This window comes from Helianthus annuus, chromosome 4 (genome assembly GCF_002127325.2).
Source record: "Helianthus annuus cultivar XRQ/B chromosome 4, HanXRQr2.0-SUNRISE, whole genome shotgun sequence".
NCBI lineage: Eukaryota > Viridiplantae > Streptophyta > Magnoliopsida > Asterales > Asteraceae > Helianthus > Helianthus annuus.
In genome coordinates this window covers 804,873-876,961 of record NC_035436.2, presented here as the reverse complement: position 1 = coordinate 876,961, position 72,089 = coordinate 804,873, and the positions used below count along the sequence as shown (strand labels likewise).

The following is a 72,089-nucleotide window of genomic DNA, read 5'->3' as shown; positions in this document are numbered from 1 at the left end:
AATAATTGGATTTTGTTCCCACAATTTCCATAATGCCCTTATAGAATTTTTTTAAAATTAACAAGAAATGTTAAACCAAATACACACTTTGGTCCCCTGGCCTTAACGTAGTTTTAAACTAGGTGACCCCCACAAACTAGGGGTGTACAAGGTACGGTTTTCGTTTCTTTTTTGTTTCGGTTTTTGGAACAAAACTACATAATATTCAAAAATAAGAAGTATAAACCAAGATTTAAGTATCCTTTGTAGACGTTTACGTTTAAGTTACTACATTTAACCTTTTTATTTAATATTGTTCACATAAACAGTGGCGGATCTAGAAAATTATTATAGGGGCAACGTTTCAAAGAAAAAGGGTAACGAAATCGAAAAAACGTTAAATTTTTCCAAAATTTACACTACTATCGGAGCGTCAAGGGGTAACGGAGGTTACCCCTTCTTGAAGGGTAGATCCGCCCCTACACATAAACCTAACCTTCTAATCTATTTTAATGTTTCTCCAAAGTTTTTATTAAGACATTTCTTTTATAATACTTTGAAAATAATTTAATTTATGCTAAATTTTGTTGTTCTTGTAGGCAATGGATAAATCATTTCATGGATGATTAAACATGCTAATGTTCTTAACATTCAAGAATAAAACTAATAATTCCTAAATCAATATATAAATGAGTTTTTCGGTTATTAGGTTCGGTTTTTATGGTTTTTATAAAATGCAAAACCGCAACTGGAACGTAAATTTCGGTCCGGTTATTTTCTGTTTTTTGCGTGGTTCGGTTTTTTCGGTTAAATCAGTTTTTTCGGTTTTCTGCTCACCCCTACCACACACATTACTGCTTATATAAACCATAACCATCAAAAACAGTATTTTCTTCTGGTAAATGAAAAGGAGACAACTCACCTTGAAATGCTGACGTGTTTCAGAATCACATGATATATTCTCAGATGATCGGCCACCTACAGGGGAGGTAATAAACATGGACCTGCAACAGAAAAGGTAAGGCTTTTTAACAAATGAATGAGACAACTGCTGTCATTAATATTGATTGAAATAAAGGATGAATACCTTTCGTATGGTTCGTCTTCACATGAATTTGCAGATGAAGAAATCAGGTCAACATCAAGAAAATTAGAACAGTTGAAAGAATCCAAACGTTTGTTGTAGAATATGCGATCACTGTTGGGATAATCTTCAGAAAGAGCATCTAAGAAAAGCCGCCTACCAGACATCATGGGCGAATACCTACATGTGTTTCAACTTTCAAGTGTCAAACCAAAACTAACTACTGCTTTTACTTTGCAAATTTATATAAATAAATTACAATATCCAGCAGACCTTGGATATGTTGAATCACTTTCACAAGTTGAGATTTCAGGTGACGATTCAGATAGGCCTTTTCTATTATCATCTTGTTGTTCTTCAGGATATGCATGCTCCGACTCGTCATTCCTCTGTTGATAATCAATTGCTGAGCTGGCGTCACGGAGAATGTTGCCATCTGACAAAGACCTTTGAAATGGTGCCCTGCATATGCGGAATAACAGGAGCTTCATATCAAAGTGCCGATTTTATTATTTTATATTCTTTCAAAAATTTAATTAAACAACCTTGTGTTTTCCTCTAAACAACTAGAGCCACGGCTTCCGACATTGAAGTGTTGGTCGGAGTCCAATTCCCATAATGCAGGTCTACCAAGTTGTGGCTGATAATGACCCAGGAACCTGCTCAAACAATTACCCAATTAGATTAATCACTAAACATGTTTAAAAAATCTATCTTTTATTTTTATATCTTAATGGTTTAGCTTACACATTAATGGCATCTTGCTTTTCAGCATCCATGTATGCATTACTGTAGTAACGCTGTAGAGTTCTAAAAAATTCCTGAGATTGAGTTGCTGCTTTCCATTGACCTCTTCTCTGACTAAATATCTGCATAAAGAAATTTCAATATTACATTTTGACATAGCAGTACGTCTTATTTGATTTAAAAAAGAGTAAAATGCTATTTTTGTCTCTGAGGTTTGGCCAGTTTTGCGACTTTCGTCTAAAGGTTTGTTTTTCCGCATCTTGATCCAAAAGGTTTGAAATCTTGCCATTTTCATCTAGCTCATTAACTCCATCCATTTTTCTTCGTTAATTCAGAAGTATTTTCGTCTTTTTGATAACTTAAAAGGGCAATTCGGTCTTTTTCACTTTATGTAAAAAGATCAAATACCCTTGAAAAAAACCGAACTGCCCTTTAAGTTAACAAAAAAAAAACGGAAATACCCCTGAATTAACGGAGAAAAATGGATAGAGTTAACAAGACGGATGAAAATGGCAAGATTTCGAACCTTTTGGATCCAGATGCGGAAAAACAAACCTTCGGACGAGAGTCGCAAAACTGGCCAAACCACAGGGACAAAAATAGCATTTTACTCTTTATAAAGTTAAAAATGATCACAAAATAGGTTCACATGTATAATACCTTATTGTGAGCTGCAGATCCACCATACTGATGGGCCAGGGTGTCACCCATTTTCTCATAAACCCCCATTAAATCATCTGCTAGAGGGGAATCCAGCTCTATAGTTGGGGAATCTATATATCCTAAAGCATGCAGTTGATGGCCTAGTGCAGCCCAACCATAGGCATATTGGGCAACATTTGTTCGATCCAAACAATCTATACAATTAGTTCTAAGGACACCCGTCTGATATTTAGGAGGCATGCCAGTGAATTTCCTACTTGTATTGCCACTATCATGACTAAACACAACATTATATGACATATCACCATCACCGTTCTCAGTGCTGTTGTTCTGCAAACCGTGATTATCACCAGTTTCGTCCCTGCATCGATGGTTATAAACAAGGGCTGGTTATAAAAAGTCAACCCACAACAATGAGCATCAACGGGTATTGTAATAGCTCTGAAAATATATATATATAGTGTGAGGTTCAATGGGAATACTAAAAAAGTGGGGAACCGGGGAACAGTGTATTTAACATTTTAAATATATCTTAAAAGTTCAATTTAAAATGCTAAAAAGTATTTTTTTTTCAAAAAAAATTCGGAGCTTTTGCATATAAAGATGTGTAGAAGCTATTCCAATAAAAAAAAATCATTTTTGTATTTAAAAAAAAAAACCTTTTTTTTACTGTTTTTTTATTTTTTTTACTAAAATGGCTTCTACATCTAAATACTAATAAAAGACTACAAATAATGCCACATGGCATTCTCTCTTTCAACCACATAAATTTTATTTATATTTATTTAATAATATATTTCTTTTAATACTAATAACCAATATATATAAATATCACTTATCTTTATCCTTATCTTTATCTTTAGTTTAATATTAATAAATCCAATTAATAATATTATAAATATCTAAATCTAATATCTAATAAATTATTAATATTTTGTTTTTTTACTTATTAATAATATTACCCAAAACTTTTATACTTTTGCAATTTAGACCCTTCGTTTTTTTTTTTTTACTTATTAATCTAAAGCTTTTCATCTTTTCCAATTTAACCCCAACTCTTTTTAATTTTCAATTTTGTTCCATCATACTTTTCATCATTCCTAAGCTTTTCGTTTCGTTCTAAATTTTGTGAGTTAACGCACCGCAGCGTGCGTTTGGGGTTCAGCATTTTTCGTATATTTTTCCCGTTTGGCCCGTCAAAACACATCTATTTTTCTCCGTTTAACATGTTCGTCGCAACGCACGGGTCCTGGATTAACTTAGCTATTTTTTCTATGTTTTACGTTTCGATTTAATTTCTCTGCAACGAGCGTGCGTAATTTCAAAGATTTTACGTCTGCTTTTCGCTCGGCTTTATTTTTTTTTCCGTTTTTATTTATTTTGTTTTTACGAGTTTCCTGGTGTTGGTGATCGCTGATAATGATATAGCATTGATACTACTTGACACAGTTTTACGACAACCGCTGCAACGCAGGGGCTTAATACTAGTGTATTTATGTACAAAAGCTCCGAAAAAGTTTTTAAAAAATTTATTTTTAACATGTTAAATGCATGGTTCCCCGGTTCCCCTCTTTTTTAGTGCTCCCCAATGAACCCTCTATATATGTATGAAGTAACTTACTCTGAATAATGTAATAGCTCGTGAGACTTTGAATTAGTGGATACTTGACAAAAAAAGAAGCCAGTTAGGTCCAAAGCATAAGTAGCCACTTTTCCCAAAAGTGCCAACACATTTGTAGATCTACTGAGAAACCAAACACGGAAAAACAATTTGTGTTCAGATAAATTCTTCAGAAAAAACAAATTTGTGAAAGAAATTTAAATACGTACTTTCTGGAATACTTGTTTATGTCCCAGTGAAGAAACTTCAAGCGCCTTTCCCGAGGTAAATCTTTATTAATGGACTCGATAGCCTTAGCAAACTCCACACGAAGAAGGGATTCCCTTGGTTTTTTTTCCTTGGTCTGAAAAAACATCGTGACGAATATAACTAAAAGAACCCATGACAGAAATGGCACAAACTGTATAGATAGGAGTTCTTTTTTACCTTAACTAAATTCAATATGATAATTGGATTACCGTATCTCTTGTAAAGATTTTGGAAGTGAAGCCTGGTGGCTTCATAAGTATGGTCCTTTTTTGACACTAAAAGGATATATACAATACTTAGCAAATTAAATTAAATAGTAAACACTAAACCGAAGAGTCTGAAAGTTGGTAGATCTTACAGACGATATCCGGTTTCATATTCAATCTAGAAGTTTCTTGAGACCAAAATAGGGGTATTGAGCCCCGGTTTTGAACGACAGAACTTATTTTCACAGGAGAACCTTCCGGAACGTCTTCAAATACTATTTGTTCTGTTTCCACATCATTGGCAACACGGCCCTTTTCATTCACCCCTCTTTTCAAGTATCTACACCATACATGGAGTAAATGAGTAACAAGAGCTTTAAGAAAAAAAAAACAGTATTGCAATATCCAAATGCTACTCTAATATGATGACTAAAGCAATTAATCATGTCATCAACTAGTTTGAACCCCAAGGCTTGCTGCAATGAGTCATATATATGTAAATATAAAATAATACATCAAACTGTAACACTGAGCAATACTGTCAGCAAACGTAGACTAATAGCAGCCACTGCATTTGCGGTCGGAAGAAAAAAAAAAACTAAATGAATTTGAAGATGAAAGGTAATCAAACCTGGTTCCAGCGTAATGGCGAGATCGTCTAGCAATGAGGGTCAGCTTAAATTCCTTATCAGATATTAGCAGTTTGACCTTACAAACATATAAAAAGACACGTTATATTTATAAGAATAGCTTCACAATCATCAGCAAGTATTTAAATCATGTTTTTGGCCATTCCCATTTCCCACTATTGTATGCTAGAGTCAAAGATACCTGCTTGAAGAAGCCATAAACTAACGCTACTGTCCAGAGTTTATTCTTGAGCTGATTATCGATCGCAGCAGTCAAAAACTCATTCCAGACAAACATCGTTTCATAAGTTTCCTGAGTAGACAAATTCTTTTGAAGACTTTGCATGACATGATAGGAGTAGCTAAAAAAGAAGTCCTTTGTAAGATCCACCGAACACAGAAGCTTCTTGTATCTAGTCAAACAGAAAATTAATGTCAAAAAATCTGATTGAATGCTTAAAGATAGATCACCAAAAACACAAGAGCTGATAATGTTAGAAATTAGACATGAATATATAGTCACAATAACTGGTCTTCCTGTGAAACTCTGATGATACCTTGTCTCACTCAAGAGTTTAAACTAACATCACAACAGCAATGGACTTCGCCCCTGTAACTTGCAGGAAGGAAACGGGCAAAAGTTCTCTATATGAAATAAAAGAAACTAGAGGGGTGTAAAAAAGCACTACATATCAGCTAAGATGTATCATTAACAATAAGGCAAGGAAATTATTGGTAACAGATGGTGAGTGTAAGGTGGACAAGCTGTTTATGTAACACTATTAAAATAACAAAAGCAAATCTAAAGTCATAAATGCCCATATTTAAATATAACAACGGAGTAACGGACAATACCTATAGTGCAACGATCGCAGAGAGAAACGAAACGTGCAAACGCAATATATCAAGTTATGGGTAAAAACAAGAAAACTAAATGAAAAACAACCCAGGCTAAATCAATGGTTATCATGATACAATGATTAACAAGTAACTCCTGACTTCTATTAGCTTTGCTTCGCCAAATTAATACCAAATACATTTTACATTTACTCGCAGAATTGGCGAAAGACCTGTTCTCATTTTTAGTAAAAGCCACATTAAGTGCATTAGTAGAATTGGGAATTGGCAGGATCTTGCTCTGGCTAATAGCATACACCGCGTGACCACAAATTACACCAATCTTCCTTCTTTTTGTAATGAGCAGCATGTAATAAGGACCCAAAAACTTTATGAACCCTAAAATCAGAAAACAGACCAGTTAGAACTAAAAACAATAATCATTTTAACAGGTACTCACTGACTTAAGCATCAGAATAAAGCATACCGACAATGCCGTAACACATGGTAACAAACTTAAGCCCCCCTGTGGACTCATTTCCAACATGAATACGTTGCAGTAACTCAGAGCATTCACTTTCTGTGTACAGCGTAGAATCTTCAACAATACGTAGCTCAGAAGCCTCTGTCCTATCAATCTTTAGTACTCGCCAAACTGATCTGTTCTTACTGCGTCCAATCATATAAAAATTCTGTAAAAAAAAAAAAACAAATGTCAAAACATTTAATGAGTAGTATTCCAATTTAGTAAGTTACAGAGCCTAAAGTTTAACCATCACAAGAATAGAAGCTACTTTGATAGATCTACCAATTATTCTTTATAATTTATATGTAGTCTAAGATTACTTGGTCATTATCAGTCAGTCTATAAGCCAAACGCGCATATACGCGAAAGGCTCCATTGTAAGCTCTTTAAGTCAACAACAGGATGGTGGAGCTCTTAGATAACACTACAGCAATAACAATACTAAACCAAACAAAAACTCTTACACGCCAACAATGATCTAAGCTAATTTAACATCACCAAGGTTAGCTTAATATGGACAATAATAAGCAGAAAAAAGTTAATCTCAAATTAAGGCAACTTAGCAATATAATCTAGGAAATTGATTACAAAAAGCAGTAGAGTAGATGTGAGTTGAAATTATACCGAGCGAGTCTCATAGAGTCTAGATTTGTGCAGATACGCATTCTCAACTTTAGGCATCTGTCTGATCCAAGCGTTCTCCGAATCCATGGTTTTCGGAACCCGAGCGTCAAGCCCGGGCTCAATCACACAAGCAAATACAAAGCTCGTGAGAGATCGCCGGAAACTTAACCTGCACGCAGTCGTTATATAGAAGTCGTGAGTTGATGCAATTGATCAGATATGGTGAAATTGGAGTTGAATTGAAGGAAATTTGATAGTTTATACCTGAAATCTGATCGTGAAATGGAAGCTGAGATGAAGTAAAAGGTGTTTTGATGGTAGATCGGAGATGATCCGGTGAAGAGAGGGAGAGAGAGAGAGAGAGAGAAGATGCTCCCGGCGAGTGTAATCCACAGAAAAATTGGGAATTAAATAAATTTTAGGTATTTTTGGTAGATTTAAGAGGGTGTATGTGTATGTATACGGTGTAAATGTAATTTCTTTCTATATTCCCGCTAACATTATTTTGCCTAATTCTACCCCCATTTCATGTCAAGAATATTCCCATTTTTTTGATTCTATACTTGTTATTGTTAATTACAACTTATAACAACTTGTTTCTCTTGTCATTACTTAACTCCAACATTGCTATGTTCTATTATTTAAGTAAATTAACGGGTTCTAAATACTTGTTGTTCGAAGGGACTTGTAGTTTATAATTTATGTTTAGCTTTAGCTTTTAGTTTTACGACAGGTCAATATGTTTATCCACCGTCTAATCGCACACACAACATTACTATTAAATGTGTCAACGTTTCGCCCATTTACGACCTAAGCCCTTTAAATCCAACTTTGACATGTTACGTGTTCGTTATGTAATAAAAACTTGTGTTGATGGGCTTCATCGTCTCATCAAGTCTTGTCAAAATCACATAGACTTTCGAATGCTAAGATAATATTGATATCACTTGAATGGTATCATGTTATAGTTACGTTATTATTTCTTTAGTTAAATATAAATAACTGGTTGTTCATGGGTTTCCTTTGTAAATATGTAATTTTTCTGTAGTTTTTGGGTCGGCCCGGTTTGGGTCGGTTGTTTGTTAATAAAGTTTAATTTTCAAAAAAAAAAATAAATAAATAAATAACTGGTTGTTATTTTCTACACTATTTTTTATCATGTCTGTTCTAGGAAATCTATTATTAAATACTATATCAAAAAAACACAATCATAAACACACTTAAAAGACATTATTTGTTAATCTAAGGCCATGTGTAGTCATAAAGCCCCTTGTGGGGCGTTATGCGACACGTGTCGTGCCACGTCACACGGGGGCTTTATGGGGCGTTATATCACTAGAGCCCGTAGTCATAAAACCCCTACCCATCATTACCTATTTAATAATTTTCAACTTTATTAATTAATATAAAAAAAAATTGCTTGTTTCTAATTGGTGGAATTTTGGAAAGGAACAAGAGTAACGGCGCCATCACCATCGCGCCTCCTCCATTTTTTCTATCGATGGCGCCCTCCGTGGCGGTGTGCCGGCGCTATGCCGGCGCGAAGAGGCATACCGCCCCTCACATGCCGCCCCATAACGTTTGCTCTAAAGAAATTAAAAATTAGGAAATATATACTTGGAAGTTGCAACCATTTCCCTCTTAGTTGGGGTTGTGGAACCACATACAAATAATTCATATTTATTTAAACGTGATTGAATTAGTCAAAACTCAAAAAGTCAAGACTTGTATGAAGCAATAGAATATGGAAACGTGTACTTCATAATTAAAATCACTGTAGAAGATACTAATCAAATGTTACCTTCCAAAATCTTGAAGACATTGTGGGAAGTTTATTTGTTTGAAATTATCAAGACGTGTCCACATGGTCAATTACCTCCAACTGGATGCTTGATGACGTGTCATTATTGGGTGGTTTATGCTGTTTTTTAGTTGTCATTTGCCTCCAATCACTCTTTGCCAGATCCCAGATGCTAGCTATTTAACCAAAAAAAAAATATAATAATATTATTTCCGATCATTATTAGGTTTTGAGTTTAACTTTCTAACACAATTGAATATGAACCAAGTCTTCATAACTTTTCTTACACAATGAATTTTAACCAAGTCAATGCATCATCATACTACAACATACCGACCTCTTGAACGTTCTTATGAAACCCAAATAATAGTATTGGACTTTGTACCAGTGGGTGGTGGTCCGTTGACAAAGCCAAAACCTTTAAACACTTTGGAAGATGGAGGTCTTGGATTTAAGTCCTACACTACAGACAACATGAATTAAAGAAATTTGCCATTAAAAAAAAGTATTGGACTCTGTAATCCAAGTTAAGGTTCATAATATAATATAAAAGAATTTAAATATTAATTATAAACGGTAAAAAAATTATAGTGCACAATTCAACCGAAAGAAATGAAAAGAAAAAGGAACAAAAGGAGGATATGGTCAGGGAATGATCACTACGAACTTAGTAAGATGTTGAGAAGGTAATTACTTTTCAGAAGTAAGAATTTTGTTAAAACCTACAAATCATGTCGCTAATATCTATATTTTACACCATCAAAATTACAAGTATGCAACTCTACTTGATGCATATATGACCATATTTTTACTTATTTGAATGTCAAATCTTGACCGATTTTAACATCTTTACCATTTTAATTTCATATTATTTCTTCGTAATTATAACCGTTATAGAATAACATATATTTATTAATTTCATTATAACAAACATCCTTTTTTATAATATATTTAAAATTTATGTTGTTACATCTACTCTAACTATACGCTAGAAATGAGCTATGAGACGTTGCAACATATATTGTGTATCAGTGTAGATATACTTGCTTATTGAACAAATTTTCTAACTTGTTTTTGTAATAGTGATACGTCAATCCATTCCGAGTTTAGATGTTATAGCACACTTAGTGTATAGTATGTGAGATAGAGAGAGAGAGAGAGATGAGGGAAAATGGATTAATGGTTGCTCTCTAAGCGATTACGAATTTGACAGTTGTGATGACTGTTTAAGCACTAGCTAGAAAGGAAGGGTGAGGGAAGACATTCGCTAGCCCCATGTTCTTTTTAAAGGTGTGAATTATTCGATAATGTCGGGAGGTCTAGCATACGTTGTCTTAACCGGGTCCACGCTAGAGAGCTCCCTCGCACAATAGATCCCCAATTTAATGTAACATCCCAAAACTCGAATATTTACATTCATCATACGATTCCATATGATAAAACATAAAACAAAATGACTAGACTATTTAACCATTTAAATGGTTTAGTTAAAACAAATAAAGAATGAATTTGGGACAATTATGAATACATAACAAACATGAGGGGCTGAATTTGGAGATTTAGGATGAAGTTTGGATTAAATGTAAAAGGCAGAATTTTACTATGTGTAATGTGTGTGTGTGTGTCGTATATGGAGAGGAAGAAAGAGAAGAAATCCTCTCAAGAACAAGAATGCAAATTCAGCCAAATCAAACCCAAGATCAAAGGAAAAACATTGCATGGATGAAGATCTCTCATCATCTAGCTCTAATAAGCAAGTGGTAAGTTGAATTTAATGTTTTGATGATATTTGATGAAGTGGGTTATGTGTAATCCGTGAATGTATTATGAAATTGAATATGAATGTTAGTTAATATCAATGTTAAAGTTGTAATATGCTTAATTTGGATGGTATTGATGAGTTAGGATAAAACCCACTTAGAATTGTAGGAAGATGAAGTATAGTGAAGATTTATGATGAATTGTGTAATGTTGATGTTAGAGTAGTGTTATAGAAAGTAGTTAGATGGATAAATTGATATAGACATATGATGCTTGGTTATGATGGTGATTTGTGAAAGATTATGTTAATCCATGATTGAACTAGGAAGAATGTGCTTTAATTAGTTGTATATTGTGCTAAGGTAGTGGTACGCACACCAAGTGTTTGATGAAATGTCTAAGTAAAATTAAGATGTGAGATTGTATGAAATGGCTTGATATATATATATGAATGAGATGAGGTAATGATGTAATTAGTAGTATACTAACTTGAAGAATGTGCTTTAGATGGAACTCATACAAGAATTCGGGTTGAATGTGTGTCTTGGTCAAGACTATGCATTAAGGACTTGTACATTGTGTTTTATATCACTAGGTGATCATGTGATTGTAAGCACATTTGCATCGTGAGTAAGAAATATATATAGTGTCTTTAATATAGCATAAATGATGTTACGGATATAGGTGAATAAGTCGGAAGTTCATATGATAAACTGTTGACTTCTGAAAGTCAACTACGAATAGGAAGCACAATTTGACTTGTTGTTGTAAAGGTAGGATATTAGAAAGTCGTATAGTACATGTTACATCTATACGCGTTATATGAAATGACATGGTAAATTGTATGAGTTTGAAAGGATGTGAAATTGGGTATATGTCTTATACTTGTTATAATTGACTAATGAAAGTCAAACGTGAAATATGCAATTGATATGATCTTTAACATGTACAATTGTGTATGCTAACGAGAATGTGAATTGGTGGCATGAAAGTAGAGGAATCATATCAATATGGACTCAAGCATGAAAGGCTAACGGGTCAAGAGGAGGCAAGGAAGTGGATACGGACACGGATGCACAAGGTAAGTGATTTCCGTAATCACTTCTCAGTTGTTTCAGTAATGTAGTGTTTTAACTAATAAAACATGATGTTTAAAGTTAAATGTGGATTAGATTGTATGAAATCGGTGAATTTCGCTAAGTAGACCAATGGGTCAAAATAAGGTCTTATGATTATATTGAAATGTTGCATAAGAAATGGCTACACCGGTACTATAACCGGTTAATGGGTAGAATTGCTTATAAGTACGCAATCCGGGAATCGGAGATGCGGTTTAATAGTCAACAGAATCGGATGTGAGTTTATTTTAATAGATAAACAACTATGTAAGTGGAAATTTTAGTAACACAGTTAGGTTCGTAGATTTGAATGAAACGTATGAGTTTAATGAATACCGGGTGTCGGGTACGTAAACCCCAAGTGCGAAACTCCGGATAAGGTAAAAATATTATGGCTATAATGTTCGTGTATGATTCGGGTTAGAACAAATGAGTGGTTTGATAAAAACATAAACGAGTCGAATAAATAGAAAATGACTAATAAGCCGAAAGCGCGTAAGATAGGAATTTCCTTAAATCGGATATGGGATTCCAAGTCCATATCATAGAATGTGAATTTACAAGCATGTAGGAAGAAACGGGAGGTTAAACGGGTAAACGATTTAAAAGTTACGCAAGTTTTAGCGTTTTCGGACGACGAAACGAATCTGTAAAAAGAAACACCCCTTAACTTAAAAGGAGTGCAAAAGAAACACCTCTTAACTTAAGAGGAGTGCAAAAGAAACACCTCTTAACTTAAGAGGAGTGCAAAAGAAACACATCTTAACATAAGAAGGAGTTCAACAGAACACCTTTTAACTTATGCACAATGCAGAGACCGTCGGCGACGGCCCCTTGTGGCGTCGGCGACGGTACCCCTTCACCTGACGGCCCCTCCTTATCCGATTTTCCTGTTTTGCTTGTTTGTTATAGAGTGTTTATGAGATGCAATGAGCATGTACGCAAGCTTAAAATGGAACGAAATAAGTATAGAGGTATTTGTAAGTATAAGTATGGAATTACTTACTTGATTAGTAAAGGGAATCCATAGGCAAACGCGTCTAGGAATGTATATATGTGAGTGGGTATGCATGTAGGTATGTATGTATGCATGTATGTATTTCGTGTATGTATGTATGTTCATAGATATGTACGTATTGTATACATGGTTTCAATACATTTAAGTATTGACGTTATTAACCGTGTGCCTTGAGAATGAAATGTAATGCAGGTACATTATTGATGTCTTATCAAGGATTAGACACCCAGATGGAATGATTAAATCTAGAAAGATAACGGATGGAAAGTATACGTGGATAGAACGTAACGAGACTACATGATTATGAACCTTGTTTGTATATGATGTATGCTAATGTTGCGAATGTATGTGGTGGGTGCAGGTTGTACGAATCACAGATTATCATCAAGAGGAGTAGCGATCAAGTCAAAAGCAAGGATTGTACGGAAAGTGCGGTCACATAGTTAGGTTATGTATTGCCTTGAAGTTTTAAAATTGAGTACGAATGTTGCGATTACTTTTTATGAAACGTTTGACAATTTGTAACTTGAACCGTCATGTAAGTAATGTCGTTACCAAAGAAATAAATTTTAAGGCTCGTAATTCCACTGCGTCGTTTTAAGGTTAAACGTGTTAGGGTCTTACATTTAAACCCCTCATTGAGAAACCACTATCACCCAGACTCGAACTCGAGACCTGGAAGAGAAAACTCACTCGGGCCCACCATAGGTGGAACTTCAATACTCGTGGCCACCACTAAGAGCACTAGTGATGGTTAGCCCCATGGCTTTTTAATGAGGGAAGATCCAGGGTCGTCCTCGAGAATCATCGAAACGTTTAGGCCTGGAACGAGTAACAAAACGACCCCTATGAAAATTCAACTTTCAATTTTCAAATATCAATAATTCAAGTTTTAAATTTCAATTGTCAATCATCGATACCTAATATATATATATATAGGGTAGGGATCCTAAGAGAAGTCCACCCTATATAAGAAACTTGAGAAACATTCTGGACCACATATTTTTCTAAGCCTTTCGTAATATACACATATGTATAGTTTAAAATTGACACATATGTGTATAACTCAATATACATATATGTATATAGTCAATTTTAAACTATACATATGTGTATATTACGAAAGGCTTAGAAAAATGTGTGGTCCAGAATGCTTCTCAAGTTTCTCAACTAGCCTATCACTTCTCACATGATCCTTATCCTATATATATATATATATATATATATATATATATATATATATATATATATATAGAGTGTGAGGTTCATCGTGAAACACTAAAAAAGTGGGGAACCGACTCAAACGAACTCCGATTGGACTCATTCCAGCGGTGTTGGAACCGGCTCATCGAACCCTAACTAGGATCTCTTAACCCTAAACCCTTAATCATAACCCCTAAGCCCTAAATATATTAGGGTTTGGCTTTTAGGGTTTAGCTTTAGGGTTTAGGGTTTAGCTTCAGGGTTTAGCTTTAGGTTTAGCCTTTAGGGTTTAGCTTTTAGGGTTTATAGTTTAAATTTTACGGTTTAGCTTAGGTTTTAGCCTTATTTTTTAGCTTTAGGGTTTAGAGTTTAGGAGTTAGGATTTAGGGTTTAGAGTTAAGAGATCCTAGTTAGGGTTCGACGAGCCGGTTCCAACGCCGCTGGAATGAGTCCAATCAGAGTTTGTTTGAGTCGGTTCCCCACTTTTTTAGTGTTCCCCAATGAACCTTCCCCTATATTGTTTTGGTCAAAAATTACCTAAGCAATTTAGTGATCAAATTAGTAAAGTGAGGTAGTGTGCTAAGAGTATTCGTTGAAAATATGATGGTTAAGTTGTTAACAAAAAAAAGTTTTCAGGATATAGCCAGGATATCGAGCTATATCTATAATCAAATAATGAGCAAAAAGCTAAAGGGGTGACACAAGATATACGAGGAAAGCCCTTGATCAATCTTGATCGCCGACACAAAACCTCGGGAGCTGACAATCGCAGTTGCCTTGTTCTTCTTATTCCTTCAAATATCAGGATACAGTGCAGGATATGATACAGATCAACTAGGTGTTACAATGCGATTCGAATACAAGTGTAAGCGTTTTGTGAGTGATTGCAGCTAGTAGAGAGCAAGAGTGTACGAAAAATTGTGTGTGTTCTATCTGATCTGATCAATCCTATTTATAGTAAAATGAAATTAACAAACTAGCCTATAAATCCGGGATACGCCGAATATTCCCTTTGTGAACGTTGTAGACCACTTCTTCCGGCTTCAACGTCCACATTTCAACTGATTAGCCCGAGTCTTTGGGAGAACAGGTCCACTCGAACGTTATAAGCCTGCCATGTTAATCTGCAAGTGAATTAATTAGTAATTACCAGGATACGGTATCAGGATGTTACCAATATCCTGATCTGGTATCCTGATCACAATAAAAGAAACACAGTCAGAATATTATTCAGGATATATAAGCAGAAACCAGCCATAACATATATATATATATATATATATATATATATATAGGATAAGGATCATGTGAGAAGTAGTAGGCTATTTGAGAAACTTGAGAAGCATTCTGGACCACACATTTTCCTTAAGCAAAAAAATGTAAAAAAAATGCAAATTTTTTTTTTGAAAAAGCGCAGGTTTTTCTTTAAGAATTTAATTTTTTATTTTTAAAATTTTTTTTTGGATTTATACACATGTGTATATTGTTAATCTTTTTAACTATACATATATGTATATTGTCAATTATACATATATGTATATACATGTTTAAAATTGAAAAATAAGTGTTATTTAGGGTTTAGCATTAGTATTTTGGGTTTAGCATTAGGGTTTAGGGTTTAGCTTTATGGTTTAGGGTTTAGCTTTAGGGTTTAGCATTAGGGTTTAATAATAGTATTTAGGGTTTAGCATTAGGGTTTAGCTTTTAGGTTTAGCATTAGGGTTTAGCTTTAACTTTTGGGTTTAGCTTTATCTTTAGGGTTTGCATCAGGGTTTAGCATTAAGGGTTTAGATTTAGGGTTTAACATTAGGGTTTAGCTTTAGAGTTTAGAATTAGGGTTTAGCATTAGGGTTTAGAATTAGGGTTTAGCTTTAGAGTTTAGGGTTTAGCATTAAGGTTTATCTTTAGTGTTTATGGTATAAGGTTTAGGATTTATAACACATATTTTTTCAATTTTAAACATGTATATACATATATGTATAATTGTCAATATACATATATGTATAGTTAAAAGATTAACAATATACACATGTGTATAAATCCCAAAAAAAAATTAAAAAAAAAATAAAAAATTTAATCCTTAAAGAAAAAGCTGCGATTTTTCCAAAAAAAAAAAAAAAAATTTGCATTTTTTTCACCTTTTTTTGCATTTTTTGCTTAGGGAAAATGTGTGGTCCAGATTGCTTCTCAAGTTTCTCAAATAGGGTGGACTTCTCTTAGGATCCCTACATATATGTGTATATATATATATATATATATATATATATATATATATGTAGAGGATCATGTACAAAGTGGAACTTTTGTGAGAAGTGTGAGAAATAACTTGGGAATGACAAGTGTCCTTTATCCTAATTAATTCAAAAGCGTATATTAGTAATTTGACATTCTTATCATTTAATTGATTTCCAATATAACTGCCAAAAAAAAAAAAAAATACTGGCGATGAGTTTTTATAGGGATTGAATCGAATTTTGAATTAGGAGAAATTTTAGGAAACATATTTGTTTTTACGATTTTATACATCTGATTGTTTTATCTTTTTCATCATCTTTTAATCGCAACATCTTTTAATCATACATTGTTCATGGCGTGGTGTTTTAAACATCTGGATACATTGTTCATGGCGTGGTGTTTTAAACATCTGGATACATTGTTCATGGCGTGGTGTTTTAAAACACCATGACTTGAATCATAGTCAATGTTTCCAGATGTTTTAAAACACCACGCCATGAACAATGTCTCCAGATGTTTAAAACACCACGCCATGAACAATGTCTACAGATAAAACACCATGACTTGAATCATAGTCATGGTGTTTTAAAATCTGGGAATGTTTTGTGTTGATTGTCTAGATAAAACACCATGACTTGAATCATAGTCATGGTGTTTTAAAATCTGGGAATGTTTTGTATTGAATCATAGTCATGTTTTGTATTGAACAATGTCTCCAGATAAAACACCATGACTTGAATCGTAGTCAATTTATCCAAATGTTTTAAAATACCACGCAATGAATCTGATTACATTTCTTCTAAACGTAAAACACCACGCCTTGAATTTTATATAAAACAAAGAGGCTTCCGATTTAGATCTTGGTTATTAATTCCGATATTTAAGGAAAAAGGAGTGAATGTAGGTGTTTTTGGTTGTGTAGGATACGGTTACCATATTTGAAAGATTGAAAAATACACTATTGCCCTTCAATTTTACATAAGGTCCCTCTAATTAAAACATAATTTACATTTTTATACCCTATTGATCTCAACCATTAGATCAAATATCCAATGGTTTAAAACACTTCTTACCCTTCTCACATTTTAAACACTTTTTACCATATCCCTACCCTATATATATATATATATATATATATATATATATAAAGTAAATAACATAAATTATATATAGTTAGATATTATATAAAAATATTTGTCAATTTAAATAAAGGATATGACAAAATTTAATCATATATTTAAAGTAAATGAAATAAAAGAGACAAAAAAAATAATTTTAAATGCACGAAAAAAAACAGAACCAAAGAAAATTCGTTCTTCCTTAAATAGATGGTATATAAAAATTAAATGATAAAAGTGAGACACGAACTCGAACCCTAACTCAAATTTCTTGTTTTGAAATGGTTGTTACTAGCCAACTCATCTATCTTAGCTTTGTTATCCCTTTCCACACCAAAATAATTCAGATACAACTTAATATTTTAAAAATAGAAAATTTCAGGCCTCCATGGAGTCCGGACCTTTGGTTGTCACCCACCTCGCCCCATACACAAAACCAGGTCTGGGAAAATCTATGGGAAGATACGATAAAGAATGTGTTGTTTAGACATCTAGCTAAATGATGCATGATAAAACAAGTTTTAAAGTTAAGTATAAAGTATGAAAGATAAATGAAAATGAAATGATAAGAAAACATAATTTTCATGATAGAACATTTCTTTATTAGGTAATGTGAATTAATGTTTATTGAAGCTATGTAACGTGAAAAGTCATATTTAGGTTGATGGGAACACCTATAATTGGTGCGAAAAAAAGGTATTTCATGTTTTTATACAAAAGGTGCAATTAATTGTAACCTACTTTTCTTTCATATTTGCGAGATATTCAACTGTAATTCACATGCATTCAGTGATGTAATTTTATTTTATTTAAAATGAAGTCAAGAAATTTAGAAAGTGAAACATTTTATAAACAATTGATTCCGAAACAAGTGACCTAATAAAAAAAAGGATGAAAAATCAGAAACTGAAAAAAAAAAAAAAAAAGAAACTAGAATGACTTTTTTGGTTGGTTGCGCCGACATACCTATGATTAACTAGCTCCAAGAAAAAAAAAATCAACATCTCAATTTGTTTTCATTGAGTATGGAGTGTGGAGGGGTTTGGGTTGGAGGTATTGCTCGACACGTGGTCGGTGTGGGCTCTATTAGTCCACACCCAAAAAAGTGGGGTGTGGAAGGGGCGTAGCCAGGCCGACGTTGTGGAAGGGCTAGTCAAACGGTTATCAACCCCCAGCCAACCATTGCCAGACATGTACCCCAGGTCAGCGCCCCATGCCAAGCAATATTGTCTCGCCAAACGAGCAACGCCAACTCAGGGTGGACCACCCGTCGTTAAAGTGCCAAAACGCCCACACTCCAGCGCCCATACCGAGCGGTCTTATATTTTGCTAACTTACTTTCTCAAACGATTTAAATAAAATTCTACTATATATTTTACACATTCATTCATACAATGTATTTTGTATATAAATCGTGAAGTGTCTTGGATTTATTCCACTTTTAACCAAATTATGAAACAAATTAAATAACTTATCATCATGAGAGTATAAAAAAGGCTTATCAAGAACACCAAAATACCATTGTGAAACATGTGCAACAACTATCAAAGTAAGAAAAAGTAGATGAAAGGGGAAAAAAACAGCCGAAGTCAACATCACAGAGCATGTAAGGACAAGATATGTTAATTAGAAAGTTATTATTAGAATACCATTAACCTCTTAGCGTCAGTGGTGGGCTAACACCCACGATATGTTGACAAAAGACTCCTATCAAAGCGTTTTGTGTTACACGTGGAGGGTGTGAAGCCCCTAACACCCCCTTCCCACTTTTCTAAACATATTTATTTTTTAAGCCAATAAAAGTATTAGGGTGAACGGAGTGGACGGTAAACTCCTTTACCGAGCGGTAATACCGCCGCCAACCCCCTTTACCGCTCGGTATGTTTGATGGTTTGGTGAAGCTATACCGATCGACAAATGTTAAAATGTGACCGTTGGAGACATAATTCAACGGCTATATAGCCGTTCAAAACAATTTTTTTTAAATTTAACTATAAATACCAAACATAATTCATACCCAAACACATTCAAATTCATACCCAAATCAAACCAAAAAATACCAAACATTTACCCAATCATTCCAAAACAAAATGGCGGATGAACTCCCGTTGTTTTTTCCACCAGATAGTAGCGACGAATCATCCGATAGTAGCATTCTTTTTTTTTCCCCCAAAATCTCATCGAAGAAGCCGAACTTCAAGACACGGGCAAATCTAACCGAAGGAGATATATTGAACGCCAACGTGAGGTGGGGCATGAGATACTCATGGCGGATTATTTTTTCGAAGACCCGAAGTACAACGAAGATATTTTTCGGCATAGGTTCCGTATGTCGAAACGTCTGTTTCTAAAAATTGTGAGCGACGTGGAAGCGAACGACTCGTGGTTTCAAGAAGCCTTCGATGCGCGAGGTAGGAAGGGCTTTAAGCCGTTGCAAAAGATTACATCGGCTATTAAACAGCTCGCAACTGGTAGCACTCCAGACGAGAACGACGAGTACTTGCATATGGCCGAAAGAACTTTCCGCGAGTGCCTATAATATTTTTGCGACACGGTTTGCAAAATATATGCTCTGGAGTTCTTACGTAGACCGACAAGCCACGACATGACACTTTTATACGAAGCTCATGAGGAAAAACATCACCTTCCAGGTATGTTCGGTAGCCTTGATTGCACCCATTTCGTTTGGCGAATGTGTCCCACAGAGTATCGAGGCCAGTATATGCGAGGAGATCACCGATACCCGACTGTTTTGCTCAAAGCGGTTGCATCTCAAGATTTATGGCTTTGGCATGCTTTTTGCGGTCCACCAGGTTCACAAAACGATATCAATGTCCTACAACAATCTCCGTTATTTTTAACGGAATGAAATGGAACAGCGCTAAAATGTCCATTTTACGTTAACAACCACTTATACAAACGTGGTTATTTGCTCGTGGATGGAATCTACCCTACATGGTCCGTGTTTCTGAAATCGATCCCATACCCTCTCGAAGTAGATGAAAAGAAGTTCAAGAGGCAACACGAGGCGGCAAGAAAAGACGTCGAACCGGCTTTTGGCATTTTGAAGTCGAAATGGGTTGTATTGTGTAACACCCCAAAAATGTTTATTTCACGTAGGATAAAATGCAGAAGTAAATGGGATAGTGTTTAAAATTAATAGGTAAATGAGATCAAAGGGCCAAAGTCGTAAACACCAAAAAGCTAGTGTAACATCCCAAAAATGTGGTTTAACACTAAATAAGTTAAATCATGATAGTTTAAATTAAACATTTTACAAGTCTCAAGGGGGTAATGTGAAATAATTTAAGTTAGTAAGGATTAACTAAGGTTAAACCAAAAACAATCCCCTGGGATCGATCTAGGGCAGGGGAAAACAAGGGTTTTCCTTGTTCTTGCAAAAATTCACCAATTGACAAGGAGAAATCAAGGATTAATTACTGCCTGTTCTAAAGTTTCAGTCATCTAAGCATATCTAGTGAAATGGTAAGTCGAATTTCTGAATTTGGTGAATTTTAGAGAAAGGGGTTTCGACCCAACCATAAATTTGTGATATGTTTTGTGTTAATTAGATGTTAGGGTTACTCCCTAGAATAGAAATCATACTTGGTTCTAGTTTAATTGAAAGAAATCTTACAAAACTCACCTTGTGAAATTATGTTATGAATATGAAGATTATAGGGACTATAAATATATGTAATTTGATATGTAATTCAGCTTGTAGTACCCGAATGCTAGATAAATTGATGTAGATTAAGGGAATTGTAAGAATTAGATTGAGTAGTGATGACATATAAGATGAAATAGCAAGTCATGCTTTAAATACTTGTACACTATGCTTTATAAATATGACGCACATTGGGTGTTCGATGAAATGCTTGAAAGAGTAATTATGTGTAAATTGGAACGTGATAGAATGAAAGTTGGGGTACTAAAAGGATGAATGAATATGTTGATCTAGGTGTGAAGGAAGAAGGTTCGAATTCTAAGAAATCGGAAGGACCACAAGACCGAGGTATGTTCCGTTTCATACAAAAGTTTACTTTTATTCGTTAGTAATTATATTGAACAACCCTTGTTATAATGATTATACTATGTTATAGTGATTGCGGTGTTAATAAATGAATAGCAAATCCCTTGCGGATTTGTTTATGCTAACGAAGAATTACGCTAAGTTATGCAAGTCGACCGGTTCTTGTAACTAGGTCGAGTAAGGATATGAGACCATCCGTCTAGAATGGGTGGTCGTGTAAGCAAAAATTGTATGCACGAAGTTCAATCCGTTACACGGATAGAACGAAAGATTTTTAAGTTGAAAGCAATTAACCCGATGTTACTGGGTCGTATGTGATATGTTCGAATCTCATTATGAGATTGTATGCCATACCCACTTAAATGGGTAATCGAATGCGTATGAGAGATGAAAGTATATAGGCGATTGCAATTACAATGTTGGTATTGTGGGCAAAATAAGTATCTTTACTAACTTTTTAAAGTTTGATGCTTAATGTAGGTAAATCCTCAACTTAGGCGATTGGATGGCTTGGAACGTGCACACTTGATTCATGCTTGCCTCACGCTTCCGTTACAAGTTAATTAGATATGGGTTAAAGTTTTGGTTAAATGTACTTAAACTTATGTAGTAAGTCGATGTCCTTGTTGTAGGGTTAGAACTTAGTAATTGTAGTCTTGTCGTGTTGAATATAAACCTTGTCCGTCTTTGATTTTGTCGAAAAATATTAAATGATGGTGTTGTTTGAGTAAAACAGGTAATAGTGGTTTAGTACGAATGAGTCATGCCGAAATTCCAAAAATTTTTCCATATATATTAAGCTAGTTAATCTTTTAAGGTTTGGGGCGTATCAAGTTGGTATCAGAGCCTAGGTTTGAGGGATTCGAGCTAGAGTAATAGCGCTTGAACTCAAACCAATGGCTCGCTCGAAAGTGTGCTCGTTCCAAGGTCGCCAACGAGGTAAAACTTTAAATTTCGGTAAACGTAAGTATGCATAGTAAGCTCATAATGTAGATAATGAAGATAAGTATTTTTTTTCATGTTATGAGGGGAGGTGAAACGGGAAATTCCAGGAACCGGATAGCTGGAATCGGCCTGAAAACGAGCTTAAAAGTGCTTAAACTAAGTTGCAGCGAAATCATCCAACGGAAGGCCGTCGCCGACGGGCATCAGGCCGTCGCCGACGCCCCCCTTTGTGCCGACGCCTTATGTTCCTGCTTACGGTAAAATGTGGCCGACGCCACTTTCCTGGATCCGTCGCCGACGGGGGACTAGATCGTCGCCGACGGCTAGCGGGAGTCTGATTTGCCAAAACTTTTTCAATTATGAAATTTTTAATATTTCGAGTCCCCGAGTTGTTTGTAAGCCTACTTTATAGCTACGTGAGGCCCATGTAAGGCCTAAAAAGGTAGATGTAATCACGGGTAGTGGTTACGAGTGAAAAAAAAAAAACGAATGTTGATTGCTAGTTTGAAATATATTGAAGTGAATGTAGACTAAGGTACTTGACACGATGAAAATGTTGTTAGTTAAACTCAAACCTTCCGTGCTCTTGATCTTAAAAACAATTATGAACCGAGACTTGACTGATAATAAATACATGAGCTTGAAAGGAGTGATAAGGTGATATGTTAAAACTTAAAATCTTTAATTGGGATGCTATACAGTAAGGATAAGAATACTTAAGAACACTCTGTTAATTACTATGCAAGGGCCCGTGTAGTAACACATGGTGCACGTATGTATTTTCTAAGGTTGACTTTATAGCATTACAAATAACAAGGTGGAAGCAATTAAGTAAATGAGGTCTTTGATTTCATAAATGTGTAAAATGAAGTGTTTGACTTCATAAGAATGTAAGACCAAGGGTAGACCATTGGATTGGGGACGGACCGCTAATGCTTTCATGGCCCGCTTTGTTTGCCTTGGAAAAAGATAAAGGCTGTCGAATTAGAGATTGGTTACCTGATTCGGGTGACTCGGGCTCGGTTATTTGGGATTGGTTACGCCAACCGGCTTCTCAGGTGGAAGTGGCAGAGCTGCAAGGTTATGAGGTTTTGTTAGCCGGCATGCATGTTTCCGAGGTGAAAGATAAGTGGAAATGGACCCAGAACGCTTCAGGTATTTACTCGACTCATTCGTTCGAGGAATTGTCTTTAGATCCGGAAACGTCGGCTTGTATTATTTCGGCCAAGGTGTGTAGGTGGGTTCCGGCTAAATGTAACATCTTCATTTGGAGGGCGAGATTGGATCGCAAACCGACTAATGTGCGTTGATCAAAAGAAACATTCCGGTGGAATCGAATCTCTGCGTTTTCTATAATGAGGAGGCTGAATCCGTGGACCATCTTTTCACGGCATGCCCTACCGCCCATCGGGTATGGAGTAGATTAAGCGAGTGGGTCAAAATGCAGCCTATAAAGCCTTCTCTTTGTTGGACATTCTCGAACTGCATAAAAGTTTTAACGGGGATAAAAAAAAGCCAAGGATATTGTTCGTGGTCTGATTGTGGTTACTTGTTGGTGTCTTTGGAAAGTCAGAAATGCTAGGATTTTCTCCAATGGCAGAGGTACCGGGGCGACATTTTTAGGGATGTGAAATCTCTTAGATTCTTTTGGTTAAAGAATAGGTCTATCCATTGTAATCTGATCTGGGATGGGTGGTGCAAGTTCCCTCTGTATATGATGTAATTGGTTGTTTTTTTGGGCGGTCCTGCGTTTTTTCGTCAGGCTGGCCATTTCGTAATAAAGTTGACCTTTAGACAAAAAAAAAGTCTTTGACTTCGTAAAGGAGTTAAAGGAAGTATTTGACTTCGTAAGAAAGTAAAACGAAGTTTGGCTTCGTAAGGAAGTAAAACGAAGTTTGACTTCGTAAGGAAGTAAAACGAAGTGTATTGACTTCGTAAAGATTTACATGAAGTCTTTGACTTCATAAGTGAGAATAATGAAGTGTTTGACTTCGTAAAGGAGTTAAATGTTTGACTTATTAAAGTGTGTATGGTCTTTATGACTTACTAAAGTGTGATTTGGTCCTTATGACCTACAAAGTGTGAAAGTATGATTTGGTCTTTATGGCTTGGTAAAAGTGTGTTTTGGTCTAAAGAGTCCATTAAAAGAGAATTGGTCAAAAAAAAAAAAATCTTTGTATAAGATGTTTAGAAGTCTTTGACTTCATAACAAGGTGTGAGTGACTATTTCGTTGTAGGAATCACAAGTGTGAGACTGTGAGTGACTATTCGATATAAGAGTAACAAGATGTGGAGATCCTATGGTTGTAAGAGGCATAGTGGGTGACCATCCAGTTATGTGGATTAATCCTCCGTGGTTATTATGTGGTGGTCTTACTGCCTGTGGTGATCTATACGGGTTGAACACCGGGCACTTTGCATGGGATAGCCTACGTAATGGGAATCAAAAGATCTAAATTAAAGACGGTGACCCTAAAGAACAATAAGAAGAAATAGAGACTGTCTCATGTGGGAAAGCGCATTTCATGTGGCTTGGAGTCTCACTCGTAAGTTGAACATAACTCTTTATTTCGAATTACCTACAAATTATATTAATGGTAGATGATTATCTTAATTGATAAGTATAAGTATTTTTAAATGATATTAATGAGAAATTAAGTCAGTGTTGTCTGGTAATTCGAATTATGCTAATTACAAGATTGACTGATATGTGAAACGGAAATTTGATAATCTTGAGGTCCAATATACATGTGGATGTACTAAGTATATCGTGACCAAACTATTGTTGAATTTAATCTATACTAAATGAAATGTTAAGGTTTTACATTAGGTGATTGGAATCGAAATAAAGAATAACGATGGTTTAAAAAAAAATAGTAACAATGGAAGATCACAATTGTGTAAGTGATCTTGCTGGCTAAATATTAAAGTGGGTTCACCTTAAACAAAGGTAAACGCTCCTTGGTATTTAATTATCAAGTAATGCAAATAATTGTTGTATTCTTACATAAGCTAAATATTTAGATTAATTTTGTTAAGAATTTTAAGGTTTGTGCGCATAGATTGGAGTTAGTATGACGTTAACATGTTACAAAAAAAAAAAAAGTCTTATAAGTTCCATGAACCTGGTTGGATGGTTTCCACCTAAAGATTCAAAACCGATTTTTAAGATTATTGGACTTTGACCAATGTATAGTAAGAAGCAATGAATGTGAGACCTGCAAATGATTATTACAATGTGTTAATACTGAATAAAACAATAAGTGGCATGTAAGAAAATTTATTTAGGTGGAGTAAACTTTACATGATCTATATCTTGTTGTAGAACAACCTGCATGTATATTATAAAACTCCTTTGTAACACCTCGAATTTTTGTGTCCAATGATGTGTTAACACGTGTCATTTGTTTACACGTGGCATCTATAATAAATAAAGGACTAATTTTGACAAACCTTGAAAGTATATAAATTCGAGGGTTATAAATGTCAACAAGGGTAAATATACTGTATAGTATCCCTAAATAACGCTTAAACCTTCAAACGAATAAATTATAGATCGTACATATATAAAACGCGGAAGAAAGTGAGAGATTACAAACTACAGGGGTTAACTGTGTCAACATGTTTAATAATACCTCTGAGTGACCCTTTAACGTTCCCAAGACTTTGTAACGGTATTATACCCTCGCTAAAATAATATATATGAATTACGCGAAGTTTCGATATGAAACGAGAAAGTTACGATCAAATACGTAGAAGAAGGGTTAAAAGCGTCAACAGTGAAAGTTAAGGCTTTCCGAAATAAATAATAAATAAACCGGGGACTTAATAATGCGGGTAATTAACACGAGGCCCCTATCGGTAAATAACCGAGGGCCAAACCGCAAAGTTACCCCTTCAAATCCGAAAGGTCAGGCAAATCATTACGAAAGATTTCGCTATTAATGGCCCGATTCTGATAATCATGACAAAAGATTAAAAAATTCAGAAAATATAACCTTAGGCGACCCGCGTGAAGTTCAACATAAGTTGAGGCGGGCCGCGAGCCTCCTCTATTTCGCGTCTGATGTTTGAACTTTAGGCGACCCGCGTTAAAATGGCATGGAACTCCCATGCGGGCCGCGTAAAGTGCCCAGATGCAGAAAAATGGTAACTACTTGGCTTTTGGAACTTGTGAACGATTATGCATGTAATTATGGGGCATGGGCACCCTACAAATGACCCATACATTTAGGGGACAACTACCCATCAGCTCTGGACTGATAGTAGAGCTTGTAATGATCATAAGTGGCCTTCTTTGGCTATAAATAGTCACTTCTTGTGCATTACCAATCACACAACTCAAAAACACTTATAACTGATCATTCAAGAGCTCTCTAGCTTTCCCTTCTGTTCTCTCATCAAGAGTTAACTTCTGTAAGTCGTTCATAACCATTTTGGTTTCACATTTCCATAGTTATAGCCTATAAACGCAACCGTCGTAACTAACGGTTGTCATTGCAATATCTTGCAAATGGTTCAGTCTTATGACGAATCAAAAATGGTTATGAGTTGGTATTTATGTGGGTATTAAACCTCTAAAAGGGTTCCCCCTGATCACCACTCTAACTATGTCAATTATCGAGTCAAACGCGCGGTTAAAAAGTCAACAGAAAGCTATTTTAGCAATTTAAGCATAATCTGTGATATATATGTTATGGAACCTGTTTTGACAATCATAAAACATGATAATAAGTATATAAACATGTTTGCGCTCGTTTGAATCGATCATTTACTATATAGAACCGGTTCGGAGCCGAAAGTCGCAAAAGTTTGACCTTTGCTTTGACTTCAGTTCTGACCCGTTTTAGTGAGGTATAAATATACCTTAGGACTCTCTTAGGACCAGGTCACATGTTGGTATAAGCCTCTGTGGTCGGTTCATGAGTTATCCGAGTCTTTAGCGCAATTCCGTCATTCGCCTAAAAGTTGACCGTAACGGCCTTTTAAAATTTAAACGAGTGTTTCGGACATGTGAACGGACCAAAACCTTGCTTATTAAATTATAAGCATGTCCCTGAAGTTTCACGTCAATCCGAGGTCTAGAATGAGAGTTATGCTAAAAGGCGCACTTTTAAGAAAGTTTTGTATTTTACGGCGCAATTAGCATAACGCCCATCTAACCCAAGTTTTCGTCACCAAAACTTTTACCCACTGTGGTAAAATAATATTTTGGGAATTTTAAAGATTTTTAATAAATTTTACCTTGCTCATAACCTGCGGTTATGGCTACGGTTCGGTAAATACCGAATATGCCCTTTTTGGCCAAAACGGGAGTTCTACAAGGTCTTTTGACCCGATTCCAGTTGCTACTGGTTTTAAATAATAAATAAAGTATTTTAAGCTTTATAAGCTGTTCGGGAAACTCAGATTTCCTGTAGAACTCGAAAATCCCTTGTAAAGTCTTTAAAATGACCGAAAAGCCCCTACGGGGCATAATATAAACTTAAACTCGTTACGGGCATTATGGAAGGTATCCTACTGATACCAAAATACTTTTAAGGCATATTGACTTAGGAAATAAGCGTACGACTCTTATGGTTAACCGTTTCGCCTATTTGCGCACACGGTACGGCTCATGGAACTAGTTTTCGTGCAATAGCCCATACGGGTCAAATTATATTATTTGAACCCCAAAATCCAGAGTATGAACTATAAACCCATATAAAACAAGTCACTGAACTTGTTGGGTCCAAATCATACTCCATTCTCGGTTTTCGCCTTTTCGTGCGAATTAACCATATCTATATATCGGAATCAACCGGTTTAAGCTACGGCTACTATAAGGACCGTTAGGATTCTAAGAGGTTAATTAAAACCTTCGTTCCAGATTAGGAGCCCCAGTAAAAGCTATCGGTGACTTGATCTAAATTAAGGATTAATACTTGCAAAGGTAAATACTTTTGACTTATTTCCCCTATATGGGCTTGGGTTACGGTATATTAATACCGCTTGATTGAGCATTATATAATTCCATCGCTTAGGTGGTTAATTGATTAAATATGATCGGCTCATTTAAACAGTTTTGTTGCTTATAAGCCTTTGGGGGGTTTAATGACCGTTGTCCCGGATATCCTCGGCATCATTTTACGAAATGGCCACGACCATCGACATCCCGGTGTAGGCGTACACCCGGTATAAAGTGTCGACATTAAAACTAAAAGACGTAGCCGTTGGTTTCTGTACTACGGTTTTACGCAAACGTGGTGTGTCTATAAATCTTTAACCCGGCACGACCCGGGCTACTGAACGCATAAAAGAACATGTAAAACGTTCACAAGATCATTATGAATTTTCCCAAGTTATAAAAGAGTTTGTGCCTTGTGCATTCAAATCAATTTTACTAAACATTTTCAAATGTGTCAGTTGAATGTATTTACCAGTGTAAACTGACGTATTTTCCCCAAAAAGATTAAGTGCAGGTACCTAAACGTAATTGGCTGGTATTAGCTCCCTAGCGTCGGGATAAGCCTCGCAAGCTTGATTGCAGTATCTGATGGAACAATACTTTATAATTATTTACGATCCACTGTGGATATATTCAACCCTTGTAATACATTTTGATATTACGATCAAAGGTTGAAGTTTATATATTTATTTTATGCTTCCGCTGTGCATTATATAATTGTGTGGTTTGACTATATTGTTGCCAACATCGTCACGGTAATCCCCCACCGGGCCCACCGGTGAGACACGTGGAAATTGGGGTGTGACATCCTTGTATTAATAAGCTTCAATAAAGTCGCTTAAAGCGGAAGACTTAAAGAGGGAAAGGTTAAAAGGTGTGGCCGATAAGCTAGAAGAAAACTCGACCGGACTCAAAATGAGGTTCGGCCGAATTTGGATACCACGTTTTTGCGAAGTCAAGATTGCGTTACTTGAAGAAGCTTATAAGTCACGATACTCGGTCCACCCCGGGGCTACAAAGATGTATCGAGATTTGAAGACCAATTATTGGTGGCCGGGCATGAAACGCGATATCATTAAATATGTCGCAAAATGCTTAACGTGTTCCCAAGTGAAAGCGGAACATCAAAAGCCCTACGGAGAATCACAACCTTTGGAGATACCGGTGTGGAAATGGGAGGAACTAACGATGGATTTGGTAAGCAAGCTTCCAAGAACGAAAAAGGGGCATGATACAATATGGGTAATCGTGGATCGACTTACGAAGAGTGCTCACTTTCTACCCATTAAAGAAGCTTATTCTTCCAAGAAAATGGCGGAAATTTACATGAACGAGATTGTATCTCGACACGGGGTGCCCGTGTCAATTGTCTCGGATCGGGACACTAGATTTACTTCTCGTTACTGGCAAAGATTTCACGAGAGTGTGGGAACGAAATTACACATAAGTACCGCCTACCACCCTCAAACCGACGGCCAGTTAGAAAGAACCATTCAAACACTTATTGATATGTTGAGGGCGTGTGCTTTAGATTTTGGGGGAAGTTGGGGTGACCATTTACCACTAGTGGAATTTTCTTATAACAATAGTTACCACAGTGGCATTCAAATGGCACCTTACGAATTACTTTACGGAAGAAAATGTAGAACTCCCGTATGTTGGGGTGAAGTGGGGCAAAGAGAGCTCGCGCCAAGTAAATTAATAGCAGTGACAAATGAAAAGATCGAATTGATTAGAAATAGATTGAAAGCAGTCCAGGATCGACAAAAAGCTTATGCAGATAAGAGAAGGCGCCCTATTGAATTTCAAGTTGGAGATTTTGTTCTATTAAAGGTGTCGCCATGGAAAGGCGTAATCCGCTTTCGTAAACGGGGTAAGTTAGGCCCTCGGTATATTGGGCCGTTTAAAATCTTGGCTCGTGTTGGAAGGGTTGCATACCGATTAGAATTACCGCCTACTCTAGACGGAATTCACAATACCTTCCACGTGTCGCAATTGAGAAAGTGTCTTGCGGATGAAACCGCATTAGTACCTCTCGATGACATCGAGTTAGATGAAGGGTTGAATTATGTCGAAAGACCAATAGCCATTAAAGATGTCAAGGTGAAGAAGCTCCGCAACAAGGCTGTCCGACAAGTGTTGGTACAATAGCAGCACCGAAAGGGGTCAGAACTCACATGGGAAGCGGAAGATGAAATGAGGAAGCACTATCCATTTCTTTTTGGTATGTACACGTTTAAAATTGTTATGTGTATAGGTTTCGGGGACGAAACCTCTTATAAGGAGGGTAGACTTGTAACACCCCAAAAATGTTTATTTCACGTAGGATAAAATGCATAAGTAAATGGGATAGTGTTTAAAATTAATAGGTAAATGAGATCAAAGGGCCAAAGTCGTAAACACCAAAAAGCTAGTGTAACATCCCAAAAATGTGGTTTAACACTAAATAAGTTAAATCATGATAGTTTAAATTAAACATTTTACAAGTCTCAAGGGGGTAATGTGAAATAATTTAAGTTAGTAAGGATTAACTAAGGTTAAACCAAAAACAATCCCCTGTACGTTGGCTGGGATCGATCTAGGGCAGGGGAAAACAAGGGTTTTCCTTGTTCTTGCAAAAATTCACCAATTGACAAGGAGAAATCAAGAATTAATTACTGCATGTTCTAAAGTTTCAGTCATCTAAGAATATCTAGTGGAATGGTAAGTCGAATTTCTGAATTTGGTGAATTTTAGAGAAAGGGGTTTTGACCCAACCATAAATTTGTGATATGTTTTGTGTTAATTAGATGTTAGGGTTACTCCCTAGAATAGAAATCATACTTGGTTCTAGTTTAATTGAAAGAAATCTTACAAAACTCACCTTGTGAAATTATGTTATGAATATGAAGATTATAGGGACTATAAATATATGTAATTTGATATGTAATTCAGCTTGTAGTACCCGAATGCTAGATAAATTGATGTAGATTAAGGGAATTGTAAGAATTAGATTGAGTAGTGATGACATATAAGATGAAATAGCAAGTCATGCTTTAAATACTTGTACACTATGCTTTATAAATATAACGCACATTGGGTGTTCGATGAAATGCTTGAAAGAGTAATTATGTGTAAATTGGAACGTAATAGAATGAAAGTTGGGGTACTAAAAGGATGAATGAATATGTTGATCTAGGTGTGAAGGAAGAAGGTTCGAATTCTAAGAAATCGGAAGGACCACAAGACCGAGGTATGTTCCGTTTCATACGAAAGTTTACTTTTATTCGTTAGTAATTATATTGAACAACCCTTGTTATAATGATTATACTATATTATAGTGATTGCGGTGTTAATAAATGAATAGCAAATCCCTTGCGGATTTGTTTATTCTAACGAAGAATTACGCTAAGTTATGCAAGTCGACCGGTTCTTGTAACTAGGTCGAGTAAGGATATGAGACCATCCGTCTAGAATGGGTGGTCGTGTAAGCAAAAATTGTATGCACGAAGTTCAATCCGTTACACGGATAGAACGAAAGATTTTTAAGTTGAAAGCAATTAACCCGATGTTACCGGTCGTATGTGATATGTTCGAATCTCATTATGAGATTGTATGCCATACCCACTTAAATGGGTAATCGAATGCGTATGAGAGATGAAAGTATATAGGCGATTGCAATTACAATGTTGGTATTGTGGGCAAAATAAGTATCTTTACTAACTTTTTAAAGTTTGATGCTTAATGTAGGTAAATCCTCAACTTAGGCGATTGGACGGCTTGGAACGTGCACACTTGATTCATGCTTGCCTCACGCTTCCGTTACAAGTTAATTAGATATGGGTTAAAGTTTTGGTTAAATGTACTTAAACTTATGTAGTAAGTCGATGTCCTTGTTGTAGGGTTAGAACTTAGTAATTGTAGTCTTGTCGTGTTGAATATAAACCTTGTCCGTCTTTGATTTTGTCGAAAAATATTAAATGATGGTGTTGTTTGAGTAAAACAGGTAATAGTGGTTTAGTACGAATGGGTCATGCCGAAATTCCAAAAATTTTTCCATATATATTAAGCTAGTTAATCTTTTAAGGTTTGGGGCGTATCATATTGAGTCGGCCGATGCGAGCAAGAAGCGTTAGAAAAATTAGGAATGTTGTGTACACGTGTATTATTTTACACAACATGATTTTAAAAGACGACGGAAACGCGATAGCATCGGTACACATTCAGGATCCTCCGGTCGAGCCCGCTCTAGACGATACGGTGTTGGTCGAGCTGATGGACGAAGACACGCATTGGAGACTAAAACACGATCTCGTGAATCATCTCGCAAGTCAAGATTTACTCCACCTGTTGGTCGATTCCGACGAAGACTGGTTTAATTTATTTAAATTTAATGTAATTTTAATTTTTTTTAATTTACTGTAATTTTAGTTGTTTTTAATTTAATGTAATGTTAGTTTTAATTTATTCTACATTTATTATGTTAAAATACATGAACCAACTGGGGTAGCCCAGTTGGCCACCGACACCCACCTCTTCCCAGAGGTACCGGGTTCGAGTCTTGGAAGTGACATATGTTGCCCAGGGTAAGAACTCGGCATGGGGAAGTCACCGTGGAGCTAGCTTGGTCGGGTAGCGGCTCCCGGAGTGAGATCACTCCGACGGTTGGGAGGACCGTGCACTATCCCCCCTTATGTTAAAATACATGTTTAAATATTAAATATACTAGTTTAAAAAATAAAAAATAAAAAAATAGTTTACCTATTCCAAATGTCTAACCACCGCCAACTTTTTTGAGCAATAGGTAAATAAAATAGGTAAAATGACATGGCACTGTTTGATTGGGCGATTTGAGAGTTTACCTATTCCAAGTGTCTAACCACTCCCTTCACCCTTATACATCACCCTTTTTATCTTAATTTATTTTTAGAGTTAATTGCCATTTTCGTCCCTGAGGTTTGGACACATTTGCCATTTTCATCCAAAATGACACTTTGGTACCATTTTGCCCTCCACGTTTGGCCATTTTTGCCATTTTCATCCAAATCTCTAACCTAGTTACTTTATAACGTCAAATTGGGGTATTTTTGAAATTTGTTAATAATAAGGGGGTAACTTGTAATATATCACAACACATACATACACACAACACATACATACATACTGCACTCTCTAATCTCTCATTATACAAACACATTATCAGTAGACGAATCAGAAACTAAAAGAACAGGGCAACATCATCAGCAGACGAAGAACATCATCAGCAGACGAAGAACAGGGCAACACCCCCAAATCCGTCAGCCACTGCATCCCTCGAAGCTCCCAAAACCCTCGATTCCCACCTAAATCACCTCTCTCCGACGATGATTCCGTCGATAACTTTTCAACATCATCTCCAACTAATCAAATTCAATCAAAATCCAATAAAACCCAAATCCCTTTACATCAGCTCCGCCAGCCACCAGCTCCGCCACCTCCACCATCACCCCAAGAACCATCACCCCAACAACCGCCATCTCTAACTTCACCCCAACAGCCAACACCGCTGCCACAACAACTATCGGCACCACCATCACCCCACCTCCACCATTGCCTCCGCCATTACCCAAAAAACAACAACAACTGCTGCACAACAACCATTGGCACCACCATCACCCCACCTCTACTATCACCCCAACCGACACCGCTACCCAGATTAGAGAGAAAGAGATACAGATCTAGAGACCGTCATTGATATTTGGTTGTTTTTTGTTTAAAGATTGTTGTTTGTTGAAGAATCACATTACCTGAGATTCAGATCTGATGGTGGTGGTGGTGGTCTCCGTATGCGATTTGATGGTGGTGGTGGGGTGATAGTGGTGGTGGTGGTCTCCGTATTGTTTGGCCAGCGATTTGATGGTGGTGGTGGTGGTCTCCGTATGCGATTTGATGGTGGTGGTGGTGGGGGTAATGTTGAAGATGAAGTGGGTAACGGTGGGGAATGGTGGTGGAGGTGGTGGGGAACGGTGGTGGCGGTGATAGGAGATGAGAGAGAAGACAGAGAAGAGAGAGAGAAGAGAGATAGATGGAGATGGTGATCTGTGTGTATTTTTATATATATACACGTATTTTATTTATTTATTTCAAAAGAACATAATTGTTTATTATATTTTATAGAGTAAATATAAAAAATTAAATTAAAAAAATTCTCATTTAACAGAACTTTTTAACTAGGTTAGAGATTTGGATGAAAATGGCAAAAATGGCCAAACGTGAGGGGCAAAATGGTACCAAAGTGTCATTTTGGACGAAAATGACAAATGTGCCCAAACCTCAGGGACGAAAATGGCAATTAACTCTTATTTTTATTTATTTAGTTTAAATATTATTATAATAAAGTGGTTAGTTAAAGCACTACACGCTTTTAAAGGTTTAGTTAGCTTAAGAGTAGAAGCCAAGGTGAACTGGATAAACAATTGGCAACCTATACAGGATATTGGAATCGAAACAAAGAAGATTTACTATGGGAAACGAGTGATGATAAGAATAAAATGTGTTGGGTAGTTTGGGATTGTATTACGCTTGAAAAGAAACTTGGTGCATCTGGGATATGCCCTTTAAAAATCTTGAATATCTTCTTGTTATCCTAGTGGTGGGGGATATTTAAAACCGAAGAATCAAACTTGTGAAGGAAGTTAATCTTTGCCATTCACAACGCCCCTCGTTCTTGGCTAGCTTTACCGTTTAACAATTTGATCTCGGGCATGTGGGCAACTATTGCAAATGTGGAAAATCAACTAGCTGCTACAAATGTTTTGGTTGCAAAATCTATTAAGGGCATTTTGGGTAATGGTTGTCGTATTCAGTTTTGGCTTTGGCTGGAAGACAACCCCTTAAAGGACTATTTTCCAAGTCTGTTTGCTTTTGAGTCCCAAAAATCTTGCTTGGTGGTAAACATGTTAGTTATGGAGAATGACCTAGTTGTCTGCAAGTGGTCATAGAAGGAGACAAGGAGTTTTTAATGACTTGGAGGAGGTGCAAAGCTTAGCTGCTTGGGAGGAAAACGTCTAACAGATTGCTAAAGGGCAGGGGCAAGACACATGGATGGTTGGGAATGCAAATGGGATCTTTAGGGGAACCGGGGTGGAGGGCATTTACCCCGTGATGGTTTATTATAACGAGTTATACAAGATCAAACACCACCGCCACCAATCAAGTTTAACGCGTTAAACTAACATCGCGTGATATTTATCACGCGTGAAGATGATGTGAGTGATGGTATTGTTGGGTGTTGTTGAGTGATGGGTATTGTTGGGTGTTGTGAGTGATGGGCATTTCCACTAAAATCCGTCACTAGTGATGGAATAATAGTTGATGACATGACGGAACTTGATTGGAAGTTGTGAGTGAGTGATGAGTGATAAGTGATATCACCCCTACCCCCTTACACCCCTACCCCCTTACGGTGGCACTGATGAAAAAGAAGATTGCAGCCTCAAACTTGATTCCGAATCCTAAAATTTGGGACTTGAAAATTGGGTACCTTTGAAAACAAACATATTTGGTTGGAGAATATTTTAGGATCAACTCCTTATATTGGACAATCTTTCTAAACGTGGTATTCTGGTTGGCCCTTCCATGTGTGCTATTTGCAACTCTGCAAACTAGTCCGTGGATCATGTATCTACGTCGTGTTTTGTTGCTTTGGTTGTCTGGCAAAGCATCAGTTCTTGGTGTAAAATCCAACCATTTTTTGTTTTCTCTACTCAGGATTTGGATTAGGTGGACAAGTACAAATTTATCCCAGGTTCGGTTGTGAGGAAAAGACTAACCCAATCCATTATTTTTGTTACATGTTGGCGTCTTTAGAAAGCCAGAAAGAATTGGGTGTTCAACAACATCCCAATAATAATTGATAGCATATAGGTCATCGGTCAAAAGTTTTTTCGTTGGATTGGTCTAAGATGGATAACTTTCGATGTTTGGTTGGCTTGTTTTTTTGTTTTGCTGTCGTCCTTGTATGCTGTTTTTGCCCTTAGCTAGTCGCTTGTTAGCGGGGTCGTTTTTATTGAAGTTGTTTGAAATAAAAGTCTAATAAAAAATATACGAAAATCATGGTTAAAGTTATTCTACAAGTCTTCTAAATTTAAGAAGTGTATAAATACAAATGGATCGCAAAATATAACACAATGCCGGGCAAAGTATAACACAATGCCAAGAAATATAACACAATGTCGAGAGAAAAAGACACAATGAGTTGCAAAATAATAACACAAATATAGAATAGACACAATGAGTTGCAGAACAATAACACAAATATAGAATAGACATAATGCTAAATAAAAAGACACAGTGATCTAAATAAAAATTCTAAAATCTACAAGCTATAAATCCAAAAGTGAAAACCTAAAATCTCTTATCGTAGAATTTAATAAGACGGTTCCAATGCCGTTTGAATGATGTCAATCAGAGTCCGTATAATACCCTTCTTACGATTTTTTATTTTTAGGAGAGTTTATATTATGAGAAAGACTTCTTTGGTTGGTTGGTTGGCCGACATACCAATGATTAACTAGCTCAAAGAAAAGAAAGGAACCACCATCTCTATCTATCTCAGCATTCAATTTAACACCTCAACTTGTTCTCATTTACTTTCTCAAAGAATTTAATAATATTCTACGATATACTTTTTATACATACATTCATTCATACAATGTAATTTATATATTAATCATGAGGTGTCTTGGATTTATTTCAGTTTTCACCTAATTATGAAACAAATTAAATAATTCATCTATAAAAAAAGCTTATTTTGAATACCATTGTGAAACATGTGCAACAAGAAAAAGTAGATGAAAGGGGAAAAAAAGCAACCGATGTCAACATCACAGGGCTTATAAGCACAAGAAAAATTAATCATATAGGTATTATTCTAAAAATATAAAATTAGGTCTAGAAGTTGTGAGGCAATTACATGTGATGTTTGAAGTTCACTTTTCTGGATATTTAAAAGTCTAATTCAAAGTCAAAGAAAATACCATAAACAACCTCCAAGAAAGTGAGGTGATGTTTGAATTCCAACACCAGTTGCGCCTTAATCACTTATGCCATATGTTACATATCTAATACAAATGCCATTTCCATACAAACAATATAACAAAGTTGAAGAAGTAACAACATGAACGCTTTTTTAAAAGCTTTCTTTGGTCACTTGAGGAAGAAACAGTTCTTTCAAATTGTAAGGAGCCGTGACGCTGGACTCTCCGTTCCATAACAGCTCTGCGTATTGACGGTTCGCCACTTCATTGTTATGATTAGAGTCAAAGAAATAATAATCATTGATATTATCACATAAATCAAATTCTGTTACTCCCCTCTTCCCTCCACAGCTGTAAATGCCTCCGAAGGGACCACTTCCACAACATGCAGTGTCTCCCACCTTAAAACCTAATTTACATCAAAATTCAAGTCGTCATTAACCAGTAATAACAACATTTTATAAAGGAGTACTGGACCAACTATTTGCCGTTGCCCGTCAATAGTCCCCACTTCAAAAATAATCACGGGCAGCCTCAACTATTAATATATTGGCCTCCAATAGGCCTGACTAACAGAGCCCTAACGCCGGTGGCCGGAAAACTCCTTTTTGGCCAAAAAACACAATTTTTTCGTTCCAAACCTCTTTGTAACCTTAGATCGGACCTTTAGGAACCCTTTTATAGTAATAGCCCCAATTATTGAGGTTGCCAGAAAACTCCTTTTGGCTGGAAAACTGAACATTTTCAACCCAAACCTCTTTGTAACCTTAGATCGGACCTTTAGAAACCTTTTTCCAAGTAAAAACCCCATTTATTGAGGTCGCCGAAAAACTCCTTTTTGGCCGGAAAACTCTGTTATGTCCCAAACCTCTTTGTAACCTTAGATTGGACCTTTAGGAACCTTTCTCCGCCCAAAAAGTTTTTCCGGCGACTGACGACTAACGACGTTGGGGTTTCGTTAGTCAGAGTCCATTGGAGGACAATATGTTAATAGTTGGGATTGCCGGTGGTTATTTTTGAAGTTAGGACTGTTGACGGCCAACGACGAATAATTGGGATTATTAAAATCCAATACTCTTTTTATAAATTCCAAGTAAATATGAAATCGATCTGATCTACCGTATTTTGATGGGTTCTTCATTCTGTTGCTAACCTCAGTGTTGAGGTCGAATAACGCGTACTTGAATCCTTCTAGCTCTTCCTCCAGTTCTACAAGTTTCTTAGAAAGTTGCTGATTGTGCAGACTTGTTATCACATCGAGTTCTTCGTTGCAAGTATTTCCAGGCCGTTCTGCACGAACGCTTGGCCAGCAGGCTAACGGCGCCACTGTAGCGATTCCAATTTTCCTTCCTCCTTTCTCGTGAATTCCCTTTTTAGGAAACAAATTAATTAAATCTAGCCATTCGAAAAAAAGTACTAAAAACTAAATGAACAAAATCATTGATACCTTGAACACTTCGCTTATGTTTCCGATCACCATTCTTACGTACTGATCATGCGTATACGGATAGAGAATGCTGTCGTTGTTGCCGACCGGGCTTAAATAGTCGTTGCCACCGCAGCTAAACAAGTAGACCGCATTCGACAGCAGCTTATCCGTTTTCGAGTCACCTAAATTCTGCCTAAATTGTTTCTCCAAGTCATACAAATACTGCAATTGTGTTTTAAGATCAACTGCCTACACCAATTTGTATTCTAAATCAGTAGATGCTTCAATTAAAAAAAATACAGATTCCAATTGAGAATTATTAGGGGCTGCTAAACGGGTTGTGTTGTGGGTTGGTGGGTTCAACCCGACCCGAACTCGAAAATTTTAAACGAACCCGAACCCGACCCGAACCCGAAAATCGTGTCATACATATGAACCCGAACACGACCTGAATATTCGCGTGTTGACCTGAACATGACCCGATTAAAATTTCGCAAATTAATATACTAAATTAAAATTTACTACAAAAACACAAATGTATATAATATACAACTACATTAAATTATAAAATCCGTGTCAATTTCTTTTCTTAAGATATAAATATGGAATAAAATACACTGGCGATTTAATTTATGACATAAATCATATGGTAAAAAATAAAATAAAATATAAATAGGTTAAACGGGTCAACCTGCCGACCTCGTTTAGCCTAAACCCAAACCTGCGAATTTCGTGTTGAGTTCAGAAATTGACACATGTAAGAATGATTATAATGGAAGTGATACATACAAATCCAGCATGGCTTTCAACTAATGCACCAGCTCCTCCAGATGCAAAGTTAGCTCCGTACACAAATTCATTATTCCGGGGGTCCAGATATGTCGGAATGATAGGTAGTCCCGCATACTCAGCTAGAAAAATAGTTAAATTAAACAACAAGCAAGAAAAAAGAGGATATATATACACACATGTTCTAGTTACCGATGAAATCAGGGATTAGACGGCCATCGGAGAATCTGCCTGAAGGAGGATCGAAGTATGAGATGCCATAGGGCCAGAAGTTGGCTTGGAAGTCGGTTGTAGTGTTTATGTAGTTGTTGTTTCCGGGGTCGAAAAGTGAGTCACCGAAAACGAAGAGCGCAACGTGTTCGACGAAATGCCTCTCAGAACTGGAGCTGGAGTAACCTCTAAGCATCAACAAATGAAAAATGACAAGTTGGAGAAACAATTGGGTATTTGCAAAACCCATTTGTCTGCTTCTAGTAACCAATGATGATCAAATTATTTCCAGGAATTCAAAGGATAACTGAGTGAAGATAGAGTGATCTTATATTTTTTATTTGTATCACCGACTTTAACCAGCTTGCACTTTACCCCTTGAACTTCAGAAAATTTAACCACTAAAGATACAAAATAGATATATTCACTCAAAAGGTTAACAAACAAATACATTGATTTTTAGTGTTTATTAAATATGACAAAAGCGCAAGGCAGGTAAAACTTAGTCCACACTTTACACGTTTTTTTATTGGCCTATAAAATAAGCATCAGCTAAGTTTGGAATTTAGCCGATACTTTTTTATCAGCGGAACGCACACTTTACACGTGTGCTATTCTGATTGTTTTTTCATGAACACCATTGTAACCTACAAGGTTTTTTACTAGTTAAAATTTAGCACACCCTTTACCATCTTAGGTGGTGGTGATTATTTGTCTCTCATGATTGGTTTTTCTGGATGTGTTGAATTTTAGAAACCATTTATTTTTTGAACCGCAAATGTTAGTTTAGTTAGAGCATTCCCATCCAAACCACTAAAATCTGTGTGAGAGGGTTTTTAAAATATAAAAAGTATAAAAAGTGGTTGTGTGTGGAGGAGAGAGAAAATGTTACTGTTTATCTGTATATTTGGGGGGACACTGTTCACCCCCTATATTTTTTTAATATATATTGAAAGTGGTTGTGAGTGGAGGAGAGAGAAAATGTAATATATATTGAAAAGGAAAGAGAAAAAGTATTTGTTTTTAGTGGAAATATATTGATATGAGAGTTCTTTTTTAGTGGAATGTATATACATTTTTAGTGGATTGGATGTGAATGCTCTTACACTCTGTTACACCAATAATTCTAATTATTCTCTTTTTCACAAGTTTGAACTTGAGGCATATGCCTCTACCAAGTGGGCTAGCCGCAACATCCAATGTTTACTTTATTGAGTTTTGGTTCACTGACTTTAAGAAACTTGCACTTTTAACCCCCCTTGAACTTCAGACTTTTAGTCTATGCTACAGGTTGTGATAGTTATGCAAGCAAATCATAATATCTATCTTTGATTGTATGAATATATATGGAAAAAGGAATTACACTCAAACTCAACTAAAAAAAGGATGCATTTCAAATAAGTAATTTTATTATATATATATATTCTTTGCACATATGTTTATTGAATTAAGGATAAAGTGTATACAAAGGTATGTTTCATTAATGTTTCTTGAGTTGAAACAGTGTCTTCAAATTGTAAGGTGTGGTGACACTAGACTTCCCATTCCAAAACAGCTTCGCGTATTGGGCGCTGGCGACTTCATTGGGATGAAAAGAGTCGAAGAAAAGATATTCATCGACGTCGTCACAGAGTTGGAACTCTTGTACTCCCCTCTTTCCTCCACAGCTATATATTCCTCTCAAAGGACCACTGCCACAACATGCTGTGTCCCCTATCTTGAAGCCTTCACATCATAACCAAAATCTGAATAATAAATAATAATAATAGTTGATGACTTTAAACCAAAAATGAAAATCATACCATATCTAGATGGGTTCTTCATGCGGTTGTTAACCTCAGTGTAGATGTCGAATTTTGAGTATATGAATCCTTCTAGCTGTGTTTCCAGTTCTTCAAGTTTCTTGGAAAGTTTCTGATTGTGTAGACTTGTTATCACATCAAGTTCTTGGTTGCAGGTATACCCTGCTCGTCCTGCTCGAATGTTGGGCAAGCAGGCTAATGGAGGGACGGTAAGGACACCGAATTTCCTTCCTCCTTTTTCATAGATTTCCTTTAGAAAAAAAAAAAATAAAAATATTTTTTTATAATGTTTATGCATTTTGGTGTTTGAAGTAAAAATCAAAACTTTGTAACCTTGAAGACATCGGTAAAGTTTTCGATCACCATTTCCGCATACTGTTCGTATGTATAGGGGGCATAAAGAACACTGTCGTTGCCGACAGGAGCTAAATAGTCATTGCCACCGCAGCTAAACAAGTAGACAGCATCGGACAGAAGTTGATCGGTTTTTGCATCACCTAAAGTCTGCCTAAAATGTTTCTCTAAATCGCCAAAGTAGTGTAGTTGTGTTTTAAGGTTAACCACCTATCCATCCATTTGTGAAATATGAGAACTGAATGTTTAGTACAGACGAATATATAATTGGTCAGAAATAATTCTTGGAAGCGATACATACAAATCCAGCATGGGTTTCAACTAGTGCACCGGCTCCTCCGGACGCAAAGTTTGCTCCATACACAAAATCATTATTTCGGGGGTCCAGATACGTCGGAATGAGAGGCAGTTTGGCATACTCAGCTGTTATAGAAAACAAGTGAAGTTAATATATAGATACATAAATAAGAAAGAAAAAAATAAAGGATTTGTGACATATTCTAACCGATGAAATCATGAATGAGACGGCCGTCAGAGAATCTCCCGCTTGGAGGATTGAAATATGAGATGCCATATGGCCAAAAGTTGGCTTGGAAGTCTGTTGTAGTGTTTATGTAGTTGTTGTTTCCGGAATCCAAAAGGGAATCACCGAAAACGAAGAGGGCAGCGTGCTTGTTGGAATGCCCCAAGCAACCTGTAAGCATCAACAAGCAAGAAACAACAAGAAGCTGGATGTTTGCATCAGCCATTTGTCTAACATCCATTCCAGTACCCTTAACTTCCCATCAGTTTTCAGCACATTTAATAGGTAAACAATTATGTTGTTTGGTCGTATATTAGACTTTAACCCAATCAGCCATGCTCCTTTTCGTCAACAACATGTTGAATAGTCAAATCCATAATATATGATTATATTCCTTTTCTTTACAAGATAAGATCAAACCAACAACAAGTTTACAGGAATAAATTTCTATAATTAAAGATAGATGATAGATCTACCCAGAAAGATCGAGGGCAACTTGTTATAGACTTTTCATACCTAGCTAAATCTTTTTGTCACAAAACAAGAGAAGGGCTGACCATTAAAAGTCTCTCTCACATCTCACATGGGGTATGTTTAATAGGATGAAATGTCATTTAGCAGCAAGACCCTTTGTATAATTAGGCTTTTTTAAACTACAAGTTCGAAGATATCTCACTCATCATTTAGCTTAGAAATGGACAAAAAGAATCTTTTTAGTTATTCTAAAGGTATGGGTATGATTCACATAATCACATGTGGGCGGCCAAATGATCTCCATATTAAGATAATGTTTTAAAATATGTATTACGTGATATATTTGAAAATAACTTATCATATTTATTACTTATATATTTGGCTGATGTGGATGTGTGGACATACGAGGTTAGATCGGATAAGAAATAAGGTTTTTAGAGAAAGACTAGGAGTGGCTAGTATATCGGAGAAGATTAAGGAGGGGAGATTGAGATGGTTTGGGCATGTGAAGCGGAGGGAAGCGACGACACGAGTTAGAGTAGTGGAAACTCTTACTGTGGAGGGGAGGAGAGGAAGAGGCAGACCCAAACTGACATGGGATGAGTAGATTAGGCGTGATTTACTAGAGTTGCATCTTGTTACGTGAAGAATAATAGTTTAGAGGTATTTTACTAATTATTAGTAGTTTAGGGAGTCTAATGTAATTGTTTGGGTTATTTACTTATTTATGTATGTAATATGAAGGAAGGAAATCAGATTTGAAGTTTGAAATTCTCCTATCTTCTCCAAATATTCTCCTAGTTCTTCTCTTTTAGGGTTTAACCCTATCAAGGGTATCAGAGCCAGCCGATACCTCATCGGAGCTCTTCCGTCGCCGCCATGACGAACACCCGTAACAACGAGATTGATAACACACTGAAGTTCCACGATAGGGTCATCAACGAGATCCAGACGGCGTTATCGGCTTTGATGAAACAGCAGAAGCAGGCTTCGAAACAGCAGGAGGAAATCCTCAAGGCTGTGCGGGACAGATCTCAGTCGTCCGGCAGTTCTTTTGGATCCTTCTCCGGTCCAGACAACGATTCCAGGGGTTCTAAACCCTTTCGGATCGGAAAAATCGAGTTTCCCAAGTTCTCCGACGCGTTGTTTGAAGACCCACCGGAAGAGATGGCTTCGCTACAACAAACTGGTACGTTACAGGAATTGAACACCGCTTTTGATTCGTTATTAAACAAGGTGACGTTGAGTGAAACCCAGGCCGTGAGTTTGTATATCAAAGCCCTCAAGCCGGACATCCGGGGCCCGGTTAAAATGTTCAAGCCACATACTTTGCACGAAGCGTATGGGTTGGCGAAAACACAGGCTCTTAACAATGAAACCCTAGAAGAGAAGTTTACGGGGGGGAAATGGAACGGAGGTATCAAACCCACTGCTACAAAAATTACCCCACCCACAAATCTTTTTGGTGCCTGTTTAAAGGCAAAGGCGAGTTCCGTAAATGATTGGCGCCCGCCATGGCGCATCGCTAGGATTTCTCCGATTGCAACCGGAAGGACCGAATGGCGTCCACCCTGGAAGGAGTCGACTCAAAAGAACTCATGGATGCTGCATTTTTTTTTCTCTATTTTGTGATTCTTGAGGTCAAGAATCTTTTAAGGGGGAAGTATTGTTACGTGAAGAATAATAGTTTAGGGGTATTTTACTAATTATTAGTAGTTTAGGGGTGTTTTATGTAAGTTTCTATCTATTTATGTGGATGTTACGTATGGAATGGAATCAAGCAGAATTTGAGTCAAATATCTCTCTATCTCTTAGTTTTCTTTCTCCCCAAGGTTTTAACCCTATCACATCTTTTTGAGGACATGGTCCACGATAGGAATTCGTGCAGGCGTAGGATTAGGGTCAAGGACTTCTAGAGGATATTGCAGTAAGGTCTTAGGTGTATTTCAGGGACGTAGGCTTTTCCCATTCTTTAGGGACTTTTCCACTGATTGCCTTCTTGTGTTCATGCCCAAATGATGTTGTATGCTATTATACATGATTTACATTGTGTTTACGCCCAAATGATGTTGTATGCCATTATACATGATTCACATTATATTGTGCCACTCTTATCACTTTCTTGGTATGGGCGACTTCTTATTTCTGTATTCTTTCTATATTCTTTGACTTGTTGTGTTGGTTTGCTGTTCGTTTTCGAGCCGAGGGCCTCTTTGGAAGCAGTCTCTATATCCCTATGGATAGAGGCAAGGTCTGTCTACATCCCGCCCTCCCCAGACCCTATAAATAGCTCAGTTATCTGTGAGATTTATTGGGTATGGTTGTTGTTGTTGTATATTTGGCTGAGGTAATATATTTAAATATAACCTATTATTTATTTTTTTTTATATTTGGCTGAGGTATTACGTGATAAACTTATCACACATATATATATTTTTATATTTTGGTGAGATAATATTTTCTAAAGGAGATTGATTCAACAAGTCAATTTCATTAATCGGTAAGGAATACATAATATAAAACTAAATCTCCTACATTGATGAAGATATCTACACATTAATTGACAAAATCAATTTATTAAATATACAATATACTATTATACCCCCGCAGTTGAAGCGTCGGGAGGTCCGATGTTGAGACTGGTACGAAAGTCATCAAATAATACTCATGGAAGACCCTTCGTGAATATATTAGCAATCTGATGACGAGATGGAACATGTAATACCCGAACGTGGCCGCGTTGCACTTGCTCAAGGACGAAGTGGATGTCGAGCTCAATATGTTTAGTGCGTTGATGTTGTACAGGGTTGCCTGAGAGGTAGACAACACTGACATTATCACAGTAAACCAAGGTAACACGAGAGAGAGGATGATGAAGCTCGAGAAGAAGATTACCTAACCAACAAATATCCGCAATCACATTCGCAACATCTCGACATTCAGCCTCGGCACTGGATCGGGAAATGGTGGACTGGCGCTTGGAAGACCAGGAAATAAGATTTTCACCCAAATAAACACAATAACCGGACGTAGACTGACGAGTGTCAGGGCATCCAGCCCAATCTGCATCGGTATAAGCCACTAGAGATAAGTTGGGAACGGGTCCTAGATGAAGACCAAAATCGGTTGTGCCCTGAAGGTAGCGTATGATGCACTTCAAGGCGTTCCAGTGATCGAGCCGAGGAGCGTGCATATGCATGCAAATCTGCTGAACAACATAAGAGATGCCTGGTCTGGTAAAAGTGAGATACTGTAGTGCGCCAGCAAGACTACGATAGGTAGACGGGCTACGATAGGTAGACGGGTCATCATGCAGAGGCCCTAATTGGGTACAAGAGACAGCAGATCACCTCATAGTTTTGTGTGTGTAATAGACATCCACTAATTATGTCAATCACCATTATTATTATTGTATTGTATTTCTGTAAAAATCATCTCCAAATATTGGAGATTTCATTGTACCCTTATATATAGTGAATATTGTGAATGGAAGAGGACAAGGCATTGACAAATCATAATCCTCTACATGGTATCATTAGCCCTACGATCCTAAACCTTTCTTTTCTTTTTTATTCCAGCCGCCACTTCCTGCTACCTTCTCTTTTTTTTCCAATCCTTCTTCTCACCAAATCAATGGCCGATAACAAGATTCATCCAGCCGTCACCGTTACCAACATCCGAGCCTCTATCCCGATCACCCTTGACAACGAGGCTGCCAACTATAACACGTGGTCGGAGCTGTTTCGTATTCACTGCACGGAGTTTCTTGTTTCTGATCACCTAGCCCCTCGCCCTAAGCCTCCTGCTACTTCCACCTCAGCCGACAAAGATAAACAACCGGCAGCCCCATCTGATGACTCGTGGGAACGCCTTGATGCCATAGTCCTTCAATGGATCTATGGCACCATCTCCACAGACCTCCTCAAAACCGTCATCAAACATAAAACCACCGCCTATGACGCCTGAAAAGCCATTGAAAATCTCTTCCAAGACAACAATGCAACCCGAGCCCTCTACCTTAAACAAAAATTCCCCAACACTCGCCTAGAAAACTTCTCGTCTATGCACGCCTACTGTCAGGAAATTAAGGTCTTGGCCAATCAACTGAACAACGTCGATGCTCCAGTTGACGAACAAGATCTTGTTCTACAAACCCTCGCAGGCCTCACTGAACAATATGAAACTGTGGCCACTATACTACAAAACACCAAACCCCTTCCTACTTTCTTTGAGGTTCGGTCGCAGTTATGTATGAATGAGACCACCAAAGCTAACCAAGCTCTTCATTCGGCCTCCCACGCCGCCACTGCCCTACACGTCCAAAGTCAAACCCGTTCCCCCTTTTCGGCCAACCCACATACACCCGGTTCTCAGACAACATCCGACACTCGCCAGGACTACGGTCGTGGCCGAGGCCGGTCCTGCGGACGTGGTAGGGGTCGGTCCACTTCTTCACAGCCGAACCGGTCACGAGGCCAACAATCCTATATGGCCCAGCAGCAACATCCATATATCATCTTCCCCAACAATTGGGCCGCTAACCAGTGGGCTTCCCTCCTCAATCAATCCAACACCTTTAGCCCACAAAACAACTCGGCCCCACCATGCCCCTACCCATCTATGCCACGACCCAATGGAAGTCAGAGAATACTGGGCCCGCGACCTGCTCAGGCCCATATGGCTGCTTATAGTCCAACACCAACCGACATTGCCCAAGCCCTCTACATTCTCTCTATGAGCCAGTCACAAGACCCAGTTGGATATATGGACACTGGCGCCACAGGCCACATGGAACAACCAGGTATTCATTCTCCGTCTATTTTTAATATTTGCACTAATAAACAAATAGTTGTTGGCAATGGTACGACCATCCCTGTTGTTGGACAAGGCAACAAAACCTTACCATCGCCCTTCCCACCATTCAAACTAACCAATGTCATGTATGCCCCTAACCTAATTAAAAACCTCATATCTGTCCGTCGCCTAACGAAAGACAACTTACTTTCAATAGAATTTGACCCGTTTGGTTTTCTTGTGAAGGATCTCAAGACCAAGGCACCTATCCTACGATGCAATAGCTCGGGCGACCTCTACCCTCTGACCACCAACTTCATCAAGTCTCCCACCTCCCCTACCGCTTTTACTGCTATCACTCAAGACCGTTGGCATCAATGCCTTGGGCACCCGGGCACCTCTTTATTGCAATCGTTGAAGTCTTGTTCCTTTATTAATTTTAGTAAACCAAACAATACACTTTGTCAATCTTGTGTTTTTGGCAAAAGTGTCAAACTTCCGTTTCATGATTCTATTAATAAAACTAATTTACCTTTTGATATCATTCACAGTGATTTGTGGACCTCCCCGGTACTAAGTACCGGTGGTCACCGTTATTATATATTGTTTCTTGATGATTTAACGGATTTTCTTTGGACATACCCTCTTACCAATAAATCTCAGGTTTACAACACATTTACCAACTTTTATAACCACATCCGCACCCAATTTGAACGAAAAATAAAACACTTTCAGTGTGACAATGGCACAGAATACACAAACAACAATTTTAAACAATTTTGCCAAGTCAATGGAATGCAATTTCGTTTCTCCTGTCCGCACACTTCCTCTCAAAATGGAAAAGCGGAAAGGAAAATCTGAACCATCAACAATATGATCCACACCCTGTTAGCCCAAGCCTCCCTACCCCCCACCTTCTGGCATCATGCTCTTGAAACCGCCACCTACCTCCTCAGTATTCTCCCAAAGAAAACTCATAAGTTTTTGTCCCCCACTACCCTCCTCTACAACGTCCTTCCAACCTACACGCACCTTCGCGTGTTTGGTTGCATAGGTTATCCCGTCACACCATCCACCACCATACATAAACTCACAAACCGCTCCAAACCTTGTGTATTTCTTGGCTACCCCCCAACCATCGCGGGTATAAATGCTTTGATCTCACAACTAATAAAATATTTATCTCGCAACACGTCCATTTTGAGGAATCCATTTACCCATTCTCCATACAACACCCCACCACAACCCAAACCTATGACTTCCTTTCCTCTCCCATTTCTCCACAGCTGTGGAGTACTATTCACACTCCCTCTCCCACTGTACCACCTTCTACCCATCCGAACACACCCCACGACCCATCCCCAGCCGGCCCGTTTTCTGCCCCTCACTCCCCTGAATTGCTTACCGCCCCATCCAGCCTAATACCCCCTCTCCTAACGGCCATCTTCTATTACTTCGGCCCATCCCACTTCACCGCCCCACTCCTCCACTAATACCACTCCACCGGCCCAAACACCCACTGGCCCATCACAGCCGATCCACCCACCTCCTGCTACTCAACTCCCTGTCCGCACAATGCGAACTCGTGCAATGGACGGTATAACAAACCAAAACAATATTCAACCTTAACACTACTACCATTCATTGTCCCTATTCCCAAAAACCCACACCTTGCCTTGTCCAAACCCGAATGGTACAATGCCATGCACAACGAATTTAGTGCACTTATTAAAAATGAGACCTGGGAATTGGTACCTCGTTGCCCAAACATGAATATTATTCGCAGTATGTGGTTGTTTAAACACAAATTCCGCTCAGACGGCACTTTAGAGCGTTACAAAGCAAGGTTGGTTTGTGATGGTCGTAGCCAACAGGTTGGAGTTGACTATGGTGAAACATTCAGTCTGGTGGTCAAACCCACCAGTATTCGGACTGTTCTTACACTAGCTCTGTCTCAGTCTTGGCCAATTCATCAGTTAGATGTAACGAATGCCTTCTTACATGGGAACCTACAGGGGACTGTCTTTATGCATCAACCCATGGGCTTTCGACATCGTGACTACCCTAATCATGTCTGCCGTCTCAAGAAGTCTCTTTATGGCCTCAAACAGGCCCCAAGGGCCTGGTATCAAAGGATCACTGATTTTGTCATCCAACACGGGTTCTCTCAATGCGAAACGGACAATTCATTATTTATTTATCACCATGGTCGTGATATCGCCTATCTTCTCCTCTATGTCGACGACATCATTCTCACCACCTCTTCTAACCTACTGCGACAGCGGCTCATGACTACTCTTGCGGGAGAATTTGATATGAAGGATTTGGGGCCGTTATCTTACTTTCTGGGCATTTCAGTCACTCGGACGGGTGACAAACTATTTCTGTCTCAACATGCATATGCGAAGGACATTATTCACCATGCAGGTATGGATACGTGCAAGCCTACGACTACTCCGGTTGACACTCAGAGCAACTGCCACATACAGAAGTCTTGCAGATGCCTTGCAGTATTTAACTTTTACTAGACCCGACATTGCATACGCGGTTCAGCAGATATGTATGCATATGCACTCTCCTTGTCTAGCTCACTGGAATGCTCTCAAGCGCATCATACGGTACCTACAGGGCACTGCTGACTATGGTCTTTACCTTACCTCCTCTTCTACGCTCTCGCTCTGTGCATATACTGATGCTGACTGGGCCGGTTGCCCAGACGCCCGACGCTCTACATCTGGCTACTGTGTTTACCTCGGAGATAATTTAGTATCCTGGTCCTCTAAGAGACAGTCTACCGTTTCCCGTTCAAGTGCAGAAGCCGAATACCGCGGTGTCGCAAATGTCGTTGCCGAAATATGTTGGCTGCGAAATCTCCTCCTTGAGCTTCATCGTCCTCTGTCAAAAGCCTCACTGGTTTACTGTGACAATATCAGCGCCATCTACTTGTCTGGAAACCCGGTTCAACATCAACGAACCAAGCATATTGAGCTTGATATTCACTTTGTTCGGGAACATGTACAAAAAGGTCTTGTTCGTATCTTGCATATGCCAACTCGCTTCCAGGTTGCTGACATTTTCACCAAGGGTCTGCCTCAGGTTCTATTCGATGACTTTCCTTCCAGTCTAAGCATTCGTTCGCCTCCCGCTTCGACTGCGGGGGTGTAATAGACATCCACTAATTATGTCAATCACCATTATTATTATTGTATTGTATTTCTGTAACAATCATCTCCAAGTATAGGAGATTTCATTATACCCTTATATATAGTGAATATTGTGAATGGAAGAGGACAAGTCATTGACAAATCATAATCCTCTATAGTGTGCACAGGGGCGGACCTAGGTTATGCCCAAGGTGGGCGGGCGCACCCCTTGAAAAAAAAATTTTAGTGTATATTTTAGTCAAAAAACCCGACCGCACCCCTTGAAAATATGCTTGAGCCACTCATCCGCACCCCCAGCAAATAATTCCTGGGTCCGCCACTGAGTGTGCATGCAAAATCGGTTTGGTGGCAGGTGGTTCAAATAGAAAAAAACACAAAAGTAGACGTTACAATTAAGATTCTTCAACTTCCAACAATAATTGGTTTTAATCTACCAAATTTTAGTATTCCTTGAAACAAAAAGTTTTCCATCAACATACTTTAATGGACATAATGGCCATTAAACTGTGAAAGTGCAGGTTGAACAAAGTTAGTCTCAGAACTCATTGCTGTGATACCAAATGTCAAGAACAATGGATAAACTCAGAGCTTTTTCCATACAGTCTGAGCTTTGGAGAATGGTGATTTAAATAGTAAACTGCAGTGGCTTATAAATATCCTTGCATAAAATGAGAAAAATGCAACTACTCAAGATTATATAGGTTCTATAGTTGCGGTGCACGACTAGGTAAACTAACGAAGATGTCCTTAAACCACGATCCAAACAGCATTATTTAATTCATCATACAGTCGATTTGACAGGTGTGTCCCCCCCTCGTTGGGCTAAGGGACCACGGGTTTGTGGCAGGACAGGCGATAACTAAGACAGAGGCGGGCAAAGTAGCTAAACACGAAAAAGCTTGCATTGAGAATCAGCACGTGTTCGTCCTGTTTGCTTTCGATACCTTTGGCGCTCTCGCCCCTGACGCGGTGCGGTTCCTAAAGCGGGTTCAACAGGTGGTAAGCAGTAACACCGCACATGTTAAGGGGCAGAATTTTGTGTTTAACAAGGTAGGGTTTGCTGTTCAGAGGGGGGTAGCGGCGCAGCTTATTGCTCGCCTACCTGCCATTAGTTTGTAATCGTATTTAACTTGACCCAAATTTGTTTAGTCTTTGATAACCATCTATCAATGCAAATTGCTTAACTAAAGACAAGAAAATGTTATGGAATACCAACAAAGAAAAGTTTCGCATTATGGATGTATCATTTGATGTCTAACTACATTGACTAGAAAAATGCTAGAACCTTGCCTAGGTTAAGGTTTAGAAATTATAAGCCAACAAAATAAAGTTCAACACACCACAGATTAAAATGTAATTCCATCGTTTGGTAATCAATTGTGATAAAAAAAAAAACTCGAATTGGGGATTGTTCAAAAAACTAGTGGCCGTTGTTAAGCCACGAGATCTCAACAAACTTAAAAGTTAGACACATGATCTCAATTATGAAATCAAACGTCTGCTACCAAAATTAAAATAAATAATCAAACTCATGCACACACATGACTTCCTTGATCATAAGGCTGTCCACACCCATAGCAAAAATGATGCCCACACCTACAACAACAAAACTAGTAATCAATATTGTATATACTCGTTAAAATATACAAATATGAACATGTATCTATATGTTGTCTAATCAGTAACTTTTTCTAAAAGTAACGCGTATAGAGATTTTAAGAGTGTTTGTAAGCGGGTGAGTGAAGGTGCGTAGTCTTCTAATTATAGCAGATTTCAATGGCTTCTTAGGCCACGTGTAGTGGTAACACCACATAATCCCTTTATTGGGTGCGTGTGTGTGGCGGGGGGGGGGGGGGGGAGGTGTTATGTGACAAATGGCAAAACCAAGAAATGCGAGGGTTATGGGGGGGGGGGGTTAAATAACATGTGTGTAGTAGGGGATTATGCAGATATGGGGTTATATATGTGTGTGAGAGAGAGGCAAATGTGTTCACCCCGTTATAATTTTCGCGAGGCAAGCGGGTTCAAGTGGTAGGCGCCATAGGGCGCTAAGGAAGGGTTAGGCACAATACAACCTTCCACTACGGAAGGACTTAAAAGACCTAACCGATTACTTCTTAAACAAATTCTAATCAATAACTAACTCATTTATGCATGTATCAGAACAAAAACATAATTCAATACCTGCAAGAAATGTGCTGACAGCCTTCAGTTTTTTCCACAAAATAGTTGCATTTCGAGCACTTCATCCATTTTTTGTTTTTTGCAAGATCCAAAAGCAGAATATCATCTGGACTTCTTTCACCCTTCTTGAAGCTCTGATACTCAATGCAACCCATCCCACAATGCCATGGAACCTTACACTGCGCACAAAACAGCCGGTTGCAGTTCGGACATTCTGATTGAGTCACAGTGACCCCACCATCGTCCACCAGCATCGCAGAACAATCTTTAAACGGGCAGTAGAACTTATCAGACTCCATAATTACAGACTCACACAGAATGTTCTCCCATCTTTCCAACACTTCCTTTGGAACAATGGATCTACATGCTTCAGGTCCTATAACCCCTGCGCAATTCAGGTCAGGACACTTAACCGCGGTTACGTTCTCCTTGATTTTTGCTGCTACGTGTCCACGGATGCAGTCTGAGCAATACACATGACCACAGACGCTGCTGGTGTTTTCAAACATCTCAGATGCCGTCTTTGTGTCCATGCAAATGCCACAGAAACTATACAGCGATTTACTCGGTGACGTCAACGGCTGCGTAGATGATGATGCTGATGCTGCTGATGATGATGAACATGAGACTGTTGATGCGTTTTGATTTGGTGAAGATAGAGACACAGAGCTAGATATCAATGCCTCTTGAAGTTGCAATTCTTCTGCATATTTCTCATCAGAAATAGGGAAGATTTCTTCATTGTCATGGAGAGCCGAGAAGTATAAATCATCTACAGTGAGATATAGATCAGCCATGTCCTGCATTTGTTTTATCTTCCCTACAATTTATAAATGCATAGGTAAACAAACTCAAAAGACGTTATGGAATATCAAGAGGTTACCGTTTTGTACGCTATTCAAATTCCAAGATGAGATAACCTACAGAATATTAAACAAAAACAACTAGGAATGACGGAAAAATACCTGGTTTTCTGTGGAAGCATATATGAAAGTATATACCAAGCAAAATATGATGTTATTGAAATAATATATCAAGCCACATTCGACCAAATTCCAAAATTAAGGAAGTAAATAAAAGAAATTTAGAAAGTAAATAAACCACTAATCAATCAAATAAAACTTAAAAATTACAAATTTACTTGCTAAATGAAAATAAAAAAAATTCTTTAAAGTTGAGATTTATCATCTTTTTTTTAACGGGAAATTTGGATCACTGACGGAACACTGGAGTATCATCGTGCCAACAGCGGAACCACTCGATCATATCCATCTCCACTAGGCATAATGCCTATACACCAATTCATGAGGAAACCCAACTATGGGAAAAACCCTCTTGTGGGAATCGAACTCAGTACCTATTGGTCCCAAAGCTTTACCCACCCTAAAAATGCCACTAGGCTATAAAGCCTTAAACCAATAAAATCAAGGAAAAGAAAAAAAATGTGTTAAAAAGGAATTGATAATGACGAAGAAATTACATAGAGAGTTAATTACTCGGATGTTACATGTGGTATGACCATATTACACCATTAGTCCACACTTTTCTAAAATTACAGGATTTCTCCGTATGGTTGACTCACTTGTAATGGGGGAGGGGGGTGGCTCCTATATACGCCACCAATGCAGGGGTAAAATGGTCTTTTTACCAAACTTTCCTCATATATACGCCACATAGAGGGCTATACGCGTCGTATAGTAAAAAAACACCATTTTACCCCTGCATTGGGGGCTATACGCAGCCCAAAACAAGGGTAAAAACAGTTATATCAGCGATGTTAAGAACTATAAATCATTGCCGTGAAACCCTAGGTTTTGTGTTTTTAGTGCCTTTCGTCAATTTTGAAACCCTAGCGCATTCTAGACACAAATCTGATACGAAAATGTAACTAGTTTTGATTTATATAGGTGGAACTTATGAGATAAGTGTAAATATTTGGCGTGAAACCTTAGGTTTTGTGTTTTTGGTGTCGTTCGTTCAATTTGAAACCCTAGAGCATCCTAGACACAAATCTGATACAAAAATACAACTAGCTCGGATATAAAACCCTAGGTTTATAGGCTTCAACCAAATTACTACCGATAGTGTTTATTCGTTGAATTTATGGTAAATTGATGTGTTGATTGTTGTTTTCAGCATGAAATTCTTAAGTATTTGGTTCATTTTTAGGTTATTTTGGACAAATCTGGAGATTAATTAGAAAGGATTGATTCATGAGGTTGTATTCGGCTTTTGAGCGGTTAATTTGTTATTAATGTATCATTTGAATTCGGAACTTGTTGATTCATGAGGTTGAGATGATCAGCGAGGAGTGTGTTGGAATGTTGTATAATTGGTGTTATAGGTGGAATGTTGTTTAGAAGAGGTATAGTGAGGGATTTTGAATTCTAATTTTGAATATGGAACTTGTTCATTATGTTCTCGTTGCCCAATTCAATCAGATCGGAATCGAGTCAGAGGGGGCTGAAAATTGCGTAGTAAATGTGTACTAAATAGTTTTCAACGAGTTTTTTTTTTCCAAAATCAAGTTTTTGTTGCAAATCTGAATTTGCAACGCATTTGTGACAGAACAGGGTTTTGAAAATAGCCAATTTTCTAGTAGCGTACAAACGATTAGTGTTTGGGTTTAGAACTTTAAGAATTTTACAAGTTGATTTGTTTGTGTAATGTAACAAGGAATAGAAGGAATTTGAACATATTGTAACAAAAATATTGGATTAAAATTCCTTTCAGCCATTCCCCTGCTCTATTAAGTTATTACTTGTTAACATTTTGCTGCAATCCAATAAATATGCTAAGTCTATCTCCAAAACATCCCACAAAATTGGATATGAAAAATACTAATAGGTAGTTATGGAAATACAGGTGAAGCTATGCATGGAGTTTTTTCGTGTAGAGGCCGAGATGTCATGGTGAGATATGCGTGTCGTTTGATATGTGTATATATGTGTGTGTATATATATATAGGATTAGGTTCAAGAGTGAACACTAGTGTAGCTTGCGAACTGAGTGAACTAATCCTGGCCATACACGTGTGTAGATTAATGGCTAGGATTTGATGTTGAAATACACTAGTATATTTTACGATTTGATGATGAGATCTTGGTCATACATGTGTGTAGATCAATGGACAGGATTTGTTCACTAAGTTCGCAAATACACTAGTGTTCACTCTAGAACCCCACCCTATATATATAATGCTATCTCTAACTATCACTAAATACATTGTCTAATTGTTCGTTTAGGAGATACGTGGGAGTTTGAAGAGTGGCAGTGATGAATATTTAAAGTCACATACTATAAGACCACGTATAGTGGTTTAACTTAAAAGAGCAAAAGATCAAAAATCTTGTCACGTCACTACCATGCAAGGAGTAGGGCTTCAACTAACTACACTATTCAAAAGTGTGTAATGTTTTGCCTACAAAAATAATTAGAAGAAAAAAAAATAAAACTTAAGTGATTAGTTGCGGACTTGTGGTTGGTGGACCTCATCTCCCATTCCCTCTTCAAACCCAATTTTGGCTGAGGTGTATGTGGACGTTAAGCCACTACACTCAGTCTAAGACTAGCGGCCCCACAAACAATAATTAATAATATAATCACTACAATGTTTTGCATATGCTCATATACTTCTCTTTCTTCCTTTTTTTTCTTGAAAACTTACTTCTAGAATACTTATATTATCCACTTATACGTGCACCTTGCAAGATTTGAATCATTCACCTTAAAAATATAGAGGAAACATGTTTCTTAGGATTTTTTTATGTAAGACCCTAACACGTTTTAACCATAAAGACGCAGCAGAAATACGTACCGTAAAATTTCTTTCTTATTAAATATCCTTTCATACTTTTAAATCATTTAAAAGAACTTCTTCAGAAGAATTACATCATTCATCCTTCATTTTGTAAATCAAATATAACGTACTAATACAAATTAAATAATCACCCATTCCGTACAATCCATGCATCTCTAACTCGATCTTTAAATATCTTGTCCTTCATGCTGATAATCCATAATTCTATAATTCTATGCAACCTGCGCTCACCACATACATTTGCATCATTAGTACACCTTACATATATATATAAATATATTTCTAAGATTCATAATTATGGAGTCTTATCTCGTTCTATTCTCATATGCATTCTATTCATTTATCCTTCAGAATTCCAGCATTTCATCTTGGTATATAGTCTTTAGTGGGTCAACAATAATGTACATGCACTTCATTTCAACCTCAAAAGCAACCCTGTTAGCATCGTTAATACTGATGTATATCAACCCCATAAGTACTTACAAGTTTCATAGGAGAGTTCACACGTTCAAATACCCAAGGTTCAATAATGCGCATACATCTTATCTAATCCAAACCATTCATGTATAATAAATTTTACTTCATGCAATTACCACTCTTTACAAACTCTTACTTACAGTGAACAAGTCTTAGTTACATACTACCATATTTAAGTGAACAAGTCTTAGTTACATACTACCATACATATAAGTCTTGTAAATAACAACTTACATGCACACTCATTTCTATACATGCTTACTTATAAGTTCCATCTACTGAAAGGCAATTAAATCTATACGTATATGCACATATACTTATTTTGTACCCACGCCTACTCGCTTACATGCCCCATTCTTACTCATACCTTATAATCGCTTTTTAATGACTTTCGGTTACATTTCTAAATCCTAATGATGAATTCAATACTCATCCATACTTCACAAAAACCATTTGGTAAGATTAAGGTACCGTATGGATATATAACGGAGCTTGGAACGGGTTCACGGGGTCCGAAATTGAAGAAAAACGAAGAAACAACTTTGCTGGTGGAACCCCACCATAACCTACAGTATCCACCATAGCTTACGGTGGCTTGGAATTTCCCTACGGTGTGGGTTGACTGTCTTACGTTGGAAGTAGTGGCATCCCCACCTACCGTAGCTTACAGTGCTACGGTAAGCTACGGTAGAGCCCAGTTCAGCAATTTATGTTTTCTATTTACTTTTGTAAACTACCGTTAGGCCTCCGAACTTCTTTCTTTCTCGTTTTCATATTTCCATGACGTAAATTATCCATATTCGAGTCCCACATCCTTCTAATTTCTTAATCATAAAATCAAATTAACTATTACATAACACTAAATTACTTTCCGCATTTTGACCAATTTGAATTCACCATGCACTTTCCGTTGCTTTTGAACTATAAGCAAAATACTATAACATTCTTTCCCATTTACTATAAGCAACATACTACATGACTCCTAACCTTCATACAAGATACTTTAATTGTGTATAAGAAGTGAGGTTCCGGAATTCACTTACCTTATGCGTCCATGTTCGAGCTTGTCTTCTTGCCTTCCTTTGACTCGTTAGGCATCCGCGCTTGAGTCCTTGCCAATGTAAATTCCTATTCTTTCATGCCATCATTTTCTTAACTTGTTAGTTTGCATGTTCATCCATATCGATAATCATTTCAAATTCTTAGTTGCATTACTTTCATTAGTCAATCATTCACTAACATGCATTTCTCAACTCACTAAAAATAGGCTATTTTGGGACGTCCGTTTACTGTACTTACGGGCTTGCAAAAATTACGATCTTTTTATGTGACGTGGCCCTCGGAAGGGTTATCCTTTTGTTAAATTTTTAGAGTCTAACTCGCTACCAAAAATTTATAAAAAATCATTTACTAAGAAGCAATTAGATTCGTCACTTTCTAACTGCAGCCCACGGAAAAATTCATTTAAAAATCCTCGATTATCCGGTTGACATACTTCCAGTTGTAGATTTTCATGACCTCCTAAAGCTACCTACAGTAAAAATTTGAGATCATAACTCATTTCCTAAATTGAGTTATGACATTGGTAATGGGCTGCAAATTCTGGCAGAAAACGCAGCCTGAACCTTTGATACAGAAAAATTCATAAAACGTTCAATTTTCGTCGAAAAAATGCAATTCCAGTTGGATTTGAGATTATGGGGCAAATTAACACATGGTTAGGAATGCTAAAGGTTTGATTAACCAATTAGATGTTGCTGAGTATAACATTAAAGTTAATTATCCAAATGGTACAAGTGCTTTAGTAACTAAAGTTGGTGATGTCAAGTTGAGTGATAAAGTTACTCTATTTGATGTTTTTGTTATACCTGATTACTGTGTTAATTGGATTTCAATTCATAAGTTAGCGAAAAATAGTAAGATTGCTGTGGTTTTTGATGAAAACACTTGTTATCTTCAGGATTCATTAACAAAGAACACCCTAGCGACTAGTAGTCAACATGTTGGTTTGTATTTCTGTGGTGAGTCTGTTTTGTTTAGTTGTTTTAGTTGTAATAGTGTTGATACCACTAATTTGTGTCATGCAAGACTCGGACATCCTTCTGAAATTGTACTTAAAGTATTAAAAGATGATTTAACTTTAAAAGATTTTGATAATAGTTTACCATGTGATGTATGTCAAAATCAAAACAACATAGAGAATCGTTTCCTTTAAGTGATCATAAAAAAACTTAGGAGAACTAATTCATTTGGATGTTTAGGGTCCGTATAGAGTAAAATGTAGGAAGGCTTTAGATATTTTTTTGACCGGAGTTGATGATTTTACTCGTGCTGTTTGGGTTTATCTTATGAGGTATAAATATGAGGTTCTTGAAAATGTTAAACAAGTTGTTAAGCTAATAAATACACAGTTTGAAAAAAATGTTAAAGTTTTACGAAGTGACAATGGAACTGAGTTTATAAACAATCAATTTAAAGATTTTACAAAGAGTAAGGGTATTGTTCATCAAACTACATGTGTTTATACCCCACAACAAAATGGGGTGGTTGAGAGAAAACACAGACCTTTTTTTTAAATGTAGTTAGAGCCTTGTTGTTTCAGGGTAAATTTCCTTTAAGTTTTTGGTTTGAATGTGTGTTAACAACTGCTTACTTGATTAACAGGACTCCGTCTTTTGTGTTACATGGTAGGTCTCCTTATGAGGTTGTTTAAGGTCTTAAACCTGTGTTGTCACACCTTAGAGTGTTTAGTTGTTTGTGTTACAGTACAGTTTTAAATAATCAAGATAAATTTAGTAGTCACGTGTTGATAGGGTATTCAAATGAAAAAAAAAGGTTATAAACTTTGGAAATTAGAACAAAGAAATGTTGTGTTTTCAAGAGACGTAAGGTTTTTTGAGGCAATAGGGCTGTAAACGAACCGAACGAACACGAACAAGGCCTTGTTCATGTTCGTTCGTTAAGGAAATAAATGTGTTCACGAACGGTTCATGAACACTTACCGAACGAGATTTTATGTTCGTGTTCGTTCATTAAGGAAATGAGTGTGTTCGCAAACGGTTCACGAACACAAATAAATTTGGCGAACACGACGAAGGATAAAGATAGATGGCCCAGAGGGTAGCACTCGAACTTGAATCCCTTATTGTGGAACGAAGGTCGATCGTATTCGTGGATGTAAATAACGAGAAATGAAAGGGAAATGATGAATAAACAAGGTGAAAGTGGGTTTCTAGTTTAATTGTTAGGGAAATAAAATAAATAAAAGTTTAATAATATAATAATAAAATATAAGAAAGTACAAAGATCTTCAATTAAAACACAAACATACAAACATAAACGAATGCAAATGAACGAATGTTCACGAACACCTTACCACACGTTCACGAACATAATCGAACGAACGAGACCTCTGTTCATGTTCGTTCATTTAACTAATCGAACGGAATTTCTTGTTCATGTTCGTTCGTTTATTAAACGAACGAACTTCCCGCCGAGCGGATCACGAACTGTTCGCTGAACGTTCGGTTCGTTTACAGCCCTATGAAGCAATATTCCCTTTAAGGAAAATAGAAATGGAAACCAACTAATTTTTGAAACTTCAAAAGATTTAAATACTCTAAACATTTTTTATTTGTATGAACAAAATACACACATTCACTCTAAGGTTGTAGCTGAACGCGATGATGAGACACAAGTTAGTCATAAGAATGATTCTAATAGTCATGGGCCTCAACAATCTAACAAAGGTTCTGAGACTACTGTAGATAGGGCTAGGTTTCGACCCTCTAGTTCTCAGCAGGATTGTAGTAATTCTGAGAATAGTGCTAGAGAGGTTGATTATCAGCAATCCAGTAGAACTGAACCAGTGATAGATAGGGCTGAGCATGAGGACTTAGAACAGGTATTACATCATCTCAACCTGTGTCTGTGCCTGTTAGACGTTCTTCTAGAACATCTGTTTTGCCATAAAGGCTTGAAGATTTTGTTGTTGAAGGGAAGGTCAAGTATGGTTTAGAAAAGGTGGTTAACTATTCTAAATTGTCCACTGAATTTTTGTTTTGTTTCTTTGCTAAATAAGTCGGTTGAACCTAAAAGTTATTTGGAAGCTTGTAATGATCCAAGTTGGATACAAGCTATGAATGATGAAATTGAAGCTTTATATAAGAACAAAACCAATTGAATCTAGTTGAGTTACCTCATGATAGGAAACCAATTGGGTGTAAATGGGTCTTTAAAATTAAATACAAAGCTTCAGGAGAAATAGAAAGGTATAAGGAAATGTTAGTTGCCAAAGGTTATAGTCAACGAGAAGGAATAGATTTCGATAAAACGTTTTCTCCGATTTTTAAAATGACAACTGTTAGAAGTGTATTAGCAATTGCTGTTCATAGTGGTTGGTCTGTTTACCAACTTGATGTAAATAATGCATTTTTTATGGTGATCTTGTTGAGGATGTTTATATGAAACTGGCTGAAGTTTATTTTTCTAAACATGACACTAGGGTGTGTAAACTGAATAAATCTTTATATGGGTTAAAACAGGCACCAAGAATGTGGAGTGCAAAACTTGTTAGTATCTTGATTGAATTTGGTTTTATTCAAAGCAAGTGCGATCATTCAATGTTTGTTAAGTTGTTTAATTCTGTGTTTATTGTGTTGTTAGTATACATAGATGATATTTTGATAACTGGTAAATATGAACAAGAGATAATCAAAATAAAACAGTTTGTGCAACCAAGTTCTTAATTAAAGATTTGAGTACCTTAAAGTATATTTTGGGTATTGAAGTCTTAAAAGTAGACAATTGGTTATGTCTTTCTCAAAGAAAGTATTGTATTGAACTTCTTGCTAAATATGGCATGTCTGGTTGTAAACCGGTTAGTAACCCAATTGAACAAAATCATGTTGTTACTGTTTTGTGTGAAAAAAGAGTTTGAAAACTTGATTATTGTGACCGGTTATGAGCAGTTAGTAGGGAGATTGATATATAATATATTTATCCCATACTAGACCAAACATTGCTTATTCTGTGCATGTTTTAAGTCAGTTTATGCACAAACCTACTAGAGCACACTTGTTAGCCATGAGAGTGTTAGAGGTATCTTAAAGGCTCTCCTGGTAAGGGTATATTGTTTGACAAAAAATCCGGTCTAGAGTTATTTGCATATGTAGATTCTGATTGGGGAAAGTGTTTAGTGTCAAGAAAATCTATTACTGGTTATTGCGTTTTTTTGGTACTTTTTTAATTGCTTGGAAAAGTAAAAAGCAGTCAACTATTTCTCGGTCTACAGCTGAAGCTGAGTACTGAGCTATCTGTACTGCAACATGTGAAGTAATGTGGCTAATAAATCTGCTATGGAGTTGCATATTATGGTTCAGTTGCCTGTGTCTTTATTTTGATAACACTGCAACACTTTCTATTGCTGCGAATCCTGTATTTCATGACAGGACGGAGCATTTTGAGCTGGATTTGTATTTTTTGAGAGAAAAATACAATTCGGGTATATTAAAACTTGTTGTATAAAAACTGATAAACAAATTGCTGACATTTTTACAAAAGGGCTATTAATTGGTCAGCGTAATGAGGTAAGTAAATCGTTAACCATGTTTGATTTGTTTTGTGATAAAAGTGAGGGGGGGGGGATGTTGAAATATACACTTTTATATACATTACTTTTATATTCTTATGTTTAAATGTATTCTTATATTCTTATGTTTTTTATATTATTCTTATATTTTTTATATTTTGTTTTTTTGTTTTTCATGGCATGGGTTTTAAATGGAGAGTTCATTATCTCAGATATTTTCATCACTCTCTAACATAGTTATCATTATTCTGCACTTCCTCTCTTTTAAGGTTTTTTAATTTTTAGTTTGATCTTTTGTTAAGTTCTTGTTCTTGTTTCGATCCTTTATGAGTGAGTTCTGATCATGATCAGTGAGTGAGTGTTTGTTGTGAGGTTGTAAATTTCTTGTATCTGATATCATACTTTCTGTTGTTAATGTCGGTAATATAGAGACTTTTCCTTTGATACATGTTGTTTTTGACACATTCGATGGGTCTGTTCATTCATTTCCAAAGCAAATTCTGTTTAGGATTCTCAAACACTACAAGTTCTTTCACAAGATCTTTTAACATAATCATCATTTAGTTAATTAGTTTAAAAATGAGACGGCAGACCAAACGAATCTCTTAATTAAAAATTTAAAAGTGAGCAGCTAAATATATGGGTAACCTGTGTTCCTCAAATATATAATTCATGTTGTTCTCACAGTTGCATATGAGCGGCCAATCAATTCATGTTAAGATAAGAAAGTATTACTGGTTCCTAATTTCAATAAACTAAATTACTATATCACCGCTCGACCACAACACTTTTCGTTTCTGGCATTGATGTTCGTTACAAAAATCCATCTAGTCATGTAAAATGTAAAATTGTTTGGTTCCTTCTTTTCACAACTCCATTTTGTTGCAGAGTGTTAAGATGTTGTTCTGGACGGCAATACCAGAAAATAATAGAGAAGTATCTGAGCTGCCGTAAGGAAAATAAAGAAAAGATACATGGGATAAACGAATGTATAATGATCAAGGTGATAGTTACGACGGTGGCCCAATGTCTAAGTGACAAAACATGGAGTTTAAGCCAAGATGAGAAGCAAGTAGCAAGTATGATGTGCCTACATGAAAAAGCAAGTGATGATACTGTCGTCGTCGGGTGCAATAAGTCAGAATATGTTAAATGCTGGGGACGACCCCCACACCCTCCAGCCTTGCTACAAATTCGGTGGATAACAAAAGGGCTTGGGGATCACAACCAATCAGCTTGTTTACTGCAACTATTATCATATCATAAAATGTTTTGAAATTGAGTATATCATTAGATTGAAGAAACATATTTGAAGAAATTGTTTATTTCCAAAAAGGAAAAAAAAACTTGTTTCTTAACAGCTTATGAAATCAAATCTCTACTACCAAAACAAAATTAAACTACACTCAGACCCAAAGACGTACCTCCCCTCTCTCACAAACTTGAGTAAGGGGCCCACCAGTAATAAATATGTATAACTCTCATAGTGGGGGTATCTTTAGCCACACCTGTGACTTCCTCTTCCTATTGCAGCATGATCACAAGGCTGTTCACACCGGTAACAAAAACCATGCCCGCACCTGCAAAAACAAAGACGATGACCTCCACACACATTTAAATACAAACATGTTGTACGTCTCAGATCGAAAACATTAAATTTAATACCTGCAAGCAATAAAGTCACAACCATAAACTTTTTCCACAAAATGCATGCATTTTGGGCACTTCATCCACTTTTTGTTCTTTGCAAGATCTATTAACAGTTTATCATGATCTTGATTTCTCTCTCCCTTCTTCAAGCTCTGAAACTCAGCGCAACTGATCCCACAATGCCATGCAACCTTACACTGGGCGCAAAAAAGGCGGTTGCAATTTGGACATTCTGATTGCGTGACAGCGACCCCACCATCATCCACCAGCATTGCAGAACAGTCTTTAAAGGGGCAGTAGAACTTCTGAGACTCCATGATGACAGACTCACACAGAATGCTCTCCCATCTTTCCAACACTTCCTTTGGAACAATGGATCTGCATGCTTCAGGCCCTATCACCCCTTTGCATTTGGGGTCAGGGCACTTAACCTTGGTTACGTTCTCCTTGATTTTAACCGCTACGTGCTGACTGATGCAGTCTGAGCAAAAGATATGACCGCAAATGCCGGTGTTATCAAACATCTCAGAGGCCGTCTTTGTGTCCATGCAGATGCCACAGAAGCTATACAGTGGCTTACTTTCTCTTTTTCTTTTTTTACTTGATGATAATGGCTGCTTGGATGATGAACATGCTTCAAATTGGGCATCCGAAATAAGAATGATTTCATCATCCTCATCATTATCATCTTCAATGATGATAACATCCCTGCCAGCCATGTTGTACAATCTTCAAATGCATAAGCTAGTAAAAGCAGCAAAAGCCGTTATGGAATATCAAGAGATTCAAATTCAAAGTTCAAGATAACATAACGTACAGGTACATCAAGCATTCATTATAAACAAATTTGAAACTAGTTTTATACCCGTCCTGGTACGGGCAGTGCAATGAAATTATACATATAATTCTTTCTTTTGGTAATATTAATGGATGGTTTCATGTTAACGGGTCAAATTTGTTAATTTTAACAGGTTATTTGTACGGCTGAAACTTTGGCACGTTTGTGACCCGCAGTCAAATCTTGCTAAACTTAAATGGACCATTTCTCGGTCCTAATCGGGAATACCCGATTTTGCTCATGAAGGTCACCGAGCATATTAGTTTTGTTTGTTGGTTATGGGTTGGCTAACCTTTTTCTAATGTTTTAAACTTGTTCCAAATCAGCCCAACAAAGAACAAAAACTAAAGCTGGCCGAAAAAATATGAAAAAAGTCCTTATGTGGCCTTACATACCTACTTACAAAACCATTGTTTTTCTAATGTAAGTAAGGAGGTAATGAGATATCTGTATTTTCATTTACAGAAGCAAATACAGAGAGAACGAATAGCTATATAGTTGAAGTGACATGCAATGGTTAAATGGTAATTCCAACCAGCAAGAGCTTCTTAGCAATACCCTGGTCTGGTACAATTCCTAATACTTGCATTATTCAACTGGATGGAGCTAATGATCAGCAGTGATATGTGCCTACCTATGTTTTGATGCATAATAATAGGAGTGGAGTTTTCCACTTCTACATGTTTCCCTTAATGTTTGCTTTTGTCTCTCACGTTTCCATTACCTGCATTATTTTAGGCATTGATATTTCCTTTGCTTTTCCTATATATGTATTATTGGTTTGCTATGAAAGGGTATGAATGAAAAATATTGAGTCTGAATTCTCGCTAAATTTCTTTCTGGCTTCTGTCTAATTTCTTTTGAGTTTGATCCACTCAACGGATTATCTATCAACCGATTGGTACATATCAAGCAACTACCAAAGTAGTCGATATGGATGTATGATTTCACCTGTGGCCGATCCGGAATTTTTTTGTCAGGGGTGCATAAGTTAAAAGGGACGGTTATCGGTTAGAAGGGGTACTTAAAGCATGTCGGTACACACTAATAATATAATAAAAACTACAACAAACAAAAAAAATAATTTCAAAACGCAGAAAAATCACATATCACATGTTACAATGTATATATTGTGCTTCTAGGTAGATTTTGTTAATAAGTTCAGAACTAAGTTTTATTTTTATTCTCTAAGTTACATTACAAAACCACAATTATACCATCATTCAACCAACGACTTAAGTCTCAACACTAACACTACTGGAATTATAAACACCAAAAAGAAAAGAAATCAACAACCTGTCAAATCGATTTTTTTAATACATGGGTATTCTATACCTAAAACCGGAACCGACCCTACCTGTAGGGTATAGATATGGTATGCATTTTGATCTCAATACCTGGAACTGGAACCGAAACTGATCATACCCGATTAATACTTGAAACCAGACAAGAATCGGAACTGATTATACCCGGCTATACCCGATACATGATTCTAGTATCTTTCATTTAAATTTATGTTAGTGCATTTATTTTAATTTTCTTACATTATACAATGCATATTTAATAATAATAAATAAATAAAATGAGAAAATAGGGTAATAAAAACGCAATAGAGTATTAAAAATTACGAAAGTATAGAATTAAGAAACTCAGAAATAGGGTATAAAAAACCCGAAAACTACCCGGAACCAGGCACATAGGGTATGGTTTTTTGGTCAAATAACTGGAATCAGAACCGAACTGGTTATAGCAATAACCGGTCCCAACCCTTAAAACGAGAAACCGAAACCGGTTCCATAACTAGAACCGGTTATTAACAATACTCGGTTTGTACACCTCTAGTCTAGAGTGTGGTGATGAGCCCCATTACTTGTTTTTATATATACAAGATGTATGTATGTATATGTGTGTGTTGGATAAGAAAGAGAGGGGAGCGTCGCCTTCGGCAATAGGCCGATGAAAACGACAGGACGAGCCTTGGGACGGGCCAGGGTCGTCCCCACACCCAGTGGCGGACCCAAAAATTTTTTCCACTATGGTCCAGTTTTTTGGTGTTGAGAGTTTTCACAATCAAAGGTTAAAATTTTCGGGTCAGTCCCAATATGGTACAAGTCGGGGCGGTCTGAAGGGCATAGTTCTAATAATACGGACATTTTAGGTTGAATTATATGTTTTTATCAACTTCAAGCCGAACTCAAATCGACTTTTAAGTTCCGTTAGATTGTTAACACGAATTCAACTTCAAAGTTATAAAACTGTCTATTAAGTATTTTTGTTTGAAAGGCCATTACAATATTATTAATCTATACTACATTAAAATGCATGAGATGGAACATTTTAAGATATAAAAAAAGTAAGAATTTTTTTCCACTTAATTTTGAGGGTAATTGGTCTTTTAAACAATAATAATATTTTAGGCCCAATTTTATTACACTTAAAATCCAATTTTAATATAATCGTGGTAATTAGTTACATTCCCCCCTCCCCCGCCACAACAAACTTATAATTCTTTTACGTATTCTTTCCATATTTTATAAACTATAATGTTTTAAAAAATCTAAAAGTACTGTGACGAACTACTCATTTTTGTCGACGTTTCGATAGATGTTTTAGCCAGTATTTACGTGTGGAATAAAAGGTACAAGTAGATGATACCTTAGTGTACAAGTGATTAGAGCCCAACGTACTTAGTCATTATCCCAGAATGTTTAATAGCTAAAGAATGTCAAGTGATTAAATACCGTCAATTTAATCCTCTCATCTAGATTATACTTTTATCCCTCATCTTTAACAAAATTATAAATAAGTAGTTAGTAATTACACTTTATTCCCTTATACAAAAATAACTCCCCTCCCCCACAATTTTTAAACGGTCATAACTTTTTGGTTCACTAATAGTATTTTTTTAAATGACACCATATAAACGAGTACTTTATTCTCTATAATTTGAGTATAGTATTGCTATAATTTTTTAATTAGAAAATTGATATGTTACGTGATTAACAGTGTCTAAGAGTAAGTAATACTGAATCGTTAACCAAAACTGAACCGAAAACTGAATTAACGGAAAACTGAAATAAACGTGCCTACACCCCATCCCGTCAACCAAAACCCGAATTAACCAAAAACGGTTATCTTCTTTTTGTATCTGTGACAACTCGAAATTCGAACCTACTTTGTGTAACGTTACGCGCTTATGTGAGCTATATTATTTGATTTAAAGTATGATTGTTATGATTATGTGCTTTGTGTTATGTAATGTATGTATGTATATAATGGCCCAAACGCACAACATAATCCGAACCGCACAACCATCACTCGAGCGCACAAGGCCTATTGGGCCGTATTGTTGTAACCGAAACCATTAGGCAACCAAAGTGGGCTCGGCCCACCTCTCTAGTCCGGATACATGTTCACGCGTATACACACCTTTGGGGTTTTACTTCTCACAATTCACAATCAAGATCACACACACAAAACCCTAGTGCTTCCTCTCTTTCACGAACTTGACGGCAGCCAAACAATCCCCCATCGGAACTGGTGGTGTTCGGATCAACTCTTGCTCTCTCTCCTTCAATTGGTTAGTGTATCACCTTGTTCGTGTGATTATTAATATTATGTTTGCCATCATACGATGTGTATGAATGATATACTTGTGAATTGGATATGTTTAATCGGCTATGATATATTGTTCTCGGATTGATTACATGATAAACTAATGATGTTATGTGGTTATGTTCATATGAATCGGCCGTGTAATAATTAACTAAAGAACCGAATAGATGCACGTAATCGGCTGTGATATGAATTGGTTTGATGTAGATGCTGATCCACTGTTATGTTTCTATGATTCGGATTGGTAACTTATTGTTGTTCAAATGAATCGGGTCATGATGATGATATCGGATACATGTTCATGTGAATTGATGTTAAAAATTCTTGCTTTGATCGATTTTTGGTTAAAGATGAAACCGTGTAGATGTTAATTGATAGCCATGAAAATAGGAAAGTGATTAATTGCCTTGACCGAGTTATTGTATGTTTAGTAACGGTTTGATAATTATAACTGATTGCTTGATTTTAGGATATTAGATAACCAATCGCATAAGTTACTGATCGCACATGTTTAAACGTACAAGTTGGTGATCGCACAAGGTCAGGTCGCACAAGACCTGATCTGATCACACAAGTTTCAATCGCACAAAGTGCCTCAGTCGCATAAGAACTAATGAACCGCACAAGTGTTAAATGTTGCTGGGCCGAACAAGCCCAAATCGGATCGTACAACCCAATCCGGATCGCACAAGGCTTTTACATGGGCCGAGTATTTTATGTTGAACTCCTTTTATGATTGGGCTAAATTATAGTTTGGGCCGGGTATATCTCATTGGGCCGTATATGTTTGGACATCTTATATGTTGGGCCGGGTTATTCTTGGATCGCACAACCTGTTGTGGATCGCACAAGGTTGTGCTGAACGCACAACAGGTTGGGCCTACTATCTTTTGGGCTTGGTTATTTAAATCGCACAAGTATGAATATGATATGCTCTTGAATGTTAACGTACCAAACGTGTTGCCATGAACTATACGTGCTCGTACCGTGTTAACTTGTGTGAAACCTATGTGCATTACTTAAGTCAAAACCTGACTTGTATGGTAACCCTGTTAGGACGTGGTTGACAACTCATAGTTCAAGAAACCCTTTTTGTGTATCTGCCGAGCAAACCAAGGTGAGTTCACACAGCCAAGGCATGGGATTCCCGGGTTGGGAATTGGGTTGGATTATTTGAAATGGATGATTACTCGTACTTACGCTATTGCTAGACTATAAACCATCGTCCTCAGGATAGTCAGGACACTTACGTAAAACCTACGTAAACTAGTATCTACCATTGTCTCCCGGGTCGGGAGGACACTTACGTAAAACCTACGTAAACTAATACCTACTACTGTCTTCCGGGTCGGAAGGACACATACGTAAATCCTACGTAAACCCCACACGTACCACTGTCCTCGGGGAAGGGCACTCACGTAAATCCTACGTGACCTTGTACGTATTCCTGTTCTCGGTTTAAGAAGAACACATGGTTGCAAATAGTCTAGTAAGTACAAACATGGGAAGCCCCCATTAGTAAGGATAAACGTGGGAATCCCCCACTAGTAATACATATGACCATGGGAAACCCCCACCATTAGTACATTCATGCATGGGAAGCCCCCACTAGATGAACATACAAATTACTGTTATGAACTTACTTTCTGTGAACTCGCTCAACTAGTTGTTGACTCTCTGCTGCATGCCTTGCAGGACCTTAGGTACTTATGGAGCTTGCACAAGGAGGAGCAGGTCGTTGTGGGCATGGATCATGAATGCTTAATTAAACACTTATGACACTTCATACATTATTATTTATGTTGGGTTTACTTACATGCTTCCGCTACTTAAACAAAGTTTGGTTTTGAACATCGATCATGTCGTGATGAATTACATTACCTACTTTTATTATTAAATGCTATGTTCGATATGATTGGTGGCTTGATCCTGGTCATGTCACGCCTCCAAGCGGTGGTACTCCGCGGGTGGATTTTGGGGGTGTGACAGATTGGTATCAGAGCCATTGGTTATAGAGAACTTGGTTTTAGTATGGGAAAAACGTTTTATTAAAACCAGACTATAACCAGAACAGTGCTCTCAACGATCCACAACGACGCTTCGCTCCACGTGCAAGACTCGACATCCTAGGTAATATGGTTTATGTTTATTACCTGCTTGCTAGAACTATATAAAACTTTGCTCGTAGTACGCTTAGATACACATGACTCTATTACATGAGAATACCTACGTGCTTACACTTTTCTGTCATCGCACTACTCGCGAACCATTCTCACTTACGCTACTTTTACTATGAAGAACATGTCTGGACGAATTAACATGACTCAAGCCCAGTTGACGGCTCTCATTAACGAACAAGTTGCTGCGGCACTTGCAGCCGCACAAGCAGGAGGTATATCCTGTAGTCTTAGCACACACTAGGGTCTTTAGATCCTATACTCCTAAACCAACTCTCGTGTTTAAACTTTATCCTATTCGTACACAATAGGTCAACCCGCACAGCAACCTGTCTGCACATTCAAGAACTTCATGGACTGTCGTCCAAGCACGTTCAGTGGCACGGAAGGAGCAGTGGAACTACTCCATTGGTTTGAGAAGCTCGAGTCAGTGTTCGAGATGTGTGAATACCCTGAGGCTCGCAGGGTCAAGTACGCCACTGGTACTTTGGAAGGAATCGCGCTAACCTGGTGGAACGCGCAAGTACAGATCCTAGGGTTGGCAGCTGCTAACGCCACACCCTGGAACGATTTTAAGGAACTTATCAAAAGGGAATACTGCACGCGTGACGACATCCACAAGTTGGAAGTGGAGCTTTACCATTTGAAAATGACGGGGTCAGAGATTGAAGCTTATACGAAACGGTCGAACGAACTGGCCATCTTGTGTCCAACCATGGTAGACCCTCCGATCAAGCGTATCGAACTGTACCTCAAGGGTCTAGCCTCAGAAATTCAGAGCCATGTTACATCGGCTAACCTCGACAATATCCAAGACATTCAGCGTCTTGCTCATCGCCTCACGGATCAGGCGGTGGAA

The 72,089-nt window shown here is 37.2% G+C and overlaps 5 protein-coding genes and 2 long non-coding RNA genes across 8 annotated transcripts in view; 2 read left to right on the top strand and 5 right to left on the bottom strand.

The window, feature by feature from the left end:
• The window catches only part of LOC110935446 (phosphoinositide phosphatase SAC2), a 7,972-nt gene extending 384 nt beyond the window's left edge, over window positions 1-7,588 (bottom strand). The window contains exons 1-16 of one of the 2 annotated variants that reach the window (XM_022177827.2): window positions 7,430-7,588; window positions 7,166-7,334; window positions 6,503-6,707; window positions 6,249-6,414; window positions 5,381-5,591; window positions 5,181-5,257; window positions 4,702-4,889; window positions 4,521-4,618; window positions 4,304-4,437; window positions 4,095-4,217; window positions 2,471-2,834; window positions 1,811-1,932; window positions 1,609-1,722; window positions 1,337-1,525; window positions 1,067-1,243; window positions 902-983 (exon numbers count right to left, since the gene is read on the bottom strand). In XM_022177827.2, the coding sequence (XP_022033519.1) occupies window positions 902-983; window positions 1,067-1,243; window positions 1,337-1,525; window positions 1,609-1,722; window positions 1,811-1,932; window positions 2,471-2,834; window positions 4,095-4,217; window positions 4,304-4,437; window positions 4,521-4,618; window positions 4,702-4,889; window positions 5,181-5,257; window positions 5,381-5,591; window positions 6,249-6,414; window positions 6,503-6,707; window positions 7,166-7,252 (2,337 nt within the window). In that variant the 5' untranslated portion in view covers window positions 7,253-7,334; window positions 7,430-7,588. The remainder of the gene's footprint in view (window positions 1-901; window positions 984-1,066; window positions 1,244-1,336; window positions 1,526-1,608; window positions 1,723-1,810; window positions 1,933-2,470; window positions 2,835-4,094; window positions 4,218-4,303; window positions 4,438-4,520; window positions 4,619-4,701; window positions 4,890-5,180; window positions 5,258-5,380; window positions 5,592-6,248; window positions 6,415-6,502; window positions 6,708-7,165; window positions 7,335-7,429) is intronic. The other variant, XM_022177828.2, reaches the window with a different exon arrangement.
• A 13,187-nt stretch (window positions 7,589-20,775) lies between these two features.
• LOC110934867 lies at window positions 20,776-22,209 on the top strand. The gene is made up of 3 exons (XR_002588690.2): window positions 20,776-20,905; window positions 21,381-21,434; window positions 21,933-22,209. It is a non-coding gene; the product is annotated as an uncharacterized LOC110934867 (long non-coding RNA).
• Window positions 22,210-30,913: 8,704 nt separating this feature from the next.
• Window positions 30,914-32,350, top strand: LOC110896515. The gene is made up of 3 exons (XR_002567957.2): window positions 30,914-31,047; window positions 31,523-31,576; window positions 32,074-32,350. It is a non-coding gene; the product is annotated as an uncharacterized LOC110896515 (long non-coding RNA).
• Window positions 32,351-37,317: 4,967 nt separating this feature from the next.
• LOC118491681 (GDSL lipase-like) lies at window positions 37,318-40,090 on the bottom strand. Its single transcript, XM_035989652.1, has 5 exons — window positions 39,751-40,090; window positions 39,559-39,680; window positions 38,788-39,018; window positions 38,460-38,709; window positions 37,318-37,749 (listed from the first exon to the last, which is right to left on the bottom strand). Exons 1-5 carry the CDS (start codon window positions 40,016-40,018, stop codon window positions 37,493-37,495), a joined length of 1,128 nt encoding a protein of 375 aa, XP_035845545.1. The 5' UTR covers window positions 40,019-40,090; the 3' UTR covers window positions 37,318-37,492.
• Window positions 40,091-41,155: 1,065 nt separating this feature from the next.
• LOC118491680 (GDSL lipase-like) lies at window positions 41,156-42,768 on the bottom strand. The gene is made up of 5 exons (XM_035989651.1): window positions 42,430-42,768; window positions 42,226-42,347; window positions 41,904-42,134; window positions 41,571-41,820; window positions 41,156-41,493 (listed from the first exon to the last, which is right to left on the bottom strand). The coding sequence occupies exons 1-5, from the start codon at window positions 42,686-42,688 to the stop codon at window positions 41,249-41,251; spliced, it is 1,107 nt and encodes a 368-aa protein (XP_035845544.1). The 5' UTR covers window positions 42,689-42,768; the 3' UTR covers window positions 41,156-41,248.
• A 10,288-nt stretch (window positions 42,769-53,056) lies between these two features.
• Window positions 53,057-53,860, bottom strand: LOC118491294 (E3 ubiquitin-protein ligase RNF144A-like). Its single transcript, XM_035988929.1, has one exon. It carries the CDS (start codon window positions 53,858-53,860, stop codon window positions 53,057-53,059), a length of 804 nt encoding a protein of 267 aa, XP_035844822.1.
• A 10,377-nt stretch (window positions 53,861-64,237) lies between these two features.
• Window positions 64,238-65,401, bottom strand: LOC118491679 (probable E3 ubiquitin-protein ligase ARI3). Its single transcript, XM_035989650.1, has 2 exons — window positions 64,616-65,401; window positions 64,238-64,530 (listed from the first exon to the last, which is right to left on the bottom strand). The coding sequence occupies exons 1-2, from the start codon at window positions 65,317-65,319 to the stop codon at window positions 64,449-64,451; spliced, it is 786 nt and encodes a 261-aa protein (XP_035845543.1). The 5' UTR covers window positions 65,320-65,401; the 3' UTR covers window positions 64,238-64,448.
• Window positions 65,402-72,089: the final 6,688 nt, after the last annotated feature.

Excerpts from the sequence above, each read along its gene's own strand:
- LOC118491681 (XM_035989652.1), bottom strand. The coding sequence starts at position 40,018 with ATGGGTTTTGCAAATACCCAATTGTTTCTCCAACTTGTCATTTTTCAT. Across the intron at positions 39,019-39,558 it reads TTGAAAGCCATGCTGGATTT|GCAGTTGATCTTAAAACACA; the intron begins GTATGTATCACT and ends AAATTGGTGTAG. Across the intron at positions 37,750-38,459 it reads GAAGAACCCATCAAAATACG|GTTTTAAGGTGGGAGACACT; the intron begins GTAGATCAGATC and ends GATGTAAATTAG.
- LOC118491680 (XM_035989651.1), bottom strand. The coding sequence starts at position 42,688 with ATGGATGTTAGACAAATGGCTGATGCAAACATCCAGCTTCTTGTTGTT. Across the intron at positions 41,821-41,903 it reads ACTTTACCGATGTCTTCAAG|GAAATCTATGAAAAAGGAGG; the intron begins GTTACAAAGTTT and ends TTTTTTCTAAAG. Across the intron at positions 41,494-41,570 it reads GAAGAACCCATCTAGATATG|GCTTCAAGATAGGGGACACA; the intron begins GTATGATTTTCA and ends TATGATGTGAAG.
- LOC118491294 (XM_035988929.1), bottom strand. The coding sequence starts at position 53,860 with ATGGCTGATCTATATCTCACTGTAGATGATTTATACTTCTCGGCTCTC.
- LOC118491679 (XM_035989650.1), bottom strand. The coding sequence starts at position 65,319 with ATGGCTGGCAGGGATGTTATCATCATTGAAGATGATAATGATGAGGAT. Across the intron at positions 64,531-64,615 it reads TGTGACTTTATTGCTTGCAG|GTGCGGGCATGGTTTTTGTT; the intron begins GTATTAAATTTA and ends TTGTTTTTGCAG.